Source organism: Emys orbicularis, chromosome 13 (assembly GCF_028017835.1).
Source record: "Emys orbicularis isolate rEmyOrb1 chromosome 13, rEmyOrb1.hap1, whole genome shotgun sequence".
NCBI lineage: Eukaryota > Metazoa > Chordata > Testudines > Emydidae > Emys > Emys orbicularis.
Window position 1 is genome coordinate 7,047,482 of NC_088695.1, and position 70,264 is coordinate 7,117,745.

Consider the following 70,264-nt stretch of genomic DNA (forward strand, 5'->3'; position numbering starts at 1 on the left):
CTCTCCGGGTCCGATGTTGGGGCGTAAATGTTGACGAGATTGACCACAAGCCCCTCCATGCAGACCCGGAGGTGCAGCAGGCGGCCCGGCACAGGCTAGATGACCCCTAGCACCTCGGGCCGTAGGTCGGGGGAGAACAGGGTCGCCACTCCAGCCGTACGAACTGTGAGGTGGCTAAAGTAGACCCTGTCCCCCCACTCCAGCCGCCAGCTAGCTTCAGCAGCCGGATCCATATGGGTCTCCTGCAGGAAAATCACAGAGTACCCCCCTTCCCGAAGGAAGGAGAGCACCTGGCTCCTGCGGAGACCCATCCTACAACCCCGGGTGTTCAATGTTGAGAAGATGATCGGTGCCATAAGGAGGGCTGGGGGGGATCCTCGCTGGCAGAGACGCCCATGGTCTCCGTCGGGCCGTGCAACAATCCGTGACCTACCCCGTGGGCGATTAAGGAGTCTCAGAAGAGGCGGACCCGTCGGTAAGCCGCGGCAGCCTGCCTCCCGGTCCTCTTACCCTCCCCCATGAGGGCCCTCGCGGCCTGGAGGATCTGATGGAAATCCCCCCATCGCTGGAGTGCAAGCTGTGCCTTGTTGCGGGAGCCACGGACGTCCTCAAGGAACTCCCGTAGCTCCTCTCTCAGTGTATGGGGGGGGTGGGATTACTGATCTATGGCTTTTCCCCAGTGGGGCCCCTGTCACAGCCCCATGGCCCACCGAGACGGGCAAGCAGGGGGCAGACCCTCGATGTGACGTCCAATGGGCTGGCGCCACGTGGCCTGCCTCAGACCTTGGCTCAATGGGGGGCGGCGGAGGGAAGATAGCCGCCCCTGGTGGGTCGGGACAAGGAAAAACAAAGGCCGCTCCCTGGGGGTCATCCTCTGCAATATGGAAGGAGACGACCTCAGGGGCGGCAATAGCATCACGGGAAGTGGAGGGGATAGGGACGGGGCCAATATCAGGGGTAGGGCCGGAGTCAGGAATAGGGACAGGGGAAGGGGCGATAGTGGGATCGGGGGCCCCAGCAGCCAGGCCACTGGGTGAGGGGGGTGGCCCCCCACAAATAGGCTCAGGGATTTGCGGGGAGGGGGGGGCCCTCGGCTATGCCGGGTTCGTGCTCCAGGGCAGATGGTAAGGCCACGGCATCCATAGGTGGAGAATCAACGATGGGACCCCCACCCGGGAAGGAGGTCTGCTGCCCCGCAGCCACGAGGGAGTTCCCTGGCGACTCGGGTCCCGGCCGCGTGGCACTGGCCATCGCCTCAAGAGGCTCGGCGGCCGCTAGCGGGGTGCCATCTGCGGCTAGGATGGTGGAAAAGTCCAGGGGCTTCTCGGAGGCGGGAGGAGAAGCAGTGGGTAGGGGGACGGAACACGGGGAAATGGGGGCCGAGACGAGGTCGCTCAGATCGATGCCCGCTGGCAGAGGGTCGTCCTCCCCCTGGGTAACCGGGGTCAGACCCAGGGCCTCAATCTCCTCATAAATGGAGGGGAGATCACCTTCCACCACCCCAGGGCTCTCCCCGCCAGCACCCGAAGCGACGCTCGCCCTGGTGCTTGCAGGGGTTTCAGATTGTAAGGGGGCGAGAGGGGCTCCATCAGGGGCTTCCATAGGAAGGGACACCTGAGGAGGGGCGATGGTACCTTCCGGTGCTGCCACGGCATCCCAAGCTGGCACCATTAAATGGGAATCCGCAGGGGGCAAAATGGAAGGCTCAGCATCGGTGCCCCCCTTCCTGGTCTTCCGGGGGGCTTCCGCATCAGATGGGAGGAGTGGAGCTCGAGCCTTCCGCTTGCCCCACTTCCCCTGTACTAAGGACCAGCCCTCCATGGCATCATCTGGGGGCTGGCTAACAGGGGTCGGGTCAGGGAGCACGGGCGAAGGCTCAGGGACTCGGGGAGGTAAAGGTAGGGCAGCATGTAGGAGGGAAGAATCCCCTTGGGGCGGGCTCTCTGCTATGCCCGGTGGTATCCCTACCTCACCCTCCTCCACAGGCCCCGCCAGATCACAGGCAGCAGAGGCGGGGCCCTCCTGCTCATCTGGGCGCACTGGGGGAGATACCCCTTGGGCCCGAGTGGGAGCGTTGGTGGGCCGAAAAGGAGGAGGGGCGGCTTTGGGTGCCGGGCAGCCAGGGGCGCCAGCGATGACGGGGCCGGCGCCCTGCCGGGGCTCGGGGGTCCTGGATGCCCCTCCGTGACGGGCCAAGGGGCAGTCCCTCCGGACGTGCCCCATCGCCTGGCAGAGGTAGCACCGGGCCTCTCCCGTCGAATAATGCACCCGGTAGCGCGCCCCCTGGTAGGGGACCAAGAAGGACCCCTCGAGCGCCTCACCGTCAGGTGCCGCCGGCAGCAGTTGTAACTGTACCTGCCGGCGGAACGAGAGGACATGACGGAGGGCGGGGTCTTTGCAGCCCAATGGGAGAGGGCTGACCACAGAGATCGGCCTCCCCAGGGTAGAGAGGGCGGGTAACAGGGCGGCATTTGGAAGGAAGGGAGGGACAGAGGTCAGGACCAGTCGGGCGCCCAGGTCTTCTAGCGACTCCAGCGGGACGAACATGCCCCCCACCGCCAGGCCCTTCTCCACTGCCTCCTGGGCGGCGGCCTCCAATGCTAGGAAGAAGACGACCTTTCCGTACATCTTGGAGGCTGCCACAATGGCCGTGGGCCCCACCAACCTCGCCAACGCCCGCACGTAGGTCTCCACGTGGGGCGAGGCGGTACCAGGAGGCAACTGACGCTGTGCCTCCTGGTCAAGGTGGGGAAGGGGCCCCGGCCGCTATAGATGGTAGCAGAGGCGGTGGTTGGTTGAGATGATGATGCAGCGGCAGGCGGGGGGGGGGGTCGCTGCCACCTGGGCGTATGCCCTGGGGAGGGACAGCCACAGAGCTGGTGGTGGGAACAGCAGGGAGGGTCGCCGTGGCCGGTGGCGGGGCCGCGGCAATGGGGGCAGCCCCCGCCATGGAGGGCTTGGCCTTTTTGGCGGGGCCTTTATCTTTCTTTGTGCCCTGGCCCTTCCTGCCGGCTGGGGGGGCTCCCCCAGAGTCGGAGGGGGCGAGGGACGTGGCAGCAGCGGAGGTCACCTCGTTACCCGCCGCTGTCAGCGCTCCAGCAGGGGCGGTAGCAGGTGGCTCGGCAGCGGCGGTTGAGGTAGAGGCTGGGGGGATGATGGTGGGGCGGATGGAGGAGGGGCAGCAGGGTCTGCCTGAGGGGTCCCACTCGCCTCGTCCCCTGCCATAATGAGGACGGGGGGAGGACAAACTCCGGAGAGGAGTTAGGGAGAGGGGAAGCAGGTCGACCACTCCTCCCCGCTAGGCTGCAGGCAGGGGAGGAGGGCGCCAAAAAGGGGTGGGCTGGATGGGGGTGGGACTATCAAGAATCACCGACTTGGGGAGGGTTTCCGGCTCCTCTAGTTGCACCAAGGAAGGGGGGATATAACAGCATTGGGGGGTGCAGTGAGACAGGGTCAAACTAAAATGGGGAGGGGCACAAGCGCAAGGGAGGGGACATGGGTGCACGAGGGGAGGGCCTAATCAGGGCAAGGGGACCATAGGGGGAGGGGAACAATCAGGCTGGGAGTGGGGCAGAGGAACAATGGGGCTAGCGGGTCAAACAGACAAAGGCTGCAGAGGGAAAGGGCGGGGCAGGCAAACAAACGGGAGTTAGCGAGGCGCTGGGGCAAGGGAGAGGGGCAAAAGGCTGCAAGGGGCAAATGGGTTGGCAGCAGGGGCAAAGCTGGGGGCTTGCTGCAGGGGGGAGGGGGTCAGACCAAAAAAAGGGGGGGGCACGTGCACCCACGTGCGCTTGCAACAAAAAGGAAAAAGTCAGTTTAGGCTGGCTGCTGTATCAGGCCCAATGGTGGCAACAGGGCGTAGCAAGACTGGGTGAGCAGCTGAGTCCCAGAGGCAGGACCTCGAGGTAGATGGTGAGTAGCCGGTGGGGGTGGTGGAGGGGGCAATGATGATGGTGGTGGTGGGGGCCGGGGGGGGCACAGATGGACCAGGGGGCAGGCTCCACGCCACACCCCTTGTGTCTCCACAAACACAGTCAAGACCCCCACCACAAGAGCACAGTTCAAAAGTTACTCAGTCCGTGAGGGCCCCCTCCACGGTGGTCTGTAGAATTCCTACCCGCTCCCCACTGGTAGATGGTCTTCTTCTCCTCCTCCGGGCTCCAGCAGCTCCCCAGCAGCAAACACAGCAGCTTTAGGCAGCAGTCTGGTGGCCAGCAGGAAGGACCCCTCTCAGGTGGAGGTGGTGGTGGTGTCCACAGCAGCAGGAGCAATGGCTGGGGTCCCTCCCTCCCCTCCTCTGGGGAGTGGGCCAGCAGGCCCCCCTCAAGGGGCTGGAGCAACAGCAACCAAGGGTGGGGGTGTCTAGCAGCCAGCCAGCCAGCAAGCAAACAGGTAGCAGAGAAGGGGAGGGGGATCTGGCCTAGCCAGGGGAGTAGCTGGAGCAGCAACAGCAGCTGCAGTTGTAGGGAGAGCCCAGGGCCTAGTAGCAGGAGGAGCAGCCCCCTACCTACCTTCCTCCAGACCAGAGGGCAGCAGGAGAGTGATCGATGGGGGAGATCTATTAGTCCCAGATGAAAGAAATCCCTTTTCCCTGGGTAAGGTAACAGGGGCAGTTCCAGAACAATCAGGAACTTTCTGGAAACAATTAAGGCAGATGGGCTGGTTAGAACACCTGCAGCCAATCAAGAAGCTGCTAGAATCAATTAAGGCAGGCTAATCAGGGCACCTGGGTTTTAAAAAAGGAGCTCACTTCAGTTTGTGGTGTGAGTGTGAAGAGCTGGGAGCAAGAGGCGCAAGGAGCTGAGAGGGTGTGCTACCGGAGAACTGAGGAGCACTAGCGTTATCAGACACCAGGAGGAAGGTCCCGTGGTGAGGATAAAGTAGGTGTTTGGAGGAGGCCATGGGAAAGTAGCCCAGGGAGTTGTAGCTGTCATGCAGACATTACAGGAGGCACTATAGACAGTTGCAATCCATAGGGCCCTGGGCTGGAACCTGGAGTAGAGGGTGGGCCCGGGTTCCCCCCAAACCTTCCAACTCCTCATCAGACACAGGAGGAGTTGATCCCGACTGTGGGTTCCACCAGAGGGGAAGATTTCTGAGGTGAGCAAATCCGCCAATAAGCGCAGGATCCACAAAGGTAGAGGAGGAACTTTGTCACAATTGTTAAAGACTTGGAAGAAGAGGGGTAACTGTAGTGGTCTATGTTTAACTATATCTTGTTAGAGGTTAACAATTTATCCCAAGGGTTCCTGTGTTCTGTTAATTCAGAGATTATACCTGTTGCCCATGCCACCTGCCCAGTTCTAGCTCAGTCTCATTGAATTTGATGGGGGTAGGGGCTGAGGGCTGGAGGGAATGTTAACAGCTGAAATCACCGAAATGTGTTTTGGAAGGTAAATGTCAATGGGATCTGTTTTGCTTTCCTGCTTGGACATTTTCTCTGGGGATCCCAGGCACAGAAAGGAGCAGGTGTTACCATCTTGGCTACCAATCCTAATAGTGACTATCTACACTAGCAATTCTCAAACTATGGGGCAGCACCCAGGTGAAAGTGGGGAAGTCAGTGCCTATGCTCCCTGTTCCCTGTAAAGAGTGGGGGAAGCCACATGGGGCTTCTCCCTACCTCCACCGTTCCCCTCCCAGTTTGACACCAGACCATTGATAACTACTCTGTCTCTGAGTACAGTCTTTCTACCAGTTGTGCACCCACCTTATAGTAATTTCATCTAGACCAATGGATTCGTCCCTGCTGGTCAGAACTGAGTCTAACCCGGCTGCCCCCTGCTCACTTCCCCCACCTTTGGAAAGCCAAAGTTGTCCCCGAAGCATTCCCAGCACTCATTGCACATTGGGTGCTATTAGGGTGGCCAGGTGCCTGGTTTTTGACTGGAAAGTCCAGTCAAAAAGGGGACTTGACAGTGTCTACCAGGTCTTTTGACTGGACACCCAAAGTCTAGTTACTGCGGGTGGGGAGGCACTGGGTCATCACTCACACCAGACCCTACTCATCTGGGGCTGCCTCCTACCTGCAGCTCCCAGCCCTGACTCCACAGGCAAGTACCTCCTGACCTGGGTAGGGAGGGGGGAAGAGGAGTGGATGTGGACAGAGCCTTGGGGGAAGAGGTGGGGCAGGTGTGGGGCCTTGGGGTGGAAGAGTTGGGGCAGGGAAGGTTCTGGCACTCCTGCTGTAGGGTCTGGTTTTAAATATTACCTGGTTGGCAACCCAAGTTGCTCGCTGAGAGGTGTGAAAAATATTAACCAACACACAAATATCACTTTTCACAGCAGCAGAGTTACTAACTAGCAATAAATAAATTACAATGATTTTGATGTGTATCTGGGTAAGGGGACTGTTGACCCCTCACTGAAACTTAGTGTGTGTGGGGGAGTTGATTGGCCCTCTCCCAGTACCAAAAGCCAGGTGAAGGGCCAATGAGAAATGAAGAACCTGAGACTAGTCCCCAGGGCCAATGGGGAGAGGCCAACGCTCTAGGTCAGCCTCATTGACAGGGCAGGCAGGCCAATGAGCCCTGGTCTACACTACGAGTTTAGGTCGAATTTAGCAGCGTTAGATCGATTTAACCCTGCACCTGTCCACACGACAAAGCCATTTTTTTCGACTTAAAGGGCTCAAAATCGATTTCTGTACTCCTCCCTGACAAGGGGATTAGTGCTGAAATCGACATCGCCAGGTCGAATTTGGGGTAGTGTGGGTGCAATTCGATGGTATTAACCTCCGGGAGCTATCCCAGAGTGCTCTATTGTGACCACTCTGGACAGCACTTTCAATTCAGATGCACTGGCCAGGTACACAGGAAAAGCCCCGGGAACTTTTGAATTTCATTTCCTGTTTGGCCAGCGTGGTGAGCTCATCAGCACAGGTGACCATGAAGTCCCAGAATCGCAAAAGAGCTCTAGCATGGACCGAACGGGAGGTACTGGATCTGATCGCTGTAGGGGAGACGAATCCATGCTGGCAGAACTCTGTTCGAAAAGACAAAATGCCAATACATATGCCAAAGTTTCCAAGGGCATGATGGACAGAGGCAACAACAGGGACACACAGCAGTGCCGTGTGAAAATTAAGGAGCTCAGGCAAGCATACCAGAAAACCAAAGAGGCAAACGGATACTCCGGGTCAGAGCCCCAGACATGCCACTTCTATGATGAGCTGCATGCAATTCTAGGGGAGGACCCTACCACTACCCTACCCCTGTCCGTAGACATCTGAAAGGGGGGAATCTCACACAACAGGGATGAGGATTTGGGGGACGAGGAGGAGGAGGAGGACGAGGTTGAGGATAGCGCACAGCAGGCAAGTGGAGAGACTGTTCTCCCCGACAGCCAGGAACTTTTTATCACCCTGGAACCAATCCCCTCCCAACCCTCCGAAGGCAGGCTCCTGGACCGTGAAGCCAGAGAAGGCACCTCTGGTGAGTGTACCTTTGTAAATATAATACATGGTTTAAAAGCAAGTGTGTTTAATGATTCATTTGCCCTGAAGACTTGGGATGCATTTGCAGCCAGTACAGCTACTGGGAAAGTCTGTCAACGTGTCTGGGGATGGAGCAGGAATCCTCCAGGGACATCTCCATGAAGCTCTCCTGGAGGTACTCCAAAAGCCTTTGCAGAAGGTTTCTGGGGAGAGCAGCCTTATTCTGTCCTCCATGGTAGGACATTTTACCACGCCAGGCCAGTAGCAAGTAGTCTGGTATCATTGAATAACGAAGCCTGGCAGCGTATGGTCCCGGCGTTTGCTGGCATTCAAGCAACACCCGTTCTTTATCTCTGTGTTTATCCTCAGGAGAGTGATATCGTTCATGGTCACCTGGTTGAAATAGGGGAATTTTATTAAGGGGACATTCAGAGGTGGCCGTTCCTGCTGTGCTGTTTGCCTGTGGCTGAAAAGAAATCCTCCCCGCAGTTAGCCACACGGTGGGGGAGGGGGCCGTTCACACTGAGCTGTTCGCATTTGGCTAGCAGGGATCTTCCCTGATACCAGCCATGCAGTGGGGGGAGGGGTGAAGCGATCATCCCAGATAATTGGATGGGGAGGGGGGGTTAGTTGGGTTTCTGCTGCATGTTAACCCAAAAACTGCAACACCTCCTTTTAAATGGCCAACTCAATGGGCTTTACTTGGTATGGGAAAGGAGGGCACTGCTGTTTGAAACCATTCCCACACGTTATGAAGGTTGAAGAAGCCAAAAGGCTATGGGTTACCATGGCTGTCTGCAAGCTGAATTCTGTTGCCCGGTCCTGCGTGTGTGATCTCTCACACCAAACCAGCAGGCACTCAATATAAGAGGCAAAATGCGACCTTGTACTGAAAGCACATGTGCTATGTAATGTGAATAGTTTGGCTCACCATGAAAGAGTCTACCCATTGTTCTCTAAAATCTGTCTTTTTAAATACTTTTTCCCTCCCGCAGCTGCAAATGCTTCAACGCTCCCCCTATCATCTCCATCCCAGAGGCTAGCGCAGATAAGAAGGCGAAAAAAATGCACGTGCGATGAAATGTTCTTTGAGCTCATGCAGTCCTCCTGCACTGAAAGACCTCAGCAGAATGCATGGAGACAAACAATGTTAGAGTCCAGGAAAGCGGTAAATGAACATGAGGACAGGAGGGATGATCAAGATGAGAGGTGGCGGGAGCGCGATGAGAGGAGGTAGGATGCAATGGTGTGCCTACTGAGGGATCAAACTGACATGCTCCGGCATCTAGTGGAGCTGCAGGAAAGGCAGCAGGAGCACAGACTGCCGCTGCAGCCCCTGTGTAACCACCCGCCCTCCTCTCCAAGTTCCATAGCCTCCTCACACAGACTCCTAAGAATGCAGGGGGAGACTCCGGGAACCCAACCACTCCACCCCAGAGGACTGCCCAAGCAACAGAAGGCTGGCATTCAATACATTTTGAATTGCAGTGTGGCCTTGTCCTTCCATCTTCCCCTCATCCACCACCCCACCCGGTGCTTCCCTCCTCCCCCACCCCTCCTGGGCTACCTTGGCAGTTATCCCCCTATTTGTGTGATGAATTAATAAAGAATGCAAGATTTTGAAACAACAATGACTTCATTGCCTCTGCAAGCGGTGATCGAAGGGAGGAGGGGGGTTGGCTTACAGAGAAGTTGAGTGGATCAAGGGGGCAGGTTTTCATCAAGGAGAAACAAACAGAACTGTCACACCGTAGCCTGGCCAGTCATGAAATTGTTTTTCAAGGCTTCTCTGATGTGCAGCGCATCCTGCTGTGCTCTTCTACTCGCCCTGGTGTCTGGCCGCATGTAATCAGTGGCCAGCCGATTTCCCTTAACCTCCCACCCCACCATTAACGTCTCCCCCTTCCTCCCACAGAGATTGTGGAGCACACAGCAAGCAGCAATCAAAATGGGAATATTGGTTTCGCTGAGGTCTAACCAAATCAATAAACTGCACCAGCGCGTTTTTAAACATCCAAATGCACATTCTACCACCATTCTGCACTTGCTCAGCCTATAGTTGAACTGCTCCTTACTACTGTCCAGGGTGCCTGTGTACGGCTTCATGAGCCATGGCATTAAGCTGGGTCCCCAAGGATAACTATAGGCATTTCAACATCCCCAACAGTTATTTTCTGGTCTGGGAAGTAAGTCCCTTCCTGCAGCTGTTCAAACAGACCCGAGTTCCTGAAGATGTGAGCGTCGTGTACCTTTCCTGGCCATCCCACGTTGATGTAGGTGAAACGTCCCTTGTGATCCACCAGTGTTTGCAGCACCATTGAAAAGTACCCCTTGCGGTTTATGTACTGGCTGCCAAGGTGGTCCGGTGCCGAGATAGGGATATGGGTTCCATCTATCGCCCCACCACAGTTAGGGAATCCCATTGCAGCAAAGCCATCCACTATGACCTGCACATTTCCCAGAGTCACTACCCTTGGTAGCAGCAGCTCAGTGATTGCGTTGGCTACTTGGATCTCAGCAGTCCCCACAGTAGATTCCCGACTGACCGGTAGCTGTCTGGCGTTGCAAGCTTCCTGAGGGCTATCACCACTTGCTTTTGAACTGTGAGGGCTGCTCTCATCTTGGTACTCTTGCACTTCAGGGCAGGGGAAAGCAAGTCAGAAGTTCCATGAAAGTGCCCTTATGCATGCGAAAGTTTTGCAGCCACTGGGAATCATCCCATACCCGCAACACTATGCAGTCCCAACAGTCTGTGCTTGTTTCCCGGGCCCAGAATTGGCTTTCCATGGAATGAGCCAGCCTCATTGCCACCAGGATGTCCAACTGTTGGGGCCCACGCTTTGAGAGTAGTTTGTGTCCATGTCCTCATCACTCTCGTCACCGCGCTGCCGTCGCCTCCTCGCCTGCTTTTGCAGGTTCTGGTTCTGCACATACTGCACGATAATGTGCGAGGTGTTTACAATGCTCACCACTGACACGGTGATCTGAGTGGGTTCCATATGTGTGGTGCTATGGCATCTGCGTGGGCAATCCAGGGAAAAGGGCGTGAAATGATGGTCTGCCATTGCTTTCACAGAGGGTGGGGCGACTGACGACATGTACTCAAAACCACCCGTGACAAATTTTTTGCCCTATCAGGCATTGGGAGCTCAACCCAGAATTCCAGTGGGCAGCAGAGACTGCGGGAACTGTGGGATAGCTACCCACAGTGCATTGCTCCGAAAGTTGATGCTAGCCGGGGTACTGTGGCCGCACTCCGCCGATTTACTGTGCTTAGGGGGACACATGCATTCGACTTTATACAAGCTGTTCCAAAAAATTGACTTCTAAAATATCAACCTAATTTCATAGTGTAGACATACCCTGAGGGAGTCAGGAGTCCGTCCTCTGTGGGAGCTGGAGCTGCCTGCCAGAAAATGGGAGAGGCAGAGCGGGGGCTTGGGGGAATGGATGGGGGCGGAGGCAGGTCGAGCATCTACCAGCCAGAGCGGAAGTCGGGGCCTATGGCAGCAGTGCTGAGCCAGAGGGAGGCTGGAGCAGTCCGGAGCTGGGTGCAGTGAGCAGATGGGGAGAGCAAGGGGGAACCCTGGGCAGAGGGCCCAGCGCAGGGAGATACCCTCAAACAAGGGTCCCACAAAGTCTAATAACCCCGGCCCACAGGAGGGTTAATCCGGCCCTGCTCACAGAGAGGGGTGACGTGTTTTCCTTTCACCTTTCCCATTTTTTCCTTAATTTTTTTTATTACTTGCTGTTTAATAATTTGTATTTGTTGTGAACTCTATGCAATAGTCAGGGAAGCGTCCAAAGCGAAGAGAGCACCCCGGAGTGGAGACGCCCTAGTCTCCATCCTCAGTGATCGCAACAAGATTGCAGGTTAAGTCCCCTCAGGAATCCTTGGTCCAACATCTTCAAAGTCTTGGGGACCAGTCCTTGAGGTCAGGCAGGCATCTGGGTAAAGGGAGTGGGAGTGAGGACTCCGATCCTTCTGCTATTTTATTCCCCCAGGGTGGTGTATAAGCCAGGAAAGTCCCCCCATCCCCTGCTTACCTAAGTGCATATTTATTGGTTTTGTCAAGCCAGGCCTTTAAAACCTCTAAGGAAGGAGATTCCACCACCTCCCTAGGTAACCCATTCCAGTGCTTCACCACCCTCCTAGTGAAACAGTGTTTCCTAATATCCAACCAAGACCTCCCAACATTGCTCCTTGTTCTGGCAAAAACCTATTAAACTCCTCTCCCGCGTGACAGGCCGGGATACTCACCACTATACTAATGAGGAAGTGGTTTGTAAGAGCCTGGTTTAGATGCTCATGATGGGCCCTTCTGACCTTAGAGCCTGTGAGTGTAACAGAAGCAGGACACAGAGATGCTGCAGTGCCAGGGGTTGATCACTAGGACCCAGGAGCCGCTGGAAGGCGGCTCTGGGGGGAGCCATCGCTGGGCTCAGGCCTGGCAGCGGGCAGTGACTCGCAGCCGCTGCGGTGACTCTGGCGAGATCCCCGCGCAGCGGCTGGTGCTGGGAGCCCGGAGCCCTGGCTGCAGCCGGGAGAGGGGAATCTCAAGCAGGGCCCTGTGACGGTGTACCCCATAAGGCTTTATGGGGAGGGGGTGCTTATAAATGTATGTATGACATAACTGGAATATGTTTTGTGCTGCCTGTGCCAGGTAACATATCTCCGTAAAGGTTATGGTCTACTATATCTATTCATCCTATTTGTACATATATATATCATTTTCTACTTGAGGTTAAGAATATGGGCTGTATGCCTGCTTGGTTTCTAAGTAAGCTTTGGGAGGCATTTGGTCAGCTTCTTTAGGAAGGAATTCGCCAGGTTAAGTACCTGATCAGGAAACACTTGGGGAACAATGCATCTTGGAATGCTCCAATCCACATAAGAAGTCTTCCTGGAGACATGCAAGATACCATGTGGACAATGGCGTCGGCCTGTAAAGACTGAGTCATGCAGGGGCATGTGACTTGCCCAGGTGTCTCCAAAACTCCATCTTGGAGCTGGACTTTGCATAGGAGGGAGGAGGGGGGTCTCCTCCCACAAGAGAGAGCCTATTTATACCTGGGGGAGACCCCTCCATTTTGTCTTCAGCTGGCTAAAGAAGGAGCCTCTCCACCCCCCCAGGATACTTGAAAGAAACTGAAACAAAAGGCAGACTACAGGGGTTGTGAGAGATTGCTGGACCCAGGCTAAAGGGAGAGTAGCCTGTAAAAGGGAGCATTCGGGAACTGGTGAGGAACTTATCTGTATTTAGTTTGATTAGGCATAGATTTGCGCATTTTATTTTATTTTGCTTGTGACTTACTTTGTTCTGTCTGTTACTACTTTGAACCACTTAGATCCTACTGTCTGTATTTAATAAAATCACTTTTTATTTGGTAATTTACTCAGAGTATGTATTAATACCTGGGGGAGCAAACAACTGTGCATATCTCTCTATCAGTGTTATAGAGGGCGAACAATTTATGAGTTTGCCCTGCATAAGCTTTATGCAGGGTAAAACGGATTTATCTGGGTTTAGACCCCATTGGGAGTTGGGCATCTGAGTGCTAAAGACAAGCACACTCCTGTGAGCTGTTTTTGGGTAAACTTGCAGCTTTAGGACAAGTGATTCAGACCCTGAGTCTTTGTTAGAGCAGACTGGAGTGTCTGGCTCAGCAAGACGGGGTGCTGAGCTCAGGGCAGGGGGTTGGGGTGAGAGGTGCAGGCAGGGGGCTCAGTGCAGGGGTTCAGGGTGCAGGAGGGGTGTGGCAGGGGGCTCAGGACAGGGAGTTGGGGTGCAGGAGGGTAGGCTGTTTGCAGCCAGGCCCCGGGCTGGGGTTCTGGGCTCCCCTGTCGCTACACCGGCAGGCTCGGGGGCCGGGCAGAGGGGGCCGGGCTGTGCTTTTGGGGCCAGGCCGGGCAGAGGCAGCTGGGGCGGAACGTAGTGGGGCCGGGCTGCTCCCAGAGCTGGACTGAAGGCCGAGGGTGCCGGGCCGGAGCCCCCCGAACAGTGCCGAGGAGCTGAGCTCTCAGCCAGAGTCCGTGGGGGGGGCGCTGTGGACCGCGCTTACCCCCTGCCCCGGGCCTTCTGGCTCCCGGGCCCCACTTAAGGTGGGCTGGGCTCGGGGGCCGCCTGACCCCCCCCCCCGGGGGGCGCCCAGGCCCCTGGCCAGCACAGGGAGCCACAGGCGGGTTTGGGGCCCTGGGTGCTGCAGGGGGACAGCTGTCTTGGGGGGGGGGCTGTGGCAGCAGCCCCGCGAGCCCAGCGGGCCACCTTAAGTGGCTGTGTTGGCGCTGCCGGGTGGGAGGCTGCCAGCGAGCACATGGGGCTGTTAAAGCAGCCAGCCCGGCCCTGGGGAAGAGGAGCCCGGCTCAACAAGGTGCAGGCTGGGGGCTCAGGGCAGGGAGGGGGGGTGCACGAGGGGTTCGGGCTCCGGCCTGGCGCCGCTTTCCTACAGCAGCACGCTCCCTGCCTGCCAGAGCCCCGCTGCACCGCTCACCACGCCCCCGCGCAGCCCTGGGGGCGGGGGGGGGCACAGGGCTCTGCACGCTGCCCTTTCCACGCCTCCAGGTACCTCCCGTGAAGCACCCATTGGCCGCGGCTCCCCATTCCTGGCCAATGGGAGCTTCGGGGGGCGGTGCCTGGAGCACCCCGCCCCAGGGACATGGTGCCCTGCCAGCCGATTCTGAAAGCAGCACGGGGCAAATCCCGTGGGCCGGATCCAAAGCCGTGAGGGGCGGGATCCGGCCAGTAGCGGGTTTGCCATGGCGCCGGGCCCACGGTCCGAAGGGGCCCAGGGAAGCCGCTCTTCCCCGCTCTTTAGTGCTGCCGGCGCTGGGCTCCTGCTGTGTAGCAAGGCAGGCTCTGCTGCAGCAGCGAAGCTCTTCCCCCAGCGCTGTGTGTCCCCCGCCCTCCCTGTTGCCGATTAGCTGTAGTCTGTCTCCCAGCAGCAGGAGGGAGGGGGAAGGGCTGAGATCCGGCTAGCTAGCCGCTCCTGGGAGGAGGGGCCGGGCCTTGGGGAAGGGGGGAATGGGCCGTGGGGGGCCCAGGAGCCATCAGCTGTTCGGCGGGGGGTGGCGGGACAGACCGGAGGAATCATTGCAGAGCCACCAATCAAGGAAGGTTTTCTGGCTCTGAGTTGCTGATCAGCATGGCTGGTCACTGGTGTAGTGGGCAGTGCTGTTGAGGTGTTTTTTGGCCACCAGCCAATCAGTGAGGGGAACTCTGCTCCTGGAGCAGGGGCTCAGCGACCCCACAGGTGCAACCCCACCTCCTTCTACTGCCTGCTGCTTCTCGTGGGCAGCAGGCTGCTTTCTGTGGCTCTAGTGCAGCTGAGCAGCTCCCAGCCTCGCTTCAACCTCTCACCCAACTAAAGGCAGCCAGTAGCAGCAGCTGAGCTTGTAAATGTATTTCAAAGGGGGTCTTGGGGTGAGGGTGGCTGCGGGAGACTGAAACCCCTTCCCGGGTGGCTGTGCTGAGAGCTGCCTGCTGGCGGGGTGGGTGTCTGCTTGGTGGGGGTTTGGGGGGCACTAGCTGCCACCCAGCTCTCTGCATTTGGCAGGGGGTTCAGCCAGAGGCATCTCCAAAAACATCCCCTGCACCCCCACAGCACAGAGAGACAAAGGCCTTGGCTACACTTGCAGCTGTACAGCGCTGTGAGTTAAACCTGATTTCGTGCAGCTGAGTAGGGAAAGCGCTGCAGTCTGTCCACACTGACAGCTGCCCAGCGCACTGTCGTGGCCACATTTGCGGCAATTGCAGCGCTATTGGGAGCGGTGCATTATGGGCAGCTATCCCACAGAGCACCTCTTCCCATTCTGGCGCTGTGGGAAGGGGGCGTGGGTGCGGGGGATTCTGGGTCCTGTCCCAATGCCCCGTGATGCATCGCTTTGCATCCCAGAAATCCCTTTGTTTCCGTCCACCTTTGGCACCATCTTTCAACGGTTTCTGTGAAGCGCGATCTGTCTGTGGGAAATGGAGTCTGAACTCCTGAGGCGTATGCTGACGAGTCTCGCCAGCACGTCACGTTTGGCTGTCGAACTATTCCTTAAGATCCAAAGTGACAGTGAGAGTGAGGGTGAGGAGTCCGACGATGCTATCGAGCCTCGTAACGTGTATGACACGAAATTGCTTGTGGCATTCACGGACATGCTCAGCACCGTGGAACGCCGCTTTGGGGTTCGGGAAACAAGTGGTGGGATCACATCGTCATGGAAGTCTGGGATGACGAGCAGTGGCTGCAGAACTTTCGGATGAGAAAAGCCACTTTCGTGGGACTCTGTGAGGAGCTTGCCCCTGCGGCGCAAGGACACGAGATTGAGAACTGCCCTGCCAGTGGAGAAGCGGGTGGCTATTGCAATCTGGAAGCTGGCAACTCCAGACAGCTACCGGTCGGTCGCAAACCAGTTTGGAGTGGGAAAGTCGACCGTTGGAATCGTGTTGATGCAAGTTTGCAAGGCCATTAATCGCATCCTACTCAGAACAACCGTGACTCTGGGTAACGTGCAAAAAATAGTGGATGGCTTTGCACAAATGGGGTTCCCTAACTGTGGAGGGGTGATAGATGGGACGCACATTCCTATTCTGGCACCACCCCACCTAGCATCCGAGTACGTTAATCGGAAGAGGTATTTCTCTATGGTTCTCCAGGCGCTTGTGGATCACCGTGGGCGTTTCATTGACATTAACACAGGCTGGCACGGAAAGGTGCATGACGCACGCATCTTTCGGAACACTTGGCTGTTCAGGAAGATGCAGGCCGGGACTTTTTTCCCAGAGCAGAAGATCATGGTAGGGGAAGTTGAAATGCCCATTGTGGTCCTTGGAGATCCCGCTTACCCGTTAATGCCATGGCTCATGAAACCCTACACAGGGAGCCTTGACAGCAGCAAGGAACGGTTCAACTACAGGCTGAGCCGGTGCCGAATGACTGTGGAGTGTGGCTTTGGCCGTTTAAAGGGCCGCTGGCGATCTCTGTATGGGAAGCTGGACTTGACCGAAAACAGCATCCCCGCGGTTATATCCGCGTGCTGTGCCCTCCATAATATTTGTGAAGGGAAGGGTGAAAGCTTCACTCAGGCATGGACCTCCGAGTTTGAACACCTGGAGGCTGAATTTGCACAGCCAGAGATCAGGGCTATTAGAGGGGCCCAGCGCGGGGCTGCAAGGATTAGGGATGCCTTGAGGGAGCAATTTGAGGCTGAAAACCAGCAGTGATATCTGGTGCCCTGCACGGGAGTGAAGTGCAGTAGTTCCAATCTTTAGGAATCGGTGGTTGCTAAGCAGACAAGCAGACTTCCAGTGCCTGTTTATTTTCTGGGCTAAGGAGTCTTTTACTTTATGCAATAATAAAGAATGTTTTCAAAGCCAAAAGATCCATTTATTGAAAAGAAAATTTATTTATTGAAAAGAAACCCAACTGCTGGGAATCAGAAAGGGGAAGGGGGTGAAGTGGGGAACGGTTCAATCACAGATCCGCGTATGTCCTGTCTGGTGTGCCGTACAGTGAGTGCTGCACTTCAGGATAGCTATACTGCATGGTGATGGGGGTTGAGTGCAGAGGGTAAGAGTCGTGGTTTTCAGGGCTGGGTGGTGAAGATACTGGTGTTGGAGGCAGCTGGTGGCGTGAAGAACATTTAAGTTGGGGAAAGTGGGTTTGAGGTGACAGTGGGGCACAACGGAAAGAGTTTTGGGACAAGGGCTTAAGGGTGGGTGGCGTTTGCGTTTCCGGTACTGCTCCTTCTGCATGGCTACAAGCTCCTGGATAGCGTTTGCTTGACGCTCCAGGATGCTTATGAGCCGATCCGTGCTTTGCTGCCGGTGCTCGGTGCTTTGCCGCCGGTGCGCTGCGTTTTCCTGGCGGATCCTGCTTTCTCTCTCCCTCCAGTTCTGTGCTTTCTCATTCTCTTTAATAGATTGCCGCATCACTTCTTGCAGCATGTCTTCTTTGCTTTTTCGCGGTCTCTTCCTGAGTCTTTGCAGTCTCTGAGCAGGCGATAAGAGGGACGGCTGAGGTCTCAAGGTTGTTGCAGCTGTATAGGCAAAATGCAACATGTAACAGAGGCAGCATTGTTTATACCAGACAGAGTAATGATTTCCCCCGCACTTAAGGAGTATAAAACACACAGGGTCACACAAGAGCATAATTTTCCCATCCCAAACAGAGCACACACATCCCATGGGAACCTCAAAATGGTGAGTAAGGGGGACTGATTGTTTCAGGGCTGGGCTGCACTGTCCTCTGGGTTTCTGTGCCTTGGGGAGAGCCAACAGCTTCAGGGGGCACCTACACTGAACACTGTCCCAACATTTTCCACAGGAGTGCGTCCTGGATGATATCTCGCTGCTGAGGGTGACCTGGGAAGCAAGGGAGGGTCTTCTACTGCAATGCGGCTTCCGCCCTGGCCCATATGCAGCTTGCCTGTTTGCAGCAATGGTCCCCCCATCCCTCGCGGCAAAGTGGCGCGGACATGTTAACCTGGCTGGGACAAGGACCACGGTGGCTCTCGCGATAAACCAGCGCAAGCGCATTGCACACGTTCTGGATGAGACATTCGAGGAGATTACCGAGACCGATTACGGCAATGTGATAAACCACATCAATGCACTATTCCGCATCTAGGCATGCATGCCTAACCCTCCTCTCCCAAAGAGCCCGCACTGAAAAAATTGCTTCCCGAAAAAGTAAACGCTTACCAGGAACCTGCTCTTCTGTTTGTTCTCCACCAAGTACTGGCCGCTGCGACTGGCTACCTTCCTCCTAGCTCAAGAAGAGCTCCTGGCAGCATGGCTCCAGGGATTCAGTGGTGTCTCCATCTGGCCCAACACCCTCACTCCCGTTTTCCTCCTCCTCCTCCTCACCCCTCCACACTGGCTCTGAAGTGTCCATGGTGGTGCTCGGAGTGGAGGTGGGGTTAACCCCAAGTATCGCATCCAGCTCTTTGTAGAATCGGCAGGTCACGGGGGGAGCACCCGAGCGGCCGTTTGCATCGCGGGCTTTGTGGTAGGCACTCCGCAGCTCCTTCACTTTAATCCTGCACTGCAGGGCGTCCCGGTCATGGCTCCTTTCCATCATGTCCTTTGATACCTTCCCGAAGGTATTGTAATTCCTACAGCTGGAGCGCAGCTGGGATTGGACAGCTTCCTCCCCCCAAACACTGATGAGGTCAATCAACTCGCCATTGCTCCATGCTGGGGCTCGCTTGGCGCGTGGAGGCATGGTCACCTGGAAAGATTCGCTGATAGCACTCCACGCCACGCCGGGCTGAGCAAACAGGAAGGGGATTTTTGAAATCCCCGGGGAATGTAAAGGGTGGGTCACATGGTTGGTTACCTGAGGCCAGGGCAGTAGAGTTTGAACTGATGACCAGAGTGGCTAGAACAGGCATTGTGGGATACTGCCGAATTCTTCTGGAGGCCAGTCACAGCACATTGGGCGGCCACACTGGCGCTGCAGCGGCAGCGTAATACACGCTATTCCTCTCGGGGACATGGAGTACTTGCAGCGCTGCAACCACGGAGATCCAGCGCTGCAAATGCCTTGCCAGTGTGGATGGGGAGTTAGTTACAGCACTGGGGGCGGCTTTACAGTGCTGTAACTTGCAAGTGTAGCCAAGGCCTAAATCCTGAACTCCCCCTGGCATGGGAGACGTGAGGTTCTGCTGCCAGCCTTCCCCTCATGCATCTGTTCCTTCCCAATGGTCAGGGGTGAAAGTAACTTAAAGGACTTAGCACAGGGGTGAGCAAAGTTTTTGGCCCAAGAGCCACATCGGGGTTGTAAAATTGTATGGAGGGCCAGGTAGGGAAGGCTTGTGCCTCCCCAAACAGCCTGGCCCCGCCCCCTATCCGCCCCCTCCCTCTTCCCACCCCCTGACTGCCCCCCTCAGAATCCCCAGAAGCCTCTCCCAGGGCAGAGCCCCCAGCCTGGCCAGGGCCCCTTCCCGGCCATCCCCTGCCCCAGGGTGGGCCCCATTTGGAGGGAAGGTAAGAGAGACCCCCCCCCCCGTCACATCCGGGCTGCAGGGGGAGGAGGATAAAGAGGTGGAGGTGGGGGGGTGCAGGAGGCGGGTGCTGGGGATGCGGGGGGCAGGCTGGGATGGGGCGGGGGTGCACTGAAGGGAAGATGGGGCGATGCAGGGGGATCACGGGGATTGTGGGGCTGAGGGGAGCGAGGCTGGAATGGGGGAAGATGTGAGTGGGGGGCACTGCGAGGGAAGGGGGGATGTGGGGAGGCTGGCAGGGGAAGGGGGAGAGATGTCAAGGCAGCTTCTCCACCCCATGGGACACGAGGGGGGAGGGGCAGAGAGAGAAGCTCTTCTCCTCCTGGAACTGGTCAAACCAGCTTTGGGAGTGATCAGGGAACAAACCCCTTAGGGAGCAGAGGCTACAAGGCAACTCCCTCCCTCCCCCCAGACACACACACACACAGCTCCCAGTGTGTTATTGTCAGACACACCCGTGCTGGTGGGGTCTGTGTGTCCTGAGTTTTGGGGTCTGCCCCGGGGCCCTGATCTGATTTCACTGCAGGATTCACATCTCAGCCACACTGGAGTCACTGCTGGCTCGGGGAGGAGGGGCGTGGGGAAGGTGAGTGTGGATGGGCCAATGGGATCAGCCTCTGCCTGCCTGTCCCTGGGGCTGCTGGGGGAGTCCAGGGCAGCTCATTCTTCAGGTGTTGCCACCAGAGGGCTCCTGCTGTTGCTAAGGAAGAGGGGTTTACACGGCAATGGGGGGCAATCCCCCAAAGTGGCCCCTTTGGTTCTTCTCTTTTTCTAGCATTTGGCTCAGAGTTCCTGTTACTGGGAGGGTCTGAAGAGCCTGGGGGGAATGTGGAAGTGTGAAAACGGAGAAGGGGATTTTCAGCAGCCATCTTAGTGTTGTTAAGAGACAGAGCAGAAGACAGGCTAACCTTAACCCTAACATCTCGAGATTTGTAGAAGCTGGGATTGTGTAAGGCGGATGGGAAAACTACATGGGAAGCTGTTTTCTAACCTTGCTTTAAGATGAGAATGGACTGCTGACTAAGATAATGGGGAGGAAAATGTATAAACAAGATTCAGCTGTATCCGTTGACATATGTGAGGGGAACCTATAAATACGTGCTTGAAACTGTTGTACTTTGGAGACCTGCCTAAGGAAGGGAACCCCCTGTCCGTAGGCTCCCCCTGCAATTGCTTGAAATAAACTGCCTCTGACTTGCTGCTAACAAACACAAGAGTGAAGACTCAGTTTCTTCCACAGGAATCTGGGGGTGACATGGACTGAAGCCCCTTCTGTAACCTCCCCCACTGCCCCTCTCGCCCTGACAGGCTGAGGAATCACGTCCATGTTTTGCTCCAGATCGTCCCGTCTTCCAGGAGACGGGGAAAGGGAATGGCTGTGATGGAGCCAGCTCAGGTAGGCGATTTTCAGGGAGCTGCTGGTCAGAGAGCGGGAGAGGAAGGGCAGAGACAGGGTGTGATAAACCTGCTGATTTTCTGAGTAGGCCCATTGGTGGCGGGGGAGGCGAGAGGGGACATACTCCCATTTCTCAAACAGGATATAACCCCCGTCGGCAGATTAGAATGTCGGAGTTGTTACTGAGGCTGTGGATGGCGTTGCCTTCTATACGGCTGAGGTTATGGGGCAAGTGATGCTGTTTGTTCACAATCTAAGGCTATGCATGTCTGCGGAAGCACTCTGTGTAGAAGTCCAGTCTGTCATTTCGACCATCAGAAGGAGTCCACACAGAATTCTTCTTCTTGTAGTGTTGGTAGGAGGGTTCCTTTGGGTCAGTGCGCTGTTCAATGGTGTGTTGAAAATATTACTTGAGTCGGAGATGACAAAAGTAGGATTCCAGATAATCACAGAATTGTATCATGTGCGGGCGGGTGGTGGGGCAGAAAGAGAGTCCCCGAGATAGGACAGATTCTTCTGCCGGGTTAAGTGTGTGGTTGGATAGATTAACAGTATTGTTGGTTGAGTTAAGGGTACCACCTTTGAAGCCCCCTGTGGCATGTAGGAGTTTAGATTATTTACTGCCCTTAATAGGCATCAGAAAATAAACACAGGAGAGAGACCACATAAGTGTTTTAATTGTGGGAAAGGTTTCACAGAGAGATCAGCACTTCTTACACATCAGATACTTCACACTGGAGAGGAACCTCATAAGTTCTTGGACTGTGGGAAAGGTTTCATACTAAGCTCACAACTTATTAGACATCAGAGAATCCACACAGGAGAGAGACCTTTTAAATGCTTGGACTGTGAGAAAAATTGTAACTAGCTCAAAACTCACTCAACATGAGACAACCCACATGTGAGAAAGACACTATAAATATTTTGAAAGTGGGGAAAGTTTAATTGGAGCTCTCGTCTTATTGCACACCTCACATTCCTTCTTAAGACAAACCTCAGAATTGCCTCGACTGTCGGAAATGTTTCCTGTAGAAGTCAGCCCTTATAACACATCAAAGGATCCACACAGGAGAGAGACCTCACCAGTGCTTGGACTGTGGGGAAAGCTCCATTCAGCCTCATTAAAAGTCAGAGAATCCACAGAGGTATGAGAGAGCCTAGGAATAGCCGGACTGCAGGAAAAGATTCAATTTGACTTCACACCTCAGTGACCCACACAGCAGAGAGGCCTTGAATGCGGGGGAAGCTTCATTAGGTGCTCCCGGAGCATCAAGCATCTAGAAATCCGTACAGGGAAGAAACTTCTGAGATGTTCTCAGTGCAGAAAATGCTCCAAGTGGACCTAACACCATGTTGGACATCAGAGACTCCCCCACACAGCAGGGAAATTCTCTCAGGGCCCTGACTAGGCCATAGGAACAAACCCATTTCCTCGTTCCCACACACGTCAGGGGCTTTTGGCTCCCAAGGATCCAGCTGCCATGCTGGGGTGAGGATCCAGCATCAGCCGAGCATCAGCTGGTCAGTGACCCACAGGCTCTGCCTGGTCTAAGCAAACCCCAGGCAGAGGAGGAGAAGCCCCGATCAGCCCCTCCTCCCTGCTGCAGCCCTGGCTGCTGAGCTAATGGGCCACAGGTCGGGGAAGGGAGAGAGAGAAACTCCTCCAGCCGCTCCCTCTGCCTGGCTGAAGTTCCCTCCTCTCCCTTCCCCTCCCAGCCGGGATCCCCCTGCCATGGAGATGAGGAGAAGGACACTTGGGAGAGGCCCCCCCTTCACTGTAGACACCTGTACCCATCCCCCATCTTCCACCAGCCCCTGAGCTGGGCTCCCCCACTGACTTGAGCTGTTGCCTTTTGGGCAAGTGTCCCTGGGGGCTGGTAATTCCTCCCCTCCTCCTATCCCCCAGGGTGCTGGGCTCTGGAGGAATCAAATGTTAAGGGACCAGGACTTTGGGTTCTGTGGATGTCTCTGGGGATTGAATGGCTGGGGCTGGTGGAGCTTGATATCAGGGGGAACTGGGTGCTGGGGTATCGAGTGTTTGGGGATCATGGGATAAGTGCATTCAGACAGCGCCACTGAGAGGGACTGATTCCCACAGACCTTTTGTCAGAGGCCTGGAAATCCCACCTCTGCCTCCGTAGAATCAGCCTCTGAAGTTCTGGCTATGCTAGGAGGTGTGGTCGGGATTAGCCAGCAGATCTCTGTGACCCTCCACCAGATTTCCTAGTGTAAACTCACTCTGAGCATCTGATGTGTTCTGACCAGTGTTCCCTCATTTTTTACATCCATGTGTGGAATGAATTTGTTTCTATGCACCAGTATGTGACACATCATCTCCATACTGGTGCACAGAACTTAATTCATGTGGTGGAGGTGGGGCCAAGGGGTTTGGAGTGTGGGAGGGGGCTCAGGGCTGGGACAGAGGGATGGGGTGCGGAGGGGTGAGGGCTCTGGCTAGGTGTGAGGGCTGTGGGGTGGGGCTGGGGGTGAGGGCTTTCGGGTGCAGACTGCGGTGGGGAGAGGACACCCGCAGCCCTCTCTCACCGCAGTAGCTTGGGATTGGGTGAGGGGCACCTCTCCCCAGCCGTGGCAGCTCCTGTGATCCTGGGCTGGGCTGAGGGAGGGGTTCCTCTCTCCAGCAGCTCCGGTGGACCTGGGCCAAGTCTGCGGAGGGTCTCCTCTCCCTGCCTGCCTCCACAGCCCTCGATAGCCAGCCGGTCATGCCCTCCCCATGTCCCACCGTGTCCTGCGTTGGGATGACAGAGAGTTTCTTTGCCCCACTCGCCCCACACTGATCCCTCTTGTGATAACCTCTGCACCCCATGTTCACTACTTGTGTAGGGTTATGAATAATATTGTGCCGTTGAAATGCGTGTGACACCAGTGCCTGTACAATGGTGAGATTTTAATGTATGTTTGTTGCTAGGCTGACCATATTCCAGGTGCCGCAAAAGAGGACACTGATGGGGGCTGGGAGCTGACAGGGGGTGTAGAGTTAGGAGTGCTGGAGGACGTGCGGTGGGGGTACTCATGAGGTGAGGGCAGTGTTGGCCGCTGTCACAGTGGTAGGGTCAGCCAGCGCCGACCTGCGGGACACCCCTCACAGGGCTGGGAGTCTGGGCCTGGGTGGGCGGGATCTGGCAGCAATCAATCAGCTATGGATGCAGGGCAATTGGCTAGTTGGGAAGGTGACTAATCAGGGTTGTTTCTGAGCTTCAGCCCTTGTGCTCTGCAAACACCCCCGGACATTTGCTGTTATGGCAAAACCCCTCAGCAGGCTCAAAGAAGTGGATCTGTCCATGAAGACCCAGACATATGTCAAAGTTTTTGTTACTGAAATATGTCATAGTTCTGGGGATTGTCCCACTCAAACTTCTCAGAGAGGACAAAGGACCGACTGTGGATATTAGAAAACTCTTATCTGGCCGTCCATCACCAACAGGAAGAAAGGGGTAAACAAAGAAATTTATAATTCACGTGAAGGATGCTTTGGAGCTCACACACACCATGAAGTTGCCTGACCCCTGTTGTCAGTAGCTACCGGTGTGGTGCTCTACTCTTGTTCGATGATGATAACAGTCGGCTGCGTGCGTGTTCCCTCTGTGTGCTGCCCCAGCTCTGTGCAGATAGCTGACACAGCAGACCCCGAGAGAACCCCCAATGACCACACACTCTAGTAAAGTACGAAGGAACCCGACCCTGGTTTATTGTCAAATGAAGCACAGTAATAGTTTCCTATAGACTCTACAGGCCATACTACGAATATGTGCCCCCTGGCAATGGGCACAGCTCAGTCAGTGGCGGGACTTTCCACTGCCCCCTAGGCTGTCCAAAGAGACGTACTCCGGGACCTACTTTTATACAGTTACAGGACAAATTACTCATCCCTCCTGACATACTGAGGTACAGCCTCTTGGCTCATTAGGGTGCTGTCTCCCCTTTGATCATGTTGTTCCAGACATACAGATCTATCCATCATGCTGTCCTGTCTTTAAGATGCACCTGCCTGTTCCTTGTTATGTCTATAGAGTGTCCTTGTATCGGGCTATCCAGGTGCCATCTTGGCACAAGTTCCTCTTATTAGCACTTACATGTTAAGCACCTGCTTCTAACAACCTTCTTCTTGCCAATGTCTGTGAGTGGGGCCTGCCTCTGGCTCACAGCCCAGCTTTTGCTTAGCAGTGCCTGGAAGTACTTTGGTTCAGGCTTCAGGCCTCTGACACAAGAATTTATATTTCAGGGCCTCATCTTACTACAACCCCATGACTGTTGGCCCCTTACTGAAACTTAGTGGGGGTGGGAGGGGTTGGTTGGCTTCTCCCAGTACCAAAAGACAGGAAGGGCCAATGAGAAAAGAAAACCCTGAGGCAGGCAGACCAATGAGGGAGTCAGGTGCCCGTTCTCTGTGTGAGCTGGAGTTGCCTGCCAGAGAAGGACAGAGGAGCAGACAGAGCTGGGTCAGAGGCAGAGCAGCAGAAGCACTGATGCAGAGGGTTGCTGGGTCTGGAGCAGTCTGGAGCTGGGTGCTGTGAGCAACTGGGGAGAGTGAGGGGGGACCCTGGGCAGCGTGGGATGGCATCATGTTTTCCTTTCCCCCTTCCCATTTTTAACTTGTTTTTTTTTTATTACTTGCTGTTTAATAAATCGTATTTGTTCTGAACTCAATGCGATGCTGAATGGCGACATCAGGGATGCGTCTGGAGTGAAGAGAGCACCCCCGAGTGGGGATACGACACCCTAGCCTCTGTCCTGAGTGATCACAACAAAATTGGGGATGCCGACCCCGCAGGAATCTTGGGGCCAGCCTTGTCGGGGTTTCAGACACCAGAGTGGAAGGGGAGTCCTGCAGGTAAGGCAGGTCTCCAGGTAAAGGGAGTGGGAGCGAGGACTCAGCTCCTTTTGCTATTCGATTCTATCAGGGTGGTGTATAAGCCAGAAAAGTTCCCCACAATAGTAAGACCGTTTCCCCTGCTTACCTCTGTGCATATTTATTGGTTTCTCGTAAAGTTAGTTAGGATTATAGGGAAAGTGTCAGAGCGGCCACCAGTGAGAGTTGCTGGCCACACTCTGAGGCCACCAAATTTGGTCGTGAGAACCCCTGGGCTAGATGCTCATGATGGGCCCTTCTGACCGTAGAGCCTGTGAGTGGAACAGAAGCCGGACACAGAGATGCTGCAACGCGGAGGGTTGATCGCTAGGACCCAGGAGCAGCTGGGAGGCGGCTCTGGGGGGAGCGATCGCTGGGCTCCGGCCCGGCAGCAGGAAGTGACTCGCAGCCGCTGCGGGTCTCTGGCTCCCAGCGAGATCCCCGAGCCCCGGCGGCTGGTGCTGGGAGCCCGGAGCCCTGGCTGCAGCCGGGAGAGGGGAATCTCCAGCAGGGCCCTTCCCGCTGCTCCCCAGGAGCCTCTCCCAGGGCAGAGCCCCCAGCCCGGCCAGGCCCCGGCCCGGGCGGCCCCTGCCCCGGGGGCCCCGCTCGGAGGGAAGGTAAGAGAAACCCGCCCCCCGCCCCAGCACACGCGGGCTGCAGGGGGAGGAGGATAAAGAGGCGGGTGCGGGTGCGGGGGATGCGGGGGGCAGGCTGGGATGTGGGCGGGGGTGCACTGAAGGGAAGATGGGGCGATGCGGTGCGATTGGGGAGATGGGGGGCTGAGGGGTGCGAGGCTGGAATGGGGGAAGATGTGAGTGGGGGGCACTGCGAGGGAAGGGGGGTGTGGGGAGACTTGCGGGGGTCAGAGGCAAAAACCCATCGCCCCACACCCTGCTCCGAGTGTGTTATTGTCAGACACACCCGTGCTGGTGGGGTCTGTGTCTCATGAGTTTTGGCGTCGCCCAGGGCCCTGGTCTGATTTCTGGGCAGGATTCACATCTCAGCCACACCGGAGTCACTGCTGCTTTGGGCAGGCAGGGAGTGTGGATGGGCCAATGGGATCAGCCTCTGCCTGCCTGTCCCTGGGGGCTGCTGGGGGAGTCCAGGGCAGCTTATTCTTTAGGTGATGCCATCAGAGGGCTCCTGCTGCTCCTAAGGGAGAGGAGTTTACACGGCAGAGTGGGGAAATCCCCTAAAGTGGCCCCTTTAGTTCTACTTTTTTTCTAGCATTTGCTTCAGAGATGCTGTTACTGGGAGGGTCTGAAGAGTCTGGGGGGGAATCAGGGTGTGACATGGACTGAAGCCCCTTCTGTAACCTCCCCCATCGCCCCTCTTGCCCGACAGGCTGAGGAATCACGTCCACGTTTTGCTCCAGATGGGCCCGTCTTCCTGGAGACAGGGAAGGGAAATGTCTGTGATGGAGCCAGCTCAGGTAGGGGATTTTCAGGGAGCTCCTGGGCAGGGGCAGGGAGGAAACAAGGTGTGATAAACCTGCTGATTTTCTGAGTGGGCCCATTGGTGACGGGGGAGGGGAGACGGGACATTCTCCCATTTCTGAAACAGGATACAATCCCCTTGCACAGGGCTGGGAGTGAGACCCCACTAGCCACAGGCTGCTGTAAAATACGAAGGGAAGCTGTTGGGATTCCTGTCCCTGGCTCAGAGCTCTGCTTCCCGTATCAGCCTGTGTCTGGCAGGTGTGTGGGAAATGAGAAGACCCTGCCCTGCTCCGTGTCCTGTGGGGGGACAAGGAGCTCTCACCTTCTCCCCACCCCCTGAAGCCTCCTGGCTGCTCTGAGCAGGGTGGGGGTGGGATTCTGCTACTCTGTCACTCCCAGAGCTTCCATTTCTTTATCCTTCCTCCCTTGTGACTAGTGGGATTGTGGCTGGGGCAGCAGGTGCTGAGTGGGGGCTTTTGGTGTTCCAGATGCCGGTGACCTTCGAGGAGGTGGCTGTGTATTTCACCCAGGGGCAGGGGGCTCTCCTGGACCCCGCTCAGAGAGCCCTCTACAGGGATGTCATGCAGGAGAACTACGAGACAGTGACCTCGCTGGGTAAGGGATTCCCGTCCCCTCAGTTATTAGAAGCCATGGAATCTGCGTGTCGGACTCTGGTCAGGTTCTTCCCCGGTCAGTTAGATCAGAGACGAGTGGGTTCCATAATGCACAGCTGCCATGTGAGAAATACTTGCATCTCTGTGCCCTCTACAGTGGGACGTGGGTGTCAAAACCCAATGGACATCCCCACCCCTCCAGCTTTCAAAGGGGCATATATCCAGCATTGTGTCGTTTCTCGGCTGCACACGCAATCCCTGTTCACCTCCCTCCTTGGGAATAGCTCCAGCCATGGGGAGGGCTGTGGGCTCTGCAGGTTTAGAAAGAGGCAGGGATCTAAGTCCAGAGCTGTTTGTGAGTCAGCAAGGCCCCCAGAGCGCACAGATCCTGGGAACGCCTAGTGAGGGTGTGGTAATAATTCAACTCACCTCCACAGACAACTTACTCTGCACAAAGGGACTCAGTGACCATTTTCCCGTCCTCTTGGCTTCCACGTTCCTGCAGCAGAGCAGGGACAGGTTCCACTCACGGAATGCCCTTTCTGACAAATACTCCACCAATGCTCCATGCACCCTGATCTGGTCTGATTTCACCCTCTGCACAGGATTCCCCCTTCCCAAACCTGAGCTGATTGCCCGGCTGGAACGAGGGGAAGAGCCGTGGGTGCCCGATCTCCAGGCCTGCAAGGAAAGAAGGCTTCCGAGATGCACCCATACAGGTGAGGATTGACACAGAAACCATCTAGGGAATGAAGGAAAAAGCTGAGAATCCCAAAATATGGTGTGAGTAAGCACCCTCAGTTCTTCCTCATCTCAGCCAGGACAGGGCTGCAGTCATCAGATATAGCTCACGCCATTCCACCCAGCCTCTTATCTGCAGGAGTTTGCTTCCCAGCTTTCCTTCCCTGTGAGTGTTTGGGTGGGATGTGGAGGCGGAGTCCAATTACTCAGTCTTTGTGTTGGGTTTTCCCTCCGTGCTATTCCTCTTTCTCCCCAGCACAATGACTCCTGTCTGGATTTTGTCTCTCCCAGCAGATGCTGAGCGAGGGAGTGAGAATGAGGAGGGGAATCATCATGAGGAAGTTCCTGGGGAAGTGGAACCACAGGGGATCTTTGTGGGAAGAACTGAAGGGAATTTTTCCCAGTGCTTGGAGCAGGCAGAAGCCTGGGGAAGTTGGCACAGGTCAGAGAGGCTTCTGGGAAACCACCCAGGGAAGAAAGTGGATGAATCTATTAACAGTGGTGGAAGAGATGAGGATCCCAGAGCGCAGCAGACAAATCCCAAGGAAGAGACACTCTGGCACTACCTTCAGTGTGGGAAAGGATTCATTGTGAGATCACAGCTTGTGACACATCAGACAATCCATATTGGAGAGAAAGTCCTTCAATGCTTGGACCATGGGGAAAGCTTCAATAAGCTCTCAGATCTTAATAACCATAGGAGATGCCACACTGGAGAGAAACCCGCTCAATCCCTCGAGTGCGGGAAATGTTTCATTTCGAAGACACAAATAATTAGACATCAGTTAAGCCACACAGGAGAGAGACCCCATAAGTGTTTGGACTGCGGGAAAAGTTTCATACAGAGGTCACACCTAGTTCGCCATCAGGCAATCCACACAGGAGAGAGACCCCACAAGTGCTTGGACTGTGGGAAATGTTTCACAGTGAGGTCGAACCTTGTTAAACATCAGGCACTCCACACAGGAGAGAGACCCCACAAGTGCTTGGACTGTGGGAAAAGTTTCAAACAAAGGTCATACCTTCTTAGTCATCACGCAATCCACACAGGAGAGAAACCCCACAAGTGTTTGGACTGTGGGAAAAGTTTCACAGAGAGGTCAAACCTAGCTAAACATCAGGCAATCCACACAGGAGAGAGACCCCATAAGTGCTTGGACTGTGGGAAAAGTTTCATACAAAGGTCACACCTTGTTAATCATCAGACCTTACACACAGGAGAGAGACCCCACAAGTGCTTGGACTGTGGGAAATGTTTCACAGTGAGGTCACACCTAGTTCGCCATCAGGCACTCCACACAGGAGAGAGACCCCACAAGTGCTTGGACTGTGGGAAATGTTTCACAGTGAGGTCACACCTAGTTCGCCATCAGGCACTCCACACAGGAGAGAGACCCCACAAGTGCTTGGACTGTGGGAAATGTTTCACAGTGAGGTCACACCTACTTCGTCATCAGGCTTTACACACAGGAGAGAGACCCCACAAATGCTTGGACTGTGGGAAAAGTTTCATAAGAAGGTCACACCTTGTTAAACATCAGGCATTGCACACAGGAGAAAGACCCCACAAGTGATTGGACTGTGGGAAAAGTTTAATACAGAGGTCACACCTAGTTCGTCATCAGGCAATCCACACAGGAGAGAGACCCCATAAGTGCTTGGACTGTGGGAAAAGTTTCATAAGAAGGTCACACCTTGTTAAACATCAGGCAATCCACACAGGAGAGAGACCCCACAAGTGCTTGGACTGTGGGAAAAGTTTCAAAAGAAAGTCAAATCTTGTTCAACATCAGGCATTCCACACAGGAGAGAGACCCCACAAGTGCTTGGACTGTGGGAAATGTTTCACAGTGAGGTCACACCTAGTTCGCCATCAGGCATTACACACAGGAGAGAGACCCCACAAGTGCTTGGACTTAGAGGAAAGTTTCATAGAAAGATCAAACCTTGTTAAACATCAGGCTTTACACACAGGAGAGAGACCCCACAAATGCTTGGACTGTGGGAAAAGTTTCATAAGAAGGTCACACCTTGTTAAACATCAGGCATTGCATACAGGAGAAAGACCCCACAAGTGATTGGACTGTGGGAAAAGTTTCATACAGAGGTCACACCTAGTTCGTCATCAGGCAGTCCACACAGGAGAGAGACCCCATAAGTGCTTGGACTGTGGGAAAAGTTTCATAAGAAGGTCACACCTTGTTAAACATCAGGCAATCCACACAGGAGAGAGACCCCACAAGTGCTTGGACTGTGGGAAAAGTTTCATACAGCTGTCACAACTTGTTAAACATCAGGCAATCCACACAGGAGAGAGACCCCACAAGTGCTTGGACTGTGGAAAAAGTTTCATACAGAGGTCACACCTAGTTCGCCATTAGGCATTACACACAGGAGAGAGACCCCACAAGTGCTTGGACTTAGAGGAAAGTTTCATACAAAGATCAAACCTTGTTCAACATCAGGCAATCCACACAGGAGAGAGACCCCACAAGTGCTTGGACTGTGGGAAATGTTTCACAGTGAGGTCAAACCTTGTTCAACATCAGGCACTCCACACAGGAGAGAGACCCCATAAGTGCTTGTACTGTGGGAAAAGTTTCATACAGCTGTCACACCTTGTTAAACATCAGGCAATCCACACAGGAGAGAGACCCCACAAGTGCTTGGACTGTGGGAAAAGTTTCATAAGAAGGTCACACCTTGTTAAACATCAGGCATTGCACACAGGAGAGAGACCCCACAAGTGCTTGGACTGTGGGAAATGTTTCACAGTGAGGTCAAACCTTGTTAAACAACAGGCAATCCACACAGGAGAGACTCCAGAGGTGCTTGGACTGCTGGAAAAGTGTCATATGGAGGTCTGACCTTATTAAACATGGAAGAATCCACACAAGATGTAAACTTCTGTGACACATGGCAAGAAAGGGTTAAGCAACTTGCATGTAATTGACTCAGGGTCAACATTTAGAGAGAGATTTTAAAAGTGTGTCCACCTTAGATAAGCTAGAGTTTGAAATGTAAATGTGTATTTTTAAAGACTTGGAAGAAGAGGGAAAGTCATGTCTGAGTAACCTAATTGCCTTTTATGTTGAGATAACTGGCTCTGTGGATGAGGGAAAAGCAGTGGATGTGTTATTCCTTGATTTTAGCAAAGCTTTTGATATGATCTCCTACAGTATTCTTGCCAGCAAGTTAAAGAAGTATGGGCTGGATGAATGGACTATAAGGTGGATAGAAAGCTGGCTAGATCGAAGGGTTCAATGGGTGGTGATCAATGGCTCCATGTCTAGTTGGCAGCCGGTATCAAGAGGAGTGGCCCAAGGGTTGGTCCTAGGGGTTGGTTTTGTTCAGTATCTTCATTAATGATCTGGAGGATGACGTGGACTGCACCCTGAGCAAGTTTGCAGATGACACTAAACTGGGAGGACTGGTAGATACGCTGGAGGGTAGGGATAGGATACAGAGTGACGTAGACAAATTAGAGGATTGGGCCAAAATAAATCTGATGAGGTTCAACAAGGATAAGTGCAGAGTCCTGCACTTAGGATGAAAGAATCCCATTCACTGCTACAGACTAGGGACCGAATGGCTAGGCAGCAGTTCTGCAGAAAAGGACCTGGGGTTACAGTGGATGAGAAGCTGGATATGAGTCAACATTGTGCCCTTGTTGCCAAGAAGGCTAACGGCATTTTGGACTGTACAAGTAGGGGCATTGCCAGCAGATCGAGGGACGTGATCGTTCCCCTCTATTCAACATTGGTGAGGCCTCATCTGGAGTATTGTGTTCAGTTTTGGGCCCCACACTACAAGAAGGATGTTGAAAAATTGGAAAGAGTCCAGCGGAGGGCAACAAAAATGATTAGGGGGCTGGAGCACATGATTTTGTCTGTTACAGCTGTTCTCCTGCTGCATTCCTTTTTCCCCTGTCCTTTCTGTTTGTCCTGTGTGGCCACCCCTCCCGGCCCTTGTGCTAACTAAAGTCACAGCCCTATTCATAGGAATGGCTTGTATAGAGTAACTGGAGCCATTGCTCTGCCTAGGGAGGGGGCTTCTTGCTTCTTTGTTTGGTTCCTTTGTTCAGACCCGGGCTCGGTGTGGGGGGCGCTGCCCAGAAATGCAAGACCTGTAGTGGCCAACTAATTAAGCATATGAGTCATACCTGTTGCTCAGAACATGCCCAGGCATGCCTATGCTTACCTGCAGCCTTTCCCTGCCTTCTCTCCTCCCCTGTATCAAGAGGAGCCAATCAAAAGTACTGGTGGGAAACTGCCTGAATTTGTCTTTAAAGCCGGACATTTTCTGATCAGACCTCGGAGAAGGTCCTTGCTTTGCCACCTGGTCTGATCAGGTAGGGGTCTTTGGGGGGCCCTCTCCCCGCTCTCCTTTGTTTTTGAGCGTACCCCCGTTTTTAAACTCCCCTCCCACGAACAACGAATTTGTGCCTGTAGATCTCCTGATTATTGTAAGCGAATCGAGTCCTCTCTCCATCCTCCGATGCTACTGCCGTTCCTGTCTCTGTGCTTGCTGCTGTCCTGGGGATTGGTAAGAACTCCCTCTTGCAAACTCCCTCTGTCCTAGCTGCTGGCCTTGTTTACCCAGTAGACAGACTCAAGCTAACTCCTTGGTCTGTATCTGTAATCTGTTTCTTGCTCCACAGCGCCTTTGCTGCTAGAAATAAGCCTGTGCCGCTGCTAGGCTGTACCTTCCTGGACTGTATCCTGGGCTGCCAGCTTGCAGCCACCCCACTGCTGCGGCCACCACTAGTTAACCCCCCCCCCCTCCCGGGGCTGTACCCTGGGCACACACCACTCTGTCCTCCGGAACTGCTCCCCCTCCCGATCAAAGAAGCGGCATAGTGTAAGGTGCACCTATTAGAATCAGGTTCTTAGTCTAGATAAGTTGTAATTTCATTTTGCATAGCTGTGGTTAAGTTAGGTTTAAAGAATTGTTTGTATTGTGCTCTGTAAGTTATGTTTAAAAAATTGTTACATTGTGTTCTGTTACTTGCTAATTTTTGTAGTCTTGGTTAAGTTAGATCATAGATAAGATTTTGCTGTGTTCTGTATAATTGTGGTTAAGTCTGTCTTCCTGCTGCCCTAACCCCCCCCCCCGAGCTTGCCCGTGTCTCCCCCCGAGCTCCCCAGTCACTCGTTGCAGTCTCTCTGCTGTTTAAACTTGCAGCCTGTCTGCTCTCTGTGTCTCCCTGAGTTTAAATCTCCCTTCGCAACGCCTCTGCCTTTGGTCTCTGCTCCACCACGTGCTCCTCTTCCCCCATCCCCCAACCTCATTCCTCTACCACTGCCTTTCTCTCTCTCTCTCTTTTAATCCCTTCCCCCACGTGCTCACCCCGCTCCTACTGCTGCCAAACCTCAATTGTATTACTGAAGTCTAGCATAAAACCCCATTGGTTACCCTTTTTCTCTCTAACACACCTCACATTTTACATTTACACCACTGTGACATATTTTTACCTAGAGTTGTTGGTTATTTAACACATTTTACCCATAACTGTTAGTTGGTTATATGTTGCTGTGACACACCCTTTACATAGAAACTGTTAGCTACCTGTTACATTTATACTTCAGTGTTAATTGGCTACCAACTGTATTGTACCCCACTGTATTGTACCCCATTATTGAAACCTCCTATCCTATTTACTAAAAGAAACCCCTCCCCAATTGTCTACCTTAACAAACCCATACCCCTCACTATTGAATTTTCCCTGTTTTTGCATTTTCTTAATAAAGTTTATTTTGCACCCCACCAGTGCAGTAGTTGTCCCCCAAGATCCCCTACCTGATGGCAGGGTCAGACTTATGGGGAGAGGCTGAGAGAATGGGGATTGTTTAGTCTACAGAAGAGAAGAATGATGGGGTATTTGGTAGCTTCTTTCAACTACCTGAAAGGGGGTTCCAAAGATGATGGATCTAGACTGTTCTCGGTGGTACCAGATGACAGAACAAGGAGTAATGGTCTCCAGTTGCAGTGGGGAAAGTTTAGGTTGGATATCAGGACAAACTTTTTCACTAGGAGGGTGGTGAAGCACTGGAATGGGTTACCTAGGGACGTGGTGGAATCTCCTTCCTTAGAGGTTTTTAAGGTCAGGCTTGACAAAGCCCTGTCTGGGATGATTTAGTTGGGGATTGGTCCTGCTTGAAGCAGGGGGTTGGACTAGATGACCTCCTGAGGTCTCTTCCAACCCTGATAGTCTATGATTCTAAGAGGGGTAACTATAGTAGTCTATGTTTAGCTATCCAAAGGGTTCCTGTATTCTGTTAATTCAGGGATCAATAATTCAGCGATTATACCCGTCACCCATGCCACCTGCCCAATCCTAGCTCAGACTCATTGAATTCGCTGGGGGTAGGGGCTGAAGGATGGAGGGAATGTTTATAGCTGAAATCACCAAAATGTGTTTTGCAAGGTTAATGTTAATCGGATCTGTTCCGCTCTCCTGCTCGGACATTTTCTCTGGGGATCCCGGAGACGGAAAGGAGCTGGTGTTACCATCTTGGCTGCCAATCCCCACGGTGACTCTCTACACTAGCAATTCTCAAACTGTGGGCAGAGCATCCCAGTGGAGGCACAGGAATGTGTCAAGGGAGGTGTGATCAGTGTGGGTTGTTGGTTTTTTTTTTTTAAAGAGCACTGTCTGTCGGCCTCAGTTGGCTGGGGCTCATGAAGAAGGAACAGGCCTATCTGGGAGGTGGGGATAAATGCTCAGGCTCTCAAACCCAGGTGCAGCAGCAGCACAGAAGTAAGAGTGGCAATGGGGTGATAAGTGTTGTGAACAGCGATATTGATGAATATTATTTTTCACGTGGCCACCCTAACTTCTGTGCTGCTATTGGAGCCCTTCAGAGCTGTGCACATCGTCAGCAACTACTCTGCCTTTAGAGTTGGGTGGTGATATATGTGCTTTTGAGGGTGGGGGCGTAAATGACCACAGACACCAAGAAGGGGGGGGGCAATGAAACACATCTGAGAACCACTGGTCTACACTCTTATGGGCACCACGTTTATAAAATGATAAATCTTCTCCAAAGTACGTCTTGTGAGGTATCATAGGAAACGTCATCGCCTGCTGAATATTAGTGTCCCATTAAAATATGTCTATCAGCACTGTCCATGGAGCTCTGAGAGTTTGCTGTATGTTTGTTACATGCTGTAAAGCTGGAAAACGCCCACAGATGAGCTCCTCAGAGACAATGGTACCTGCACACCAGCTATGTGCTAAGTGGCCATTAATTGCTTAGCCGGCCATTCACCAGCTGTGGAGCTGGGAACAGGAGAGTTACAATTCACCGGAAGGACGGCTGGATGCTCACTTAGGCCACAGACTGACTGTCGGTTGCCCCCCGGCTGGGGGATGAACCTCAAAGAGGAGAGTGGTATAAAAGCACAAGGGAGAATTGCCTCCATTTTTACCTCTCCTCTCCCATCTTTACAGAAGGCAACAAGATGGCTTGAAAGGCAACAGGGGCCTTTGAGTGGGGAGGATGGACCAAGACTGGAAGGAAATCCAGCCTGGGTACTAAGAACTGCGAACTGCCTGCAACAGCGGGTGGGGTGCGAAAACCTGCTTGCTTTGTATCTGCCTTAGTTTGGTAAAATTTAGGATTTAAAATGCATGTTTTAATTTTATAGTTTTAACCGGTTCTGACCTTTTACATCTTTCTCCCTTGTAATCCCTGAAAACCCCCTTGCTCCTGTTAATAAACTGGTTTTAGTGTTTTGTCTGGACCTGTGTGTTTTCATTGAAGTGTTTGGGGATTTGACTGGAGAGAACAAGGCTGTGGCCTAATCCGGCCCTTTTGAATGCCGGTGGCTGTGTGGGAGCAGAGCGTGGAGGGGTTTGTTGTTCACATAGGGAAGCAGCAGGGTGGATTTGATTTAAATCACTAGTCAAGAAGACTCAATTTAATCATGGTTTTCTACATAAAAACATATTCTTGTTGGTTGTTATAACCTTAATACATATTCTTCACAACTCGGAGATAAATATAGGTTTCATTTTTAGAAGGTACACACTATACATTTTTAAACAGTGATTTGTTTTGAAAACTTTTCAGATGAGTTTTACAGCTATATCAGACAATGAATGTTTGTTTGGTTATTTCATTACCAAAGGTAATTGAAGCAGATATTTATGAAGTCATTAGGAGTGAACTATCTCCAATTCAACAGGTTAATCATTAATAGTTGGAGGATTTTCTTGCCATGCTGTATTAGGAGGAGAACATCACCAGACTGACATTTAAATTGTTTTATTTAACTAAAACAACAGCGTTCAGTATTCTGGATTTGTTTCTTCAACAGCAAACATATAATATTTTAACAGAAAAGCGTATGTCCCTCTCTTCTCACATTTGTCTCCAGACTTCTCCTTCTCCAGATCTATTCCGTCTCCAACAGGCTTGTATTCATTGAACTTTTTGAAACTTTGCACTTTTTGAGAGTGGTAAGGGATTGACTCTTTGTACACAAATTTGCAGAGGGACAATAGCGGTGAGGTCTGTTATTTCTCACCTCTATATTTTAATTTATTTTAAAACATTTTTGCTGTTTACAAGCATGTTACCTTTGGAGACACAAAGCCACAGTTTGAGAACTGGAAAACTAAGCATATCTAATGGTATCTTCTAGACTGAGCACTGAGTCCCATTGGGTAGATAGAAAGATTAACCAAAGTAATCTATACAGATGTCCGTGGAACCCCATAAGACTGGGTCCATGCATGAACTAGAGGAACTCATTTACAAAACTTTTTTTAAACATAACATGACTATATTGTCTCATACTATAGAATTGGAATTTATAATCCCTATTCCATGATGAGAGATCTTTGAGCTATAATGTATCTTAATTTAAACTATCTTTAGATAAAATAGTTTTTGAGGAAAAAAATTATCAAAAAAATCCGATTTAAATAACAAAAATCTGATTTTCTTGATTTTTTTTTTAAAACCATTGATATTTATTCACCCTGGGAAACAGTGTAAACCATGCCCTGGGATGGAGACTTAAGCAGTTCAACAGTCCAGATTGTACCCTGGGGTACATCTCACACCTGCTGTCTCCTGGGACCCAGCATGGCACCATTGGGCTTTCATCATCCTGATCCTGAAAGGCAAGCTAAGCAGGGCAAACCAGAGAAGAGGAACCAGCCGACATCCTCAACTCCACTGACTTTGATTTGGGCTAAATCCTGAACTCCCCGGGCATGGGAGACTTGAGGTTCTGCTGCCAGCCTTCCCCTCATGCGTCTGTTTTCTTCCCAATGGTCAGGGGTGAAAGTAACTTAAAGGACTTAGCACAGGGGTGAGCAAAGTTTTTGGCCCGACGGCCACATCGGGGTTGTAAAATTGTATGGAGGGCCAGGTAGGTAGGCTGTGCCTCCCCAAACAGCCTGTCCCAGTCCCCTATCCGCCCCCTCCCACTTCCCATGCCCTGACTGCCCCCCTCAGAATCCCCAGGAGCCTCTCCCAGGGCAGAGCCCCCAGCCTGGCCAGGGCCCCTTCCCGGCCAGCCCCTGCCCCGGGGGGGCCCCGTTCGGAGGGAAGGTAAGAGAGACCCGCTCCCCCCCGCACACCCGGGCTGCAGCGCGATGAGGATATAGAGGTGCAGGGGGGTGAGGGCAGGCGGGGGGCCACAGAAGGTGGGTGCTGGGGATGCGGGTGGCAGGCTGGGATGGGGCGGGGGTGCACTGAAGGGAAGATGGGGCGATGCAGGGCGATCAGGGGGATTGTGGGGCTGAGGGGAGTGAGGCTGGAATGGGGGAAGATGTGAGTGTGGGGAACTGCGACAGAAGGGGGGATGTGGGGAGGCTGGCCGGGGAAGGGGGAGAGATGCCAAGGGAGCTTCTCCGCCCCATGGGACATGAGGGGGGAGGGGCGGAGAGAAGCTCTTCTTCTCCTGGAACTGGTCAAACCAGCTGTGGGAGTGATCAGGGGACAAACCCCTCAGGGCACAGAGGCTACAAGGCAAACCGCCCCCCCCCAAGTGGCCCCTTTGGTTCTTCTCTTTTTCTAGCATTTGGCTCAGAGTTGCTGTTACTGGGAGGGTCTGAAGAGCCTGTGGGGGATGTGGAAGTGTGAAAACGGAAAAGGGGATTTGCAGCAGCCATCTTAGTGTTGATAAGAGACAGAGCAGAAGACAGGCTAACCTTAACCCTAACATCTCGAGATTTGTAGAAGCTGGGATTGTGCGAGGCGGATGGGAAAACTACATGGGAAGCTGTTTTCTAACCCAGCTTTAAGCTGAGAATGGACTGCTGACTAAAATAATGGGGAGGAAAATGTATAAACAAGATTCAGCTGTATCCGTTGACATATGTGAGGGGAATCTATAAATACGTGCTTGAAACTGTTGTACTTTGGAGACCTGCCTAAGGAAGGGGACCCCCCGTCCGTAGGCTCCCCCTGCAATTCCTTGAAATAAACTGCCTCTGACTTGCTGCTAACAAACACAAGAGTGAAGACTCAGTTTCTTCCGCAGGAATCTGGGGGTGACATGGACTGAAGCCCCTTCTGTAACCTCCCCCACTGCCCCTCTCACCCCGACAGGCTGAGGAATCACGTCCATGTTTCGCTCCAGATCGTCCCGTCTTCCAGGAGACGGGGAAAGGGAATGGCTGTGATGGAGCCAGCTCAGGTAGGCGATTTTCAGGGAGCTGCTGGGCAGAGGGAGGGAGAGGCAGGGCAGAGACAGGGTGTGATAAACCTGCTGATTTTCTGAGTAGGCCCATTGGTGGCGGGGGAGGCGAGAGGGGACATTCCCCCATTTCTCAAACAGGATAGAACCCCCCTCGGCAGGGCTGGGAACATTTTCCAGACTCCCAGTGCTGGAGCCTGAACCCATTAGCCTGAGGCTGCTGTGAAATACGAAGGGAAGCTGTTGGTATTCCTGTCCCCAGTTCAGAGCTCTGCTTCTCGAATCAGCCTGTGGCTGGCAGGCGTGTGGGAAATGAGAAGTCCCTGCCCTGCTCTGTCTGCTGGGAGCGAGGGAGCTCTCACCTTCTCCCCACCCTGAAGCCTCCTTGCTGTTCTGAGCCGGGTGGGTTTGTGATTCTGCTACTCTGGCTAGGGTGACCAGATCACAGGGATGAAATATCGGGACGCGGGGATGGGGGGGGGGAAGCAAAAAAAACGGCAGCGGAACAAAAAAACACAAACAATTTTGCAGGGGCCGGGGGCATTAGCAGGCCCCAGTCGCGCCACCGGATCGCACACAGCGCCCCGGCCGCGCGCGCTGCCTTCCCCACGAAGCCTCCCGCCCCCCGGCCCGCCCTGAGCACATGCAGCGCGTCCTGCCACTGGCGGGGAGCCCCGCGCCTCTCCCGCTCGGCTGCGCTCCAGCGGCTCCTTCCCGGCGGGGCAAGCCGCTGGAGCGCAGTCGAGCAGGAGAGGCGCAGGGCTCCCCGGCAGCGGCGGGGAAGTTTATCGGTTCGGGGGACCCTGGCCGGCTCCTTGCCCCTGTCCGCCGGCTGCCCCACCTGGGACAAGTCTCGGCCCCCCAGCCCCTCTCTGCCGCGTGTCTCCAGAGGGCGGCCCACGCCCCCAGGCCGCGCTGCCCACCTGGGCCCTGCCTGCTCCGTGCTCCCTCCGGACCCACCACACTGCCCCGTGCACTGCAGGGCTGGAGCAACCTCCGCGCTGCACTTCAGCGCTCCCGGCCCGGCTGGCCATGGCCCATGTGCCTAGGCTGCTGCACAGGGGCGTCTTCTCCCCAGGCCCGGCTCAGGATCCACTGGGGCAGGGATTTGGGGAGGGATCCAATGGGGGAAGGAAGGGGGTGGAGTCGGGGCAGGGGGGAGAGAGCCTCTCCAGGTTCCGCCTGTGCGCTGGAGCGGAGGGCAAAATTGTTTGTTTGTCCCGTGTCCCAACCGAACATCGGTCAGGACACGGGACAAACAAGCAAATATTGGGACAGTCCCGATAAAATCGGGATGTCTGGACACCCTAACTCTGGCCCTCCCAGACCTTCATGGTTTTTTTCCTTTCCCATGACTAGCGGGATTGTGGCTGGAGCAGCAGGTAATGAGTGAGGGACTCTTGTTGTTTCAGATGCCGGTGACCTTCGAGGAGGTGGCTATTTATTTCATCAAAGGGCAGGGGGCTCTGCTGGACCCCGCTCAGAGAGCCCTCTACAGGGACGTGATGCAGGAGAACTACGAGACGGTGACCTCGCTGGGTAAGGGATTCCCGTCCCCTCAGTTATTAGAAGCCGTGGAATCTGCGTGTCGGACTCTGGTCAGGTTCTTCCCCGGTCAGTTAGATCAGAGGCGAGTGGGTTCCATAATGCACAGCTGCCATGTGAGAAATACTTGCATCTCTGTGCCCTCTCCAGTGGGACGTGGGTGTCAAAACCCAATGGACAAGTTAAACCATCCCCACCCCTCCAGCTTTCAAAGGGGCATATATGCAGCATTGTCCTGTCTGTGTTGTTTCTCGGCTGCACACGCAATCCCTGTTCACCTCCCTCCTTGGGAATAGCTCCAGCCATGGGGAGGGCTCTGGGCTCTGCAGGTTTAGAAAGAGGCAGGGGTTTAAGTGCAGAGCTGTGTGTGAGTCAGCAAGGCCCCCAGAGCGCACAGATCCTGGGAACGCCTAGTGAGGGTGTAGTAATAATTCAACTCACCTCCACAGACAACTTCCTCTGCGCGAGGGGGGTTCAGTGACCATTTTCCCATCCTCTTGGATTCCACGTTCCTACAGCAGAGCACAGGGATAGGTTCCACTCACAGAATGTCCTTTGTGACAAATACTCCACCAATGCTCCATGCACCCTGATCTGGTCTAATTCGACCCTCTGCACAGGATTCCCCATTCCCAAACCGAAGCTCATCGCCTGGCTGGAACGAGGGGAAGAGCCGTGGGTGCCCGATCTCCAGGCCTGCAAGGAAAGAAAGCTTCCGAGATGCACCCGCACAGGTGAGGACTGAGATAGGAACCATCTGGGGAATGAAGGAAAAAGTTGAGAATCCCAAAATATGGTGTGAGTAACGCCCTCAGTTCTTCCTCATTTCAGCCAGGACAGGGCTGTAGTCAGCCGATATCGCTCACGCCATTCCACCCAGCCTCTTATCTGCAGGAGTTTTCTTCGCAGCTTTCCTTCCCTGTGAGTGTTTGGGTGGGATGTGGAGGCAGAATGCAATTGGTCTGTCTTTGTTTTGGGTTTTTCCTCTGTGCTATTCCTCTTTCTCCCCAGCACAATGACTCCTGTCTGGATTGTTTCTCTCTCCCAGCAGGTGCTGAGCGAGGGAGTTAGAGCGAAGAGGGGAATCAACATGAGGAAGTTCCTGGGGAAGTGGAACCACAGGGGACCTTCGTGGGAAGAGCTGAATGGAATTTTTCCCAGTGCTTGGAGCAGGAAGAAGGCTGGGGAAACTGGCACAGGTCAGAGAGGCTTCTGGGAAACCACCCAGGGAAGAAAGTGGATGAATCTATTAGCGGTGGGGGAGGAGACGAGGATCCCAGAGCGCCGCAGACAAATCCCAAGGAAGAGACACCCTGGCACTACCTTCAGAGCAGGAAAGGATTCATTGTGAGATCACAGCTTGTGACACATCAGACAATCCATACTGGAGAAAAACCACTTCAATGCTTGTAGTGTGGGAAAAGCTTCAATAAGCTCACAGATCTTAATAACCATGGGAGAAGCCACACTGGAGAGAAGCCCATTCAATGCCTCAAGTGCGGGAAATGTTTCAATTCAAAGTCAACACGAAAGTCATTTAAGAAAAGCCACACAGGAGAGAGACTCCATAAGTGCTTTGAATGTGGGAAAAGTTTCACAGAAAGGTCAGACCTTGTTAACCATCAGGCAATCCACACAGGAGGGAAACCCCACAAGTGCTTGGACTGTGGGAAAAGTTTCAAACGGAGATCAGCCCTGGTTAAATATCAGAGAATCCACACAGGAGAGTGACTCTGTAAGTTTTTTGGTTGAAGGATGGCAACATTTAAATCTGTTATTGAATGTCCAGGAGGTTGCCATCCTTCAACCAAAAAACCATGGCAGAGGGGCATTGCTGGCACATGATGGCATATATTATGTTAGTAGATGTGCATCAGAATGTGCCCCTGATAGTGTGGCTGATATGGTTGGGTCCTATGATGGTGTCGCTAGAGTAGATATGGGGACAGAGTTGGCAACGGGGTTTGTTGCAGGGATTGGTTCCTGGGTTAGTGTTTCTGTGGTGTGGTGTGTAGTTGCTGGTGAGTATTTGCTTTAGATTGGGGGCTGTCTGTAAGGGAGGACTGGCCTGTCTCCCAAGGTCTGCATGGAAGCTGGAGGCAGGTAGGTAAACTTCGCGGTCAGTAGGTTTCCGGTATAGGGAGGTGTTTATGTGACCATCACTTATTTGCTGTGGTGTCCAGGATCTCTTGTGTGGACTGGTCCAGGCTGAGGTGGATGGTGGGGTGGAAATTGTTGAAATCCTGGTGGAATTCTTCAAGGGCCTCCTTCCCAGGGGTGCATATGATGAAGATGTCATCAATGTAGCGCAAGTAGAGGAGGGGGCGCAAAGGGACGAGAGCCGAGGAAGCGTTGTTCTAAGTTGGCCATAAAATGTTGGCATGCTGTGGGGCCATGTGGATACCCGCTGACTTGAAGGTATAAGTTGTCCCCAAATCTGAAATGGTTGTGGGTGAGGACAAAGTCACAAAGCTCAGCCACCAGGTGTGCTGTGGCCTCATCAGGGATACTGTTCCTGACAGCTTGTAGCCCATCGTCGTGTGTCATATTGGTGTAGGGAGCTTCTACATCCATGGTGGCCAGGATGGTGTTTTCAGGAAGTTCACCAATGCATTGTAGTTTCCTCAGGAAGTCGGTGGTGTCTTGAAGATAGCTAGGAGTCCTGGTAGCATAGCGTCTGAGGAGAGAGTCCACGTAGCCAGATAATCCTGCTGTAAGAGTGCCAATGCCTGAGATGATGGGGCGTCCAGGATTTCCAGGTTTATGGATCTTGGGTAGCAGATAGAATACCCCTGTTTGGGGCTCTAGGGGTGTGTCTCTGTAGATTTGTTCCCGTGCTATAGCAGGGAGTTTCTTGAGCAGTTGATGTAGTTTCTTTTGGTAAGTCTCAGTGGGATCGGAGGATAGTGGCCTGTAGAAAGTGGTGTTGGAGAGTTGCTTGGCAGCCTCCTGTTCATAATCCGACCTATTCATGATGACTGCAGCACCTCCTTTGTCAGCCCCTTTAATTAGAATGTCAGGGTTGTTTCTGAGGCTGTGGATGGCCTTGCGTTCTGTGCAGCTGAGGTTATGGGGCAAGTGATGCTGTTTGTTCACAATCTCAGCCTGTGCACATCTGCGGAAGCACTCTGTGTAGAAGTCCAGTCTGTCATTTCGACCGTCAGAAGGAGTCCACACAAAATTCTTCTTCTTGTAGTGTTGGTAGGAGGGTTCCTTTGGGTCAGTGCGCTGTTCAATGGTGTGCTGAAAATATTCCTTGAGTCGGAGACGATAAAAGTAGGCTTCCAGATCACCACAGAATTGTATCATGTGCGGGCAGGTGGTGGCGCAGAAAGAGAGTCCCCGAGATAGGACAGACTCTTCTGCCGGGTTAAGTGTGTGGTTGGATAGATTAACAATATTGTTGGGTGTGTTAAGGGTACCCTTGTTGAAGCCCCCTGTGGCATGTAGGAGTTTAGATCATTTACTGCCCGTAATAGGCATCAGAAAATAAACACAGGAGAGAGACCCCATAAGTGTTTGGACTGTGGGAAAGGTTTCACAGAGAGATCAGCACTACTTACACATCAGACACTTCACACAGAAGAGGGACCTCATAAGTTCTTGGACTGTGGGAAAGGTTTCATACTAAGCTCACAACGTATTAGACATCAGAGAATCCACACTGTAGCGAACCCTTTTAAATGCTTGGACTGCGAGAAAAATTATAACTAGCTCAAAACTCACTCAACATGAGAAAACCCACATGTGAGAAAGACACTATAAATATTTTGAAAGTGGGAAAAGTTTAATTGGAGCTCTCGTCTTATTGCACACCTCAAATTCCTTCTTAAAACAAACCTCAGAATTGCCTCGACTGTCGGAAATGTTTCCTGTAGAAGTCAGCCCATATAAGAAATCAAAAGATCCACACAGGAGAGAGACCTCATCAGTGCTTGGACTGTGGGGAAAGCTTCATTCAGCGATCACCCCTCATTAAAAGTCAGAGAATCCACAGAGGTATGAGAGAGCCTAGGAATAGCCGGACTGCAGGAAAAGATTCAATTTGACTTCACACCTCAGTGATCCACACAGCAGAGAGACCTTGAATGCGGGGGAAGCTTCATTAGGTGCTCCCGGAGTATCAAGCATCTAGAAATCCGTACAGGGAAGAAACCTCTGAGATGTTCTCAGTGCGGAAAATGCTCCAAGTGGAGCTAACACCATGTTGGACATCAGAGACTCCCCCACACAGCAGGGAAATTCTCTCAGGGCCCTGACTAGGCCATAGGAACAACCCCATTTCCTCGTTTCCACACACGTCAGGGGCTTTTGGCTCCCAAGGATCCAGCTGCCCATCGCTGGGGTGAGGATCCATCAGCAGCCGAGCAGCAGCTGGTCAGTGACCCTGTGGCTCTGCCTGGTCTAAGCAAACCCCAGGCAGAGGAGGAGAAGCCCCGATCAGCCCCTCCTCCCTGCTGCAGCCCTGGCTGCTGAGCTGATGGGCCACAGGTCGGGGAAGGGAGAGAGAGAAACTCCTCCAGCCGCTCCCTCTGCCTGGCTGAAGTTCCCCCCTCTCCCTTCCCCTCCCAGCCGGGATCCCCCTGCCATGGAGATGAGGAGAAGGACACTTGGGCCAGGGGCCCCCCCTTCACTCTAGACACCTGTACCCATCCCCCATCTTCCACCAGCCCCTGAGCTGGGCTCCCCCACTGACTTGAGCTGTTCCCTTTTGGGCAAGTGTCCCTGGGGGCTGGTAATTCCTCCCCTCCCCAAATCCCCCAGGGTGCTGGGCTCTGGGGGAATCAAATGTTAAGGGACCAGGACTTTGGGTTCTGTAGATGTCTCTGGGGATTGAATGGCTGGGGCTGGTGGAGCTTGATATCAGGGGGAACTGGGTGCTGGGGTATCGAGTGTTTGGGCATCATGGGATAAGCGCATTCAGACAGCACCACTGAGAGGGACTGATTCCCACAGACCTTTTGTCAGAGGCCTGGAGATCCCACCTCTGCCTCCGCAGCATCAGCCTCTGAAGTTCTGGCTAGGCTAGGAGGTGTGGTCGGGATTAGCCAGCAGATCTCTGTGACCCTCCACCAGATTTCCTAGTGTAAACTCACTCTGAGCATCTGATGTGTTCTGACCAGTGTTCCCTCATTTTTTACATCCATGTGTGGAATGAATTTGGTTCTATGCACCGGTATGTGATGCATCATCTCCATACTAGTTCACATGGGGGTGGGGCCAAGGGGTTTGGAGTGGGGGGGGGGGGCCTCCGGGCTGGGACAGAGGGATGGTGTGCAGAGGCGTGAGGGCTCTGGCCAGGTGTGCAGGCTGTGGGATGGGGATGCGGATGAGGAGTTTGGGGTGCAGACTGCGGTGGGGAGAGGACTCCCCCCAGCCCTCTCTCACCACAGCTGCTTGGGACTGGGTGAGAGGCACCTCTCCCCAGCTGTGGCAGCTCCTGTGCCTGAGGTGAGGGAGGGGTTCCTCTGCCCAGCAGCTCCAGTGGACCTGGGCCAAGCCTGGGGAGGGGCTCCTCTCCCTGCCTGCCTCCACGGCCCTCGATAGCCAGCCGGTCATGCCCTCCCCATGTCCCACCGTGTCCTGCGTTGGCATGACAGAGAGTTTCTTTGCCCCACTTGCCCCACACTGATCCCTCTTGTGATAACCTCTGCACCCCATGTTCACCACTTGTGTATGGTTATGATATTTTGTGTGCAAAGTGTGCCTGGTGAGGGATCATTGGAAAACTCATGATCTGCTGAATATTGTGCCGTTGAAATGCGTGTGACACCAGTACATGTAGAATGGTGAGATTTTAATGTATGTTTGTTGCTAGGCTGACCATATGCCAGGTGCCCCAAAAGAGGACACTGATGGGGGGTGGGAGCTGATGTGGGGTGGGAGCTGACGGGGGGTTGTAGAGTTAGAGGTGCTGGAGGGGGTGCAGTGGGGATACTCATGAGGTGAGGGCAGTGTTGGCAGCTGTCACAGTGGCAGAGTGCTGGCAACAGCTGTCAGTCAGCACCGACCTGCGGGACACCCCCCCAGGACTGGGAGTCTGGGCCTGGGTGGGCAGGATCTCGCAGCAATCAATCAGCTATGGATGCAGGGCAATTGGCTAGTTGGGAAGGTGACTAATCAGGGATGTTTCTGAGCTTCAGCGGTTGTGCTCTGCAAACACCCCCGGACATTTGCTGTTATGGCAAAACCCCTCAGCAGGCTCAAAGAAGAGGATCTGTCCATAAAGACACAGACATATGTCAAAGTTTTTGTTACTGAAATATGTCATAGTTCTGGGGATTGTCTCACTCAAACTCCTCAGAGACGACAAAGGACCGACTGTGGATGTTAGAAAACTCTTATCTGGCCGTCCATCACCAACAGGAAGAGAGGGGTAAACAAAGAAATTTATAATTCACCTGAAGGATGCTTTGGATCTCACACACACCATGAAGTTGCCTGACCCCATGACTGTTGGCCCCTTACTGAAACTTAGTGGCGGGGGGGAGGGGTTGGTTGGCTTCTCCCAGTACCAAAAGACAGGAAGGGCCAATGAGAAAAGAAAACCCTGAGGCAGGCAGGCCAATGAGGGAGTCAGGTGCCCGTTCTCTGTGTTAGCTGGAGCTGCTTGCCAGAGAAGGGCAGAGCTAAGGGGAGAGGAGCAGCCAGAGCTGGGTTGGAGGCAGAGCACCAGAAGCACTGATGCAGAGGGTTGCTGGGTCTGCAGCAGTCTGGAGCTGGGTGTGGTGAGCAGCTGGGGAGAGCAAGGGGGGGACCCTGGGCAGCATGGGATGATACCATGTTTTCCATTCCCCTTTCCCATTTTTTACTTAATTTTTTTTTCATGCTGTTTAATAAATCGTATTTGTTCTGAACTCAATGCGATGCTGAATGGCGACATCAGGGATGTGTCCGGAGGGAAGAGAGCACCCCAGAGTGGGGATACGACACCCTAGCCTCTGTCCTGAGGGATCGCAACAAAATTGGGGATGAAAACCCCGCAGGAATCTTGGGGCCAGCCTTGTCGGGGTTTCAGACACCGGAGTGGAAGGGGAGTCCTCGAGGTCAGGCAGGTCTCCAGGTAAAGGGAGTGGGAGCGAGGACTCAGCTCCTTTTGCTATTCGATTCTATCAGGGTGGTGTATAAGCCAGAAGATTTCCCCACAATAGTAAGACCGTTTCCCCCGCTTACCTCTGTGCATATTTATTGGTTTCTCGTAAAGTTAGTTAGGATTATAGGGGAAAGTGTCAGAGCGGCCACCAGTGAGAGTTTCTGGCCACACTCTGAGCCCACGAAAATTTTGGTCGTGAGAATCCCTGGGCTAGATGCTCTTCTGACCGTAGAGCCTGTGAGTGGAACAGGAGCCGGACACAGAGATGCTGCAGAGCGATGGGTTGATCGCTAGGACCCAGGAGCAGCTGGGAGGCGGCTCTGGGGGGAGCGGTCGCTGGGGTCAGTCCCGGCAGCAGGAAATGACTCGCAGCCGCTGCGGGTCTCTGGCTCCCAGCGAGATCCCCGAGCCCCGGCGGCTGGTGCTGGGAGCCCGGAGCCCTGGCTGCAGCCGGGAGAGGGGAATCTCCAGCAGGGCCCTTCCCGCTGCTCCCCAGGAGCCTCTCCCAGGGCAGAGCCCCCGGTCCGGCCAGGCCCCTTCCCGGCCCGGCCCCGGCCCCAGGGGGCCCCGCTCGGAGGGAAGGTAAGAGAGACCCGCCCCCCCACACCCGGGCTGCAGGGGGAGGAGGATAAAGAGGTGCAGGCGGGGGGGGGCGGGACGCAGGAGGCGGTGCTGGGGCTGCGGGGGGGCAGGCTGGGTTGGGGGCTGGGGTGCACTGAAGAGAAGATGGGGCGATGCGGGGTGATCGGGGGGATTGTGGGGCTGAGGGGTGTGAGGCTGGAATGGGGGAAGATGTGAGTGGGGGGCACTGCGAGGGAAGGGGGGTGTGGGGAGACTTGCGGGGGTCAGAGGCAAAAACCCATCCACCCACACCGTGCTCCGAGTGTGTTATTGTCAGACACACCCGTGCTGGTGGGGTCTGTGTCTCATGAGTTTTGGGGTCGCCCAGGGCCCTGGTCTGATTTCTGGGCAGGATTCACATCTCAGCCACACCGGAGTCACTGCTGCTTTGGGCAGGCAGGGAGTGCGGATGGGCCAATGGGATCAGCCTCTGCCTGCCTGTCCCTGGGGGCTGCTGGGGGAGTCCAGGGCAGCTCATTCTTTAGGTGATGCCATCAGAGGGCTCCTGCTGCTCCTAAGGGAGAGGAGTTTACACGGCAGTGTGGGGATATCCCCCAAAGTGGCCCCTTTTTTTCTCACATTTGGCTCAGAGATACTGTTACTGGGAGGATCTGAAGAGTCTGGGGGGGAATCGAGGGGTGACATGGACTGAAGCCCCTTCTCTAACCTCCCCCATCACCCCTCTTGCCCCGACAGGCTGAGGAATCACGTCCACGTTTCTCTCCAGATGGGCCCGTCTTCCAGGAGACAGGGAAGGGAAATGTCTGTGATGGAGCCAGCTCAGGTAGGGGATTTTCAGGGAGCTCCTGGGCAGGGGCAGGGAGGAGAAAGGGTGTGATAAACCTGCTGATTTTCTGAGTGGGCCCATTGGTGACGGGGGAGGGGAGACGGGACATTCTCCCATTTCTCAAACAGGATACAATCCCCTTGCACAGGGCTGGGAGTGAGACCCCACTAGCCTGAGGCTGCTGTGAAATACGAAGGGAAGCTGTAGGGATTCCTGTCCCTGTCCCTGGCTCAGAGCTCTGCTTCCCGTATCAGCCTGTGGCTGGCAGGTGTGTGGGAAATGAGAAGACCCTGCCCTGCTCCGTGTGCTGGGGGGGACAAGGAGCTCTCACCTTCTCCCCACCCCCTGAAGCCTCCTGGCTGCTCTGAGCAGGGTGGGGGTGGGAGTCTGCTACTCTGTCGCTCCCAGAGCTTCCATTTCTTTATCCTTCCTCACACGTGACTAGTGGGATTGTGGCTGGAGCACCAGGTGCTGAGTGGTGGCTTTTGGTGTTCCAGATGCCGGTGACCTTCGAGGAGGTGGCTGTGTATTTCACCCAGGGGCAGGGGGCTCTGCTGGACCCCGCTCAGAGAGCCCTCTACAGGGATGTCATGCAGGAGAACTACGAGACGGTGACCTCGCTGGGTAAGAGATTCTTGTCCTCTCGGATATTCGAAATCATGGGGTCTGCATGTCTGAATCTGGTCAGGTTCTTCCCTGGTCAGTTAGATAGGAGGTGAATGGGTTCCATAATGCACAGCTGCCGTGTGAGAGAGACGTGCCCTCTCTAGTGGGACATGGGTGTCAAAACCTAATGGACAAACTAAAGCATCCCTACCCCTCCAGCTTTCAAAGGGGCATAAATCCAGCATTGTCCTGTCTGTGTTGTTTCTCGGCTTCACACATAAACCCTGTTCACCTCCCTCCTTGGGAATAGCTCCAGCCATGGGGAGGGCTCTGGGCTCTGCAGGTTTAGAAAGAGGCAGGGGTTTAAGTCCAGAGCTGTGTGTGAGTCAGCACGGCCCCAAGAGCTCACAGATCTTGGGAACGCCTAGTGAGGGTGTAGTAATAATTCAACTCACCTCCCCAGACAACTTCCTCTGCGCAAGGGGGCTCAGTGACCGTTTTCCCGTCCTCTTGGATTTCTCGTTCCCCCATCAGAGCACAGGGACAGGTTCCAATCATGGAATGTTCTTTGTGACAAATACTCTGTCAGTCCTCCATACACCCTGATCTAGATTCATTTCACCCTCTGCACAGGATTTCCCATTCCCAAACCTGAGTTGATCGCTTGGCTGGAACAAGGGGAGGAGCCATGGGTGCCCGATCTCCAGGCCTGCAAGGAAAGAAGGCTTCCGAGATGCACCCGTACAGGTGAGGACTGACACAGAAACCATCTAGGGAATGAAGGAAAAAGCTGAGAATCCCAAAATATGGTGTGAGTAACGTCCTCAGTTCTTCCTAATCTCAGCCAGGACAGGGCTGCAGTCATCAGATATAGCTCATGCAATTCCACCCAGCCTCTTAGCTGCAGGAGTTTCCTTCCCATTTCTCCTTCCCTGTGAGTGTTTGGGTGGGATGTGGAGGCGGAGTCCAATTGCTCAGTCTTTGTTTTGGGTTTTCCCTTTGTGCTGTTCCTCTTTCTCCCCAGCACAATGACTCCTGTCCGGATTGTCTCTCTCTCCCGGCAGGTGCTGAGCGAGGGAGTGAGAATGAGGAGGGGAATCATCATGAGGAAGTTCCCGGGGAAGTGGAACCACAGGGGACCTTTGTGGGAAGAGCTGAAGGGAATTTTTCCCAGTGCTTGGAGCAGGCAGAAGCCTGGGGAAGTTGGCACAGGTCAGAGAGGCTTCTGGGAAACCACCCAGGGAAGAAAGTGGATGAATCTAATAATGGTGGGGGAGGAGAGGAGGATCCCAGAGCGCTGCAGACAAATCCCAAGGAAGAGACTCCCTGGCACTACCTTCAGTGTGGGAAAGGATTCACTGTGAGATCACAGCTTGTGACACATCAGCCAATCCATACTGGAGAGAAACCCCTTCAATGCTTGGACAAAGGGGAAAGCTTCAATAAGCTCACAGATCTTAATAACCATGGGAGATGCCACACTGGAGAGAAACCCGCTCAATCCCACGAGTGCGGGAAATGTTTCATTTCGAAGACACAAATAATTAGACATCAGTTAAGCCACACAGGGGAGAGACCCCACAAGTGCTTGGACTGTGGGAAAAGTTTCACAGAGAGGGCAAACCTTGTTAAACATCAGACAATCCACACAGGAGAAAGACCCCACAGGTGCTTGGACTGTGGGAAAAGTTTCATACAGAGGTCACACCTTGTTAAACATCAGGCAATCCACACAGAAGAAAGACCCCATAAGTGCTTGGACTGTGGGAAAAGTTTCATAAGAAGGTCAGACCTTGTTAAACATCAGGCAATCCACACAGGAGAAAGACCCCACAGGTGCTTGGACTGTGGGAAAAGTTTCATACAGAGGTCACACCTTGTTAAACATCAGGCAATCCACACAGAAGAAAGACCCCATAAGTGCTTGGACTGTGGGAAAAGTTTCATAAGAAAGTCAAACCTTGTTAAACATCAGGCATTACACACAGGAGAAAGACCACACAAGTGCTTGGACTGTGGGAAAAGTTTCATACAGAGGTCAAACCTAGTTCGTCATCAGGCAATCCACACAGGAGAGAGACCCCACAAGTGCTTGGACTGTGGGAAAAGTTTCATGAGAAGGTCACACCTTGTTAAACATCAGGCAATGCACACAGGAGAGAGACCCCACAAGTGCTTGAACTGTGGGAAAAGTTTCATAAGAAGGTCAGATCTTGTTAAACATCACGCATTACACAGAGGAGAAAGACCACACAAGTGCTTGGACTGTGGGAAATGTTTCATACAGAGGTCACACCTAGTTCGTCATCAGGCAATCCACACAGGAGAGAGACCCCACAAGTGCTTGGACTGTGGGAAAAGTTTCATAAGAAGGTCAGACCTTGTTAAACATCAGGCATTACACACAGGAGAAAGACCACACAAGTGCTTGGACTGTGGGAAATGTTTCATACAGAGGTCACACCTAGTTCGTCATCAGGCAATCCACAAAGGAGAGAGACCCCACAAGTGCTTGGACTGTGCGAAAAGTTTCATACAGAGGTCACAACTAGTTCGCCATCAGGCATTACACACAGGAGAGAGACCCCACAGGTGCTTGGACTGTGGGAAAAGTTTCATAGAGAGGTCAAACCTTGTTCAACATCAGGCAATCCACACAGGAGAAAAACCCCACAAGTGCTTGGACTGTGGGACAAGTTTTTTACAAAGATCAAACCTTGTTCAACATCAGGCAATCCATGCAGAAGAGAGACCCCACAAATGCTTGGACTGTGGGAAAAGTTTCATAAGAAGGTCACACCTTGTTTATCATCAGACAATCCACAGAGGAGTAAGACCCCACAAGTGCTTGGACTGTGGGAAAGGTTACATACAAAGGTCAGACCTTGTTAAACATCAGGCATTACACACAGGAGAGAGACCCCACAAGTGCTTTGACTGTGGGAAATGTTTTACAGTGAGGTCAAACCTTGTTCTACATCAGGCAATCCACACAGGAGAGACTCCAGAGGTGCTTGGACTGCGGAAAAAGTTTCATATGGAGGTCTGACCTTATTAAACATGGAAGAATCCACACAGGATCTGAACTTCTGTGACACGTGGCAAGAAAGGGTTAAGCAACTTGCATGTAATTGACTCAGGGTCAACATTTAGAGAGAGATTTTAAAAGTGTGTCCACCTTAGATAGCTAGAGTTTGAAATGTAAATGTGTATTTTTAAAGACTTGGAAGAAGAGGGCAAGTCATGTGTGAGTAACCTAATTGTCTTATATGACGAGATAACTGGGTCTGTGGATGAGGGGAAAGCAGTGGATGTGTTATTCCTTGATTTTAGCAAAGCTTTTGATATGATCTCCTACAGAATTCTTGCCAGCAAGTTAAAGAAGTATGGGCTGGATGAATGGACCATAAAGTGGATAGAAAGCTGGCTAGATCGACGTGATCAATGGCTCCATGTCTAGTTGGCAGCCGGTATCAAGAGGAACAACAAGGAATCTGGTGGCACCTTAAAGACTAACCGATTTATTTGGGCGTAAGCTTTCGTGGGTAAAAACCTCACTTCTTCAGATGCAACAGGTTTCGAGGTTTTTTACCCACGAAAGCTTACGCCCAAATAAATCGGTTAGTCTTTAAGGTGCCACCAGACTCCTTGTTGTTTTTGTAGATACAGACTAACACGGCTACCCCCTGATACTTGGTATCAAGAGGAGTGCCCCAAGGGTCGATCCTGGGGCCGGTTTTGTTCAGTATCTTCATTAATGATCTGGAGGATGATGTGGACTACACCCTCAAAAAGTTTGCAGATGACACTAAACTGGGAGGAGTGGTAGATACGCTGGATGGTAGGGATGGGATACAGAGTGACGTAGACAAATTAGAGGATTGGGCCAAAATAAATCTGATGAGGTTCAACAAGGACAAGTGGAGAGTCCTGCACTTAGGATGAAAGAATCCCATTCACTGCTACAGACTAGGGACCGAATGGCTAGGCAGCAGTTCTGCAGAAAAGGACCTAGGGTTTATGGTGGATGAGAAGCTGGATATAAATCAACAGTGTGCCCTTGTTGCCAAGAAGGCTAATGGCATTTTGGGCTGTACAAGTAGGGGCGTTGCCAGCAGATCGAGGGACGTGATCGTTCCCCTCTATTCAACATTGGTGAGGCCTCATCTGGAGTATTGTGTCCAGTTTTGAGCTCCACACTACAAGAAGGCTGTGGAAAAATTGGAAAGAGTCCAGCGGAGGGCAACAAAAATGATTAGGGGGCTGGAGCACATGACTTACGAGGAGAGGCTGAGAGAACGGGGATTGTTTAGTCTATAGAAGAGAAGAATGATGGGGGATTTGGTAGCTGCTTTCAACTACCTGAAAGGGGGTTCCAAAGAGGATGGATCTAGACTGTTCTCAGTGGTACCAGATGACAGAACAAGGAGTAATGGTCTCCAGTTGCAGTGGGGAAAGTTTAGGTTGGATATGAGGAAACACTATTTCACTAGGAGGGTGGTGAAGCACTGGAATGGGTTACCTAGGGGACGTGGTGGAATCTCCTTCCTTAGAGGTTTTTAAGGTCAGGCTTCACAAAGCCCTGGCTGGGATGATTTAGTTGGGGATTGGTCCTGCTTTAAGCAGGGGGTTGGAGTAGATGACCTCCTGAGGTCCCTTTCATCCCTAATACTCTATTATTCTAAGAGGGGTAACTGTAGTAGTCTATGTTTAGCTATCCAAAGGGTTCCTGTATTCTGTTATTTCAGGGATCAATAATTCAGCCATTATAACCGTCGCCCGTGCCACCTGCCCTAATCTAGCTCAGTCTCATTGAATTCGCTGGGGGTAGGGGCTGAAGGATGGAGGGAATATTTATAGCTGAAATCACCAAAATGTGTTTTGCAAGGTTAATGTTAATCGGATCTGTTCCGCTCTCCTGCTCGGACATTTTCTCTGGGGATCCCGGAGACGGAAAGGAGCTGGTGTTACCATCTTGGCTACCAATCCCCACGGTGACTCTCTACACTAACAATTCTCAAACTATGAGGCAGAGCCTCCCAGTGGAGGCACAGGAATGTGTCAGGGGAGGCGTGAACAGTGTGGGTTGTTTGGGTTTTTTTTAAAGAGCACTGGCTGTGGGCCTCAGTTGGCTGGGGCTCATGAAGAAGGAACAGGCCTATCTGGGAGGTGGGGAGAAATGCTCAGGCTCTCAAACCCAGGTGCAGCAGCAGCACAGAAGTAAGAGTGGCAATGGGGTGATAAGTGTTGTGAACAGCGATATTGCTGAATATTATTTTTCACATGGCCACCCTAACTTCTGTGCTGCTATTGGAGGTCTTCAGAGCTGTGCACATCGCCAGCAACTACTCTGCCTTTAGAGCTGGGTGGTGATATCTGTGCTTTTGAGGGTGGGGATGTAAATGACCACAGACACCAAGAAGGGGGGGGCAATGAAACACATCTGAGAACCACTGGTCTACACTCTTATGGGCACCACGTTTACAAAATGATAAATCTTCTCCAAAGTATGTCTTGTGAGGTATCATAGGAAAAGTCATCGCCTGCTGAATATTAGTGTCCCGTTAAAATGTGTCTATCAGCACTGTCCATGGAGCTCTGAGAGTTTGCTGTATGTTAGTTACATGCTGTAAAGCTGGAAAACGCCCACAGACGAGCTCCTCAGAGACAATGTCACCTGCACACCAGCTAGGTGCTAAGTGGCCAGTAATTGCTCAGCCGGCTATTCACCAGCTGTGGAGCTGGGAACAGGAGAGTTACAATTCACTGGAAGGATGGCTGGATGCTCACTTAGTCCACAGACTGATTGTCGCCTGCCCCCTGACTGGGGGATGAACCTCAAAGAGGAGAGTGGTATAAAAGCAGAAGGGAGAATTGCCTCCATTTTTACCTCTCCTCTCCCATCTTTACAGAAGGCAACAAGATGGCTTGAAAGGCAACAGGGGCCTTGGAGTGGGGAGGCTGGGTACTAAAAACTATGAACTGCCTGCAACAGCGGGTGGGGTGAGAAAACGGGCTTGCTTTGCATTTTCCTTAGGCCTTGGCTACACTTGCAGATGTACAGCGCTGTGAGTTAAACCTGACTTCGTACAGCTGATTAGGGAAAGCACTGCAGTCTGTCCACACTGACAGCTGCCCAGCGCACTGTCGTGGCCACATTTGCAGCATTTGCTGCGCCATTGGGAGCGGTGCATAATGGGCAGCTATCACACAGAGTACCTCTTCCCATTCTGGCGCCGTGGGTTGTGGGAAGGGGGCGTGGGTGCGGGGCATTCTGGGTCCTGTCCCAACGCCCCATGATGCATCGCTTCACATCCCAGAAATCCCTTTGTTTCCGTCCACCTTTGGCGCCATCTTTCAACGGTTTCTGTGCAGCGCCATCTGTCTGCGGGAAATGGAGTCCGAACTGATGAGGAGTATGCTGACTTATCTCGTCAGCACATCACGTTTGGCTGTCGAACTATTCCTTAAGATCCAAAGTGACAGTGAGAGTGAGGAGTCTGACGATGCTATCAAGCCGCGTAACGCGTACGACACGAAATTGCTTGTGGCATCCACGAACATGCTCAGCACCGTGGAACGCCGCTTTTGGGCTCAGGAAACAAGCACTGAGTGGTGGGATCACATCGTCATGGATGTCTGGGATGACGAGCAGTGGCTGCAGAACTTTTGGATGAGAAAAGCCACTTTCATGGGACTGTGTGAGGAGCTCGCCCCCACCCTGCGGCGCAAGGACACGAGATTGAGAGCTGCCCTGCCAGTGGAGAAGCGGGTGGCTATTGCAATCTGGCAGCTGGCAATTCCAGTCTGCTATCGGTCGGTCGCAAACCAGTTGGAATCGTGTTGATGCAAGTTTGCAAGGCCATTAATTGCATCCTACTCAGAACAACCGTGACTCTGGGTAACGTGCAGGAAATAGTGGATGGCTTTGCAGAAATGGGGTTCCCTAACTGTGGAGGGGCGATAGATGGGACGCCACCTAGGATCTGAGTATGTTAATCGGAAGGGGTATTTCTCTATGGTTCTCCAGGCGCTTGTGGATCACCGTGGGCGTTTCATTGACATTAACACAGGCTGGCCTGGAAAGGTGCATGACGCACGCATCTTTCGGAACACTTGGCTGTTCAGGAAGATGCAGGCCGGGACTTTTTTCCCACAGCGGAAGATCACGGTAGGGGAAGTCGAAATACACATTGTGATCCTTGGAGATCCCGCTTACCCGTTAATGCCGTGGCTCATGAAACCCTACACAGGGAGCCTTGACAGCAGCAAGGAACGGTTCAACTACAGGCTGAGCCGGTGCCAAATGACTATGGAGTGTGCCTTTGGCCGTTTAAAGGCCCGCTGACGATCTCTGTATGGGAAGCTGGACTTGACCGAAAACAGCATCCCCGCGGTTATATCTGCGTGCTGTGCCCTCCATAATATTTGTGAAGGGAAGAGTGAAAGCTTCACTCAGGCATGGACCTCCGAGGTTCAACACCTGGAGGCTGAATTTGCACAGCCAGAGTTCAGGGCTATTACAGGGGCCCAGCGCGGGGCTGCAAGGATTAGGGATGCCTTGAGGGAGCAATTTGAGGCTGAAAACCAGCAGGGATATCTGGTTCCCTGCACGGGAGTGAAGTGCAGTGGTTCCAATCTTTAGGAATCAGTGTTTGCTAAGCAGACAAGCAGTCTTGCAGTGCCTGTTTATTTCCTGGGCTAAGGAGTCTTTTACTTTATGCAATAATAAAGAATGTTTTCAAAGCCAAAAAATCCATTTATTAAAAAGAAAACAAATTTATTTATTGAAAAGAAACAAGGGGGTGGAGTGGGGAACGGTACAATCACAGATTCGCGTATGTCCTGTCTGGTGTGCTGTGCAGTGAGTGTTGCACTTCAGGATAGCTATACTGCATGGTGATGGGGGTTGAGTGCAGAGGGTAAGGGTCGTGGTTTTCAGGGCTGGGTGGTGAAGATACTGGTGTTGGAGGCAGCTGGTGGTGTGAAGAACACGGAAGTTGGGGAAAGTGGGTTGGAGGTGACAGTGGGGCACAACGGAAAGAGTTTTGGGACAAGGGCTGTGGGGGGGGTGGCGTTTGCGTTTCCGGTACTGCTCCTCTATCTGCATGGCTACCAGCTCCTGGATAGCATCTGCTTGGCACTCCAGGATGCTTATGAGCCTAGCAGTGCTTTGCTGCCGGTGCGCGGTGCTTTGCTGCCGGTGCGCGGTGCTTTGCTGCCGGTGCGCTGCGTTTTCCTGGCGGATCCTGCTTTCTCTCTCCCTCCAGTTCTGTGCTTTCTCATTCTCTTTAATAGATTGCCGCATCACTTCTTGCAGCATGTCTTCTTTGCTTTTTCGCGGTCTCTTCCTGAGGCTTTGCAGTCTCTGAGCAGGCGATAAGAGGGACGGCTGAGGTCTCAAGGTTGATGCAGCTGTATAGGCAAAATGCAACATTTAACAGAGGCAGCATTGTTTATACCAGACAGAGTAGTGATTCCCCCCGCACTTAAGGAGTAGAAAACACACAGGGTCTACACAATAGCATAATTTTCCCGTCAGAAACAGAGCACACACATCCCACGGGAACCTCAAAATGGTGAGTAAGGGGGACTGGTTGTTTAAGGGCTGCACTGTCCTCTTTGTTTCTGTGCCTTGGGGAGAGCCAACAGCTTCAGGGGGCACCTACACTGAACACTGTCCCAACATTTTCCACAGGAGTTCATCCTGGACGATATCTCACTGCTGAGGGTGACCGGGGAAGTAAGGGAGGGTCTTCTACTGCAATGTGGCTTCCGCCGTGGCCCATATGCAGCTTGCCTGTGTGCAGCAATAGTCTCCCCGCCCCTCGCGGCACAGTGGCGCGGACATATTACCCTGGCTGGGACAAGGACCACGGTGGCTCTCCCGATAAACCTGCGCAAGCGCATTGCACACGTTCTGGATGAGACATTCGAGGAGATTACCGAGGCCGATTACCGCGATGTGATAAACCACATCAATGCACTATTCTGCATCTAGGCATGCATGCCTAACCCTCCTCTCCCAAAGAGCCCGCACTGAAAAAATTCCTCCCCGAAAAAAAACCCGCTTACCGGGAACCTACTCTTCTGTTTGTCCTCCACCAAGTACCGGCCGCTGCGACTGGCTACCTTCCTCCTGGCTCAAGAAGAGCTCCTGGCTGCATGGCTCCAGGGACTCCGGGGTGTCTCCATCCCCCCCCCCACCCTCACTCCCGTTTTCCTCCACCCCTCCCACCGGCTCTGAATTGTCCGTGGTGGTGCTTGGAGTGGAAGTGGGGTTAAACCCAAGTATCGCATCCAGCTCTTTGTAGAATCGGCAGGTCGCGGGGGGAGCACCCGAGCGGCCGTTTGCGTCGTGGGCTTTGTGGTAGGCGCTCCGCAGCTCCTTCACTTTAATCCTGCACTGCAGGGCATCCCGGTCATGGCCCCTTTCTATCATGTCCTTTGATACCTTCCCGAAGGTATCGTAATTCCTACGGCTGGAGCGCAGCTGGGACTGGACAGCTTCCTCCCCCCAAACATTGATGAGGTCCAGCAACTCGCCATTGCTCCATGCTGGGGCTCGCTTGGCGCGTGGAGGCATGGTCACCTGGAAAGATTCGCTGATAGCACTCCACACCACGCCGGGCTGAGCAAACAGGAAGGGGATTTTTAAAATTCTCGGGGAATGTAAAGGGTGGGTCACATGGTTGGTTACCTGAGGCCAGGGCAGTAGAGTTTGAACTGATGACCAGAGTGGCTAGAACAGGCATTGTGGGATACTGCCGAATAATTCTGGAGGCCAGTCACCGCGCATTGGGCGGCCACGCTGGCGCCGCAGCGCTGCAGCGGCAGCGTAACACTCGCTATTCCTCTCGGGGAGGTGGAGTACATGCAGCGCTGCAACCACGGAGATACAGCGCTGCAAATGCCTTGCCAGTGTGGACGGGGAGTGAGTTACAGCGCTGGGGGCGGCTTTACAGCGCTGCAACTCGCAAGTGTACCAAGGCCTTAGATTGGTAAAATTTAGGATTTAAAATGCATGTTTTAATTTTATAGTTTTAACCGGTTCTGACCTTTTACATCTTTCTCCCTTGTAATCCCTAAAAAAACCCTTGCTCCAGTTAATAAACTGGTTTTAGTGTTTTGTCTGGACCTGTGTGTTTTCATTGAAGTGTTTGGGGCATTTGACTGGAGAGAACAAGGCTGTGGCCTAATCCGGCCCCTTTATGGGGTGGCCCGCTAATTATTGTGTTTGTCCATCACAGTGGACAGACTGAGCAGTCCAAGATGCACGTTCCCGGGGTGCAAGGCTGGGAGTAGAAAACTGGCTGATGTTGCTGTGTCGTTTGGTACGTTCCTGAGTGTCTGGCTAGTCGCACTCAGTACAGTGCAGCCAGGAGTGACTTTGAAGGCTGGTGGCTGTGTGGGAGCAGAGCGTGGAGGGGTTTGTTGTTCACACAGGGAAGCAGCAGGGTGGATTTGATTTAAATCACTAGTCAGGAAGACTCGATTTAAACATGGTGTTCTACATAAAAATGTATTCTTGTTGGTTGTTATAACCTTAATACATATTCTTCACAACCAGGGCCGGTGGAAGGATGTTTTGCGCCCTATGTGAAACTTGCACTTTGCACCCCCCCGTCCCCGAGCCCCCACCCTGGAACGCCCCCCCTCCCTGCAGCCCCCCCTTCCGCCCTGAGTCCCCCCCCACGGCAGCTCCGCCCTGAGGCTTCCCACCCTGCGGCAGTTCCCCACTCCCCACCCTGAGGCACCCCCCCGCCCCAGCTCACCCCTGCCCCGCCTCTTCCCCGAGCACACCGTCGCTGCTTCACTTCTCCCGCCTCCCAGGCTTGCTGTGCCTAAGCTGATTGGCGCCGCAAGCCTGGGAGGCGGGAGAAGTGAAGCAGCTCACCCATGCTCCGCCTCCTCCCCGAGCACACCGTGGCTGCTTCACTTCTCCCCCCTCCCAGGCTTGCGGCGCCAATCAGCTTAGGCGCCGCAAGCCTGGGAGGTGGGAGAAGTGAAGCAGCGACGGCGTGCTCGGGGAGGAGGTGGGGCGGGGTGAGCTGGGGCGGGGAGTTCCCCTGTGTGCCGCCCCCCCTTCCCCTTGCTGCAGGCAGCCCTCTCCGCGCTCCTCTGCCTCAAGTTCCTCCGCCTAAATGCCAGCGGCGACCTGGGCGGCCAAAGATCCGGCTGCCGTGGTCGCTGCCGAAGAAAATACTGCCCCCCAAATCCTAGTGCCCTAGGCAACCGCTTAGGTCTCCTAAATGGTTGCACCGGCCCTGTTCACAATGCAGAGATGGATGTAGGTTTCATTTTTAGAAGGTACACACTATACATTTTTAAACAGTGATTTATTTTGAAAACTTTTCAGATGAGTTTTACAGCTATATCAGACAATGAATGTTTGTTTGGTTATTTCATTACCAAAGGTAATTGAAGCAGATATTTATGAAGTCATTAGGAGTGAACTATCTCCAATTCAACAGGTTAATCATTAATAGTTGGAGGATTTTCTTGCCATGTGTATTAGGAGGAGAACATCACCAGACTGACATTTAAATTGTTTTATTTAACTAAAACAACAGCGTTCAGTATTCTGGATTTGTTTCTTCAACAGCAAACATATAATATTTTAACAGAAAAGCGTATGTCCCTCTCTTCTCACATTTGTCTCCAGACTTCTCCTTGTCCAGATCTATTCCGCCTCCAACAGGCTTGTATTCATTGAACTTTTTGAAACTTTGCACTTTTTGAGAGCGGTAAGGGATTGACTGTTTGTACCCAAATTTGCAGAGGGACAATAGAGGTGAGGTCTGTTATTTCTCACCTCTCTATATTAATTTATTTTAAAAGATTTTTACTGTTAAAAAGTATGTTACCTTTGGAGACACAAAGCCACAGTTTGAGAACTGGAAAACTAAGCATCTCTAATGGTATCGTCTAGACTGAGCACTGAGTCCCATTGGGTAGATAGAAAGATTAACCTAAGTAATCTATACAGAAGCCTGTGGAACCCCATAAGACTGGGTCCTTAATGCATGAACTAGAGGAACTCATTTACAAAACTTTTCTTAAATATGACATGACTATATTGTCTCATACTATAGAATTGGAATTTATAATCCCTATTCCATGATGAGAGATCTTTGAGCTATAATGTATCTTAATTAAAACTATCTTTAGATAAAATGGTTTTTGAGGGAAAAAATTATCAAAAAAATCCGATTTAAATAACCAAAATCTGATTTTCTTGATTTTTAAAAAAAAGTCATTGATTTTTATTCACCCTGGGAAACCGTGTAAACCAAGCCCTGGGATGGAGACTTAAGCAGTTTAACAGTCCAGATTGTACCCTGGGGTATGTCTCACACCCGCTGTCTCCTGGGACCCAGCATGGCACCATTGGGCTTTCATCATCCTGAGCCTGAAAGGCAAGCTAAGCAGGGCAAACCAGAGGAGAGGAACCAGCCGACATCCTCAACTCCACGGACGTTGGTTTTGGGTCCCCCTGGCATGTGAGACGTGAGGTTCTGCTGCCAGCCTTCCCCTCATGCATCTGTTTCCTTCCCAATGGGTAGGGGTGAAAGTAACTTAAAGGACTTATCGATTTGCCAGAGTCCTGAGCAGGGAGTGGGGCCTCAACCGGAATTGGCGGCATCTTTAAATCTCAATGTAAAGGGCCCGGGACTCCGGCTGCCGTAGCACTGGTCCGGCACGGCCTCCACGGCTTGGGTCCGGCTTGGGCCCGGCCCCCACGGCTCGGGTCCGGCATGGCCCCCGCGGCTCGGTTTGGGTCCGGCCCGGCCCCCGCGGCGTGGCTCGGGTCTGGCCCGGCCCGGCCCTGCAGCTTGGGCCCGGCCCGGCTCGGCTCCAGCCCCCCAGTCCGGCCCCCGCGGCTCGGCTCCGGCCGCTAACCGGCTCCGGGCCGGACCGAAGCCCCACGACCCCGGCCGGAGCGTGGCTCAATTCCTGGGGGCGGGGCTTGCAGCAAGCCCCGCCCCCAGGAATCGGGCCCCGCTCTTGCTAAAGCCAGCCCTGCCTAGGGTAGTGGCGGCGGTGGCTGGGAGCCCCGGGATTCGGGCGGTGATTGAAAGGACCCAGGGCTCTGGCCACTACAAGGAGCCCTGAGCCCTTTAAATCGCTGCCCTGGGGAAGTTGCCCCCTGCCAGTGCGGTCGGCGGTGTACCAGATCTTACCAGTATGCTGGACCGGCTTATTTTCACCTCTCCCAGTGGTCTAAACTAATATGCCAGATCCCACTTCTGCTCTCTCGCCTTTTGCCTTCCCGCTCTCTCCCCTACAATTCTGGCCCAGCCAGCTGAGACACCCAGATGTTTTGCACCAGTGCCGGTAGCCTGTGACCAGAGAGGCAGGTTAGAGCACGGCCTTAGCCAGCCCAATGGGGAGAGAAGTTTGCCACAGACGGGCTGATCAGCCAGCGGCCCATGCCCGGGTTAGTCCTGTAGGGACGCTGCAAGCGAGACTGAATGCTGACAGGAGAAGTTTCTACAGAAGACTGGGAGAAGCTGCCCGAGCCCAAGGGAGGTGGGTCCCCAGGGGCCAGGGTCTGGGGTAGGGGGGCTGCAGCATGGTGGGTTTATCGCTAGGACCTAGGAGCAGCTGGGATGCGGCTCTGGGGCGAGGGGGGGAGTGATCGCTGTGATCAGTCCTGGCAGCAGGAAGTGACCCGCAGCCACTGCGGGGACTCTGGCTCCTGGCGAGATCCCCGAGCCGAGCCCCAGCAGCTGGTGCTGGGAGGCCGGAGCCCTGGCTGCAGCCGGGAGAGGGGAATCTCCAGCAGGGCCCTTCCCGCTGCTCCCCAGGAGCCTCTCCCAGGGCAGAGCCCCCAGCCTGGCCAGGCCCCTTCCCGGCCCGGCCCTTGACCCAGGTGGGCCCCACTTGGAGGGAAGGTAACAGACCTGACCCACCCCCCATCACACCTGGGCTGCAGGGGGAAGAGGATAAAGAGGTACAGGGCAGGGGGGTGGGCAGGTAATGCAGATGCTGGACCAATTCTCCAAAGAGGATCGGGAGAATGTCACCCTTTATGTAGATGACATATTAGTTTGGGGAGAGACTGAGGAGGTGCTGACTGAGTGGACTAAAAGGGTGTTGAGACTTATTCAGGGAACGGGTTTTAAGGCTAATCGAGAGAAAGCCCAATTAGTGCAACAGAGGGTGAATTATTTGGTGGTGACCCTAGGGGAGCAAGGAATTCAGGTAGATCAACAAAAGGTGACGACATTGCTGAAAAGAGTCCTGTGGCACGTTATAGTGGGTATTCACCCATGAAAGCTTATGCTCCAATACGTCTGTTAGTCTATAAGGTGCCACAGGACTCTTTGTTGCTTTTTACAGATCCACACTAACACGGCTACCCCTCTGATGCTTGACATCATTGCTGAAATTACCCAGGCCAGCGGATTCTCGTGCATTGAGAGTAATGTTAGGAGGGTTAAACTATTTAAGGAAGCACATTTGGAATTTCGCCATTATAACTAGACCCTTGTGGCATTGATCGAAAAAGAAAGTAGAATGGGAGTGGGGGCTTGAACAAGAAAAAGCTTTTTGTGACTTAAAACAGGCTTAAAACAGTGTTGTTACCATATGTCCTCCTGACGGAAGGGGAAGAGCATGAATGCCCACTTCTAGAAACTGAACCAAAGTTAGTTGAAGAAGCACCCCGGTAGATGAAGTGTTACGCCTTGGAGAAAAAGAGGTTTGGTTCACAGATGGTCGTTCGTACCATGAAAGGTGTAAGCAATATATGGGTGGTGCTGCTGTGCAAGTTAATGGGGAGACTCTCTGGATCCATGGGCATGACTTCAGCTCAGGTAGCAGAGATCAGAGCTCAAAGGCCATGTCTACACCGGCGCATTACAGCGCAGTAACTTGCTTGCTCAGGTGTGAAAAATCACCCTTCCCCAAGTGCAGCACGTTTGCGCCCTGTAACGTGCCAGTGTAGACAGGCTCCCGGCGCTCGGAGCTATTCCCCTCGTCGAGGTGTGAGAGCTCTCTCCCGAGCACTCGCGGGTGGCCACACTGTCAGATCAAAGTACTGCTGTGGGAGCGCTTTGAGGTTTTTAGTGTAGACTTAGCCTTAGTGATCTGCTTAAACAGAAAAAATAATGTTGCACTTTGCCTTTATGTCTACAGACACTCCACGACTTATGCAATCGTTCCATTCCGGAAAGCCTTGCGTATCTCGAATTTTTCGTAAGTCAGAAACATATACCCGTACGTTACGCAAAAATTTTGGGACTCGAAAATACTATTTCTTGCTTATGGAACTTTTTCCGTAAGTGCAAATTTGCGTAAGTCGGGTCATGCGTAACCTGGGGAGCGTCTGTGTATGGATTCAGATTTTGTGGTACAGGGACTGTTACACTGGATTTGGAAAAAGAACCATAGCTGAGGGTGGAAATTTGGCCCAAAAGGAAAATTGGAAATGTATCTATGATTGGTTGAAAGAATACCTGGGAAAATTAAAAGTAAGACATACTAAAAGTCATCCAAAGGGAGAAGGGGATGAAAAATATTGGAATGATAAAGTGGCTGCTTTAGCTAAATTAGCAAAAAAGGAACCTTTGGGGGTTATGGTAATTACTAGAGCTCACACCATAAAACAGGAGGCTAAACCTAAAGATGGGGAACCTGGAGTATGAAAGGGGGTTATGCAGTGAATAAGAAAACAGGAGAGGTAAAGTGGGTAAAATTGACAGAATTTTAAAATATTGTGCACAGCATTTTTAATTTTTTGGTGGTGAAAGCCCCCGGGAATATGGCATGCTGGACCGTTGTGAGGTGGGGGGCTGTGAGGGGGTGCTGGGCAGTGTGGGGAGTATGTGGGTGGGAGGCCACTGGGCATGGGGGTTGCTGGGCATAAGGGGGTTGGGGGACCTGGGCAGAGTGGCAGTGTGGCAAGCACACAGGCAGCACAGGGCTGGGGCTGGGGGCGCCGGTGCGAGGGAAGTGCAGGGGTTAGGATGAAGGTGGCACTGTGGAGAGGTTGGGGTGAAGGTGGCAAAATGTAGGGGTTAGGGGCACAGTGTAGGAGTTAGGGTGCAGAAGGGGGCAAGGATTAGTGGCAAAAGGGAGTGCAGGATGGGGGGCGCACGGGGGCCAAGGGAAAAGCCCCCAAGGCCGGCCCTGCACCCTGGTGGATATGAGAGTGGGTTTCTGCTGTCACCCTTCCCCTCATGCATCATTTTCCTTCCCCCTTTCTGCTCTTTCTCCTTTTGCTTCTTTGTATAGGGACAGTCCCGATATTTGGGGCTGTGTCTTATATAGGCTCCTCATTACCCCCATCCCCTGCCCTGATTTTTCACACTTGCTGTCTGGTCCCCCTAAGTGCTGGTAACATGCGCCCAGAGATGCTGCAGGGCGATGGGTTGATCGCTAGGACCCAGCAGTAGCTGGGAGGCGGCTCTGTGGGGAGCGATCGCTGGGGTCAGTCCCCGGCAGCAGGAAGTGACTCGCAGCCGCTGCGGTGACTCTGGCTCCCAGGCTCCTGGCGAGATCCCCGAGCCCCGGCGGCTGGTGCTGGGAGCCCGGAGCCCTGGCTGCAGCCGGGAGAGGGGAATCTCCAGCAGGGCCCTTCCCGCTGCTCCCCAGGAGCCTCTCCCAGGGCAGAGCCCCCGGCCTGGCCAGGCCCCTTCCCGGCCCGGCCCCTGCCCCAGGGGGGCCCCGCTCGGAGGGAAGGTAAGAGAGACCCCCCCCCCCTCGTCACTCCCGGGCTGCAGGGGGAGGTTTGGCCCCAGGCTGCTCCCAGCGGAGCTGGCTGCGATTCCCGCCCTGGGCCCGGGAAAGCTGCCGCCAGCTCCCGGTGTGTGCGGGGCGGGGAGAGCCCGGCTGGGCAGTGCTGGGCTCTGGGACAGGGGCATGTGGGGGGATTCAGCGGGGAGAACCGGGGTACAGGCCCCGCCAGGTAGGCCGGAGGGGGAAACCCAGGAATAGGGAGGGGCAGAGGGGCCAGCTGCAGTGGTTGCCAAAATGGGGGGCATTGGGGATTTTCCGCCCACCTTTCCTAGGATCTCAGCTTCCATTTCCCAGGGCCGTATCCTTAAAGCTCCAGTGCATCGCAGAACCCGGACAGGGCCGCTCTTCCCCTCCCCCCCCTAAGATGTTACTGAGCTGCTAAAGGAGACTTGATCCAGTGAAATATTTACAGACACCCCCACAAAGATCTCACTGTCACACCTGCTTCGAGTGTTTAAAGAATCCGGGTCTCAGTTCCTGTGTCTGCGTAAAGCCGCCCAGCGCTTCATCAGTGTGTCCTAGCCACTGTCCCTGTTCCCCTGAGTTTCACTCCTCTTGGAATCCAGTCTGGGCAGTTTCACTCCTGTACATTAGTGCCTTTTGAAAATATTATTTTTCTTACTCTGAGCTCTTCATCCTAAACTTCATTAACTTTGTGCGGAGGGATGTAATTGTGCCATGGAATTTATCTTTGTAATAGCAAATCATCATGGGAAATATTAACAGTTATTAGTAGCTTGGCAATCACATCTCAGGGTGACACTGTAACATTTCCTCTTTCTGTTGTAATGTTGTAATTTGAGTTCAGTGCTGACTGATTTCATGGGCTGGTCTCAAAACTCCTTCAACTTCCTTTGATCCACCAATGGGGCTTACCTTAGCCAATGACTTTGTCTCTCTGTCCAGCACCCTAGTGCTTTATCCCATGTCCCATTTGTGTGTAGAACTTGGTTCCCAAATACTCACTAACGGCCAGAAGTTTCAAGGTTGAAGGCACCTAGATACTTTGTAATATGCCACTAGTGGCCGAAATCCCTTTAAAAATCTGTCCCTAAGGGCCTTAGAGTGTCTCCTATACAGGGCTTCTCAAAAGGAACTTTCTGTTTTTTTTTTTTTTTTAACTAAGCATAGATATACAACCCCAAGATAGATTGACAACCCCAAGAATTCAAACCCCATGAGTTATGAACCCAACAGTCTAGAATTGAAAGAAAGAAAGAAAGAAAGAGGTTTTTCTTTTATTACCTTTTTGTGTTTGAGCCTTTGGGGTGTACTAGCTACATAGGTTTACTACTACCCCTTCCAAAGGGTCCATATAATAATGGTTGTACAATCTTGTAACATTCAATGCCATTTTACACTTCTGGGAACATGTGATTCCCCTCCCCCACTTGCAACTGAAAATTGATTTTAAAACCTTATTTCTGTAAGTAAACCTCCATACTACACACTCTGAAGTGTCCACTTTACTTTCCTATGACTTCATTTATTGCATGCATTGATGTGGATTTTTCTCCCACAGTGTTTATACTTCTAATGGCCTATGTTTGACAATTTTTGTTGTGATCCACTTCAGGGATGTTCTTCCTTCTGACACATGTACTGATTTGTACGGCCAAAGTCAAAGAATTTGTAAAATGAATTGTTCTGTGTGTCCTTCGCATTGGTCAGGCCGGGGGACGCAGTGTGCTGACCTCACCCTTTCGTTTATGTTTTCGCAGGGGGCTCGCTAATGCAGGTTAGTTACCCCATGTGAAAAACACCCATTTTTCTATAGACATAGACCTTGCTGCTGACTCTAATGTTAAATGACCCATAATTGTTCATGGGCTGAAAACTCTGATGCTGATTGTGTCTCTCCTGCTTCTGTGCCAGGTGCTGCATCTGAATGTCTGCGCCCATGTGTAGGGGTGTCATGGAAAACAAATTAAATCTTTTAAAATTACAAGAATTAGCAGAGTCAACCCCAAGCCCCCCTCACCAATTTCTCTTATTCCCTTCCCTTTACTTCTTCAGGGCTTGTCTCCGTGATCTGATGTTAAAGGTGTGAAGTTAATGCACATGAATTCCAGAGCTTTAAACCCCTGTGTGGACGCTCTCATTCAGAAGTAAGGTGGCCTTAATTTTGACATTGACAGTCAGGACAGCCACAGACCAGTGCAGGAGACCTTCCCACCAACACTATAAATCAGTGGTCCCGAACCTTTTCCGTGGGGCGGGCGCCCAACGACTAGCCGCTGAGGACCGTGGCCGCCGGACATGCAGCCACCGAAATGCCGCCGTGAAGCGGCAATGTCAAGATTCGGCGGTAGCGCTTCTTGACGTTGACACTTCTTGGTGGCATTTCGGCAGCTGCTTGTCCGGCGGCCAGTATTGGGGACCCCTGCTATAAATCATCAAGTCTTTGATCACTTCTTGAACATTTTTTAACTATTGTATAGTTCAGGTGTAACCCACATGTGATTTTGTAAGTTCAAAGAGAAGCAGTGGGGTGCTCATCTCATCTTCCCTGAGTGTTGCCTTGTGTAGAAACGCTATTAGGATATTTCCCAGGTATCAGCTTTGGTCTGACAGAATTTCAGTAGGTGGGTTGAGGTGGAAATGTAAGGTGATCTCGCTCCTCTTCTCTCTCCTGCAAAGGACAGGACATCCTTCATGAGCAGGAGGGCGATGGCTGGATAGTGTCATGGTAGATCCTGTTGTGTGCACGGAGAGCATTGGCCTGGCTGCTCTTTGACCCCCTTTATAAGGAACACAGACCAAGTGGCGGCACTCTTGTCCCATGGGAGTGAACTATAAAAACTCCTTTGATCTCTTGCCCTGGTGAGAGTGTGCACTGAGGGAGACACACTGCACCAGAGTCCTGCCTGGCTTCATTCAGAGCCGTTCCAGAGCATGGAGATGGTGACTGTCCTAAACAGCTATCTCCCATCCAAGCTCTGATTGCCTCAGCTCTCAGGTGAGTAAAGAGGGAGTGGCCATGCCAGGTGACATGTGCCCAATGAAAATATCCAATGCAGCTTTGGAAACAAATACTGAACATGCCTGGTAACTGCCCCTCCCTACTTCTGGATGCTTTGAAGCAAGATCAGCCCTATGCTCTGCACCTGTGCTGAGACACAACATGACAATGTGTGAAGTGAGCTTAATAGATTTTTGTTACACCTGCCAGACTGTGCCTCACACCTTTGTGAGCATCACACTCACAGACTCATTGATATGATCATCCTCACAGGGGAAGCCCATCCATATAGGAGAACTAGGCGGTTGCCTAGGGTGCCAAGTTAAATGGGGCACCAAATTCAAGGAAAAAAATAAAATTAAAAAAAGGAGAAAACCCCGAAAAAGATGAAAAAAATACAAATAAAATAACAAAGATGTCATTATTTCAATTCTCGTTCGTGTATGGAGGGATTATGAATTATAATTCATTTCTCTACATTTCTGAGAATTTATTAATATGTCCAGTCTTTTATTTATTGCAAAAAGAAATAATATTTTACTGATTTTTTTCCAATTTGCGATATAAGGTAAAGATGACCCACCCACTCTGCAATTTTGATAAGCAATAACTCAGCCACAATGAAACACTTCTGCCAGCGGCAAGAGCTGCAATGCTAGTGACACCTGACTTGAATATACTTCAAGGTCACATAGCCAGAAATTCATGTAGAGCGGAGATATCATGAGTTGATACATGTCCAATGGTCATTTTAACACATCACA

General features: G+C 53.0%; 1 protein-coding gene and 1 pseudogene across 1 annotated transcript; both read left to right on the top strand.

Moving 5' to 3' along the window:
* Positions 1-27,617: 27,617 nt before the first annotated feature.
* LOC135888224 (zinc finger protein 19-like) lies at positions 27,618-41,704 on the top strand (annotated as a pseudogene).
* A 7,979-nt stretch (positions 41,705-49,683) lies between these two features.
* Positions 49,684-57,140, top strand: LOC135888226 (zinc finger protein 436-like). The gene is made up of 5 exons (XM_065416034.1): positions 49,684-49,810; positions 50,857-50,936; positions 51,645-52,384; positions 56,168-56,313; positions 57,046-57,140. Exons 1-5 carry the CDS (start codon positions 49,684-49,686, stop codon positions 57,138-57,140), a joined length of 1,188 nt encoding a protein of 395 aa, XP_065272106.1.
* Positions 57,141-70,264: the final 13,124 nt, after the last annotated feature.

What these genes read in the sequence shown, in the direction of transcription:
- LOC135888226 (XM_065416034.1), top strand. Translation starts at nt 49,684, where the DNA reads ATGCCGGTGACCTTCGAGGAGGTGGCTGTGTATTTCACCCAGGGGCAG. An exon ending in ACAGGAGAGAGACCCCACAG is followed by an intron (nt 52,385 to 56,167) that starts GTGCTTGGACTG and finishes GTTTCTGTGCAG; the next exon opens with CGCCATCTGTCTGCGGGAAA. An exon ending in TGACGATGCTATCAAGCCGC is followed by an intron (nt 56,314 to 57,045) that starts GTAACGCGTACG and finishes AACCCTACACAG; the next exon opens with GGAGCCTTGACAGCAGCAAG.